This window comes from Coffea arabica, chromosome 6c (assembly GCF_036785885.1).
Source record: "Coffea arabica cultivar ET-39 chromosome 6c, Coffea Arabica ET-39 HiFi, whole genome shotgun sequence".
In the NCBI taxonomy this organism is placed as follows: domain Eukaryota; kingdom Viridiplantae; phylum Streptophyta; class Magnoliopsida; order Gentianales; family Rubiaceae; genus Coffea; species Coffea arabica.
In genome coordinates this window covers 43849673-43921761 of record NC_092320.1, presented here as the reverse complement: position 1 = coordinate 43921761, position 72089 = coordinate 43849673, and the positions used below count along the sequence as shown (strand labels likewise).

General features: G+C 35.3%; 1 protein-coding gene across 2 annotated transcripts; it reads left to right on the top strand.

Moving 5' to 3' along the window:
- The first annotated feature begins 34251 nt into the window (after nucleotides 1-34251).
- LOC113694326 (WUSCHEL-related homeobox 11) lies at nucleotides 34252-36711 on the top strand. Of its 2 annotated transcripts, XM_027213243.2 has the most exons (3): nucleotides 34252-34895; nucleotides 35151-35326; nucleotides 36455-36711. In XM_027213243.2, the coding sequence occupies exons 1-3, from the start codon at nucleotides 34334-34336 to the stop codon at nucleotides 36470-36472; spliced, it is 756 nt and encodes a 251-aa protein (XP_027069044.1). In that variant the 5' UTR covers nucleotides 34252-34333; the 3' UTR covers nucleotides 36473-36711. The 2 variants fall into 2 exon arrangements, with proteins under 2 accessions (XP_027069044.1, XP_071907775.1); XM_072051674.1 differs by lacking the exon at nucleotides 36455-36711 and having other exon boundaries at nucleotides 35151-35694.
- The last annotated feature ends 35378 nt before the right edge of the window (nucleotides 36712-72089 follow it).

Genomic DNA, 72089 nt, shown 5'->3' with positions numbered 1-72089 from the left:
AAAAAATTGATAGAGAGCCGATTTTCATGGATATACAGACAATTATGTATCATCAATGTTTTACAATCACATTTCCTTGTACTATATAAAAACAAGTTTAGGACTAGATTTCAACCGCAGGGAGGCTATTTTGGGAATATGAGAGTGTTTGAAGAGTAATTGGAATATTGAATACAAGTCATTATAACTTTAATTTCACTATAATTACTTATATAACCTTTCAGACATTTAAGGTTAGGGGCAGGTTTGGTATGTTACAATGTTTGGTGCCAAGTTGAGTATCAAGTACAACTGTATTTTGATAGAATTACATAAAAGTCCTTTTAATCATTTATTATACTAACATCCAAACCTTCCAATTTCCTGAAACCTTTCTCATCCGTTAAGGAATTAATTGGATGTTTACATAATTGAATTTTAATTACAATTAATTAACTTAATTATTATTTGAACAATCATTATCATTTTTATGTCCCTACGTTTAGCCAATACCCTTTCTTCTTTTTCGGTTTCACATCTTTGATTTTGTTATGGCTATTAAATATTTGGTGGAATGCATAGCTTTTCCTTTAAATTGAGGTGAGTTCTTTGGGTTTGTCTTCTTCGATTGTAGTTTTTTTTTCTGATGATTGGTTTATTCAAAAACTCCATATAGTTTGCCTTTTGATACTTCTAATTCAAAAAACTGACTAATTGTATTGTTTTTCTTAGTAGATCCCAGAGATTCTGTCTCTGGTCAAAGTACAATTTGAGATAATGTTGTCACTTTTTAAAATAATCAGAAAAATAATTTTATCATCTTCTTCTCCTCAGCCAAGGTATTATCTCTTTATTTAAGTCAAATAACCTTATTTCTCATGAACTTTCTCCTATTATTCTTGATTCCAGGGATCGGTTGACTACATTCCAGCAGTTATGGTTCAAGTAGTTATTTTTGCATGTAATATGATTTGGAATTCAGTTTGTGTTTATTTTAATTGGAAATTTTATGATTGTAAAATTTATTAACTTAGAATTTTGTACTTCATTGAAACTAAAAAAGAAAATTAATCATGCTACATAGTACTAAGATGTCATTTGCACTCTATTTGCTTTCCATGTTGTGATCTCGTTCTTGTATTATACTGTTTATATAGTTTCAAATACAAAAATTTTGCTTTTTTATGCTATGTAAAAGAATTTGTAGTGGAACTTGATGAGTTTAAATGCTTTAGTTACAGCACCATTTTGATTACATTGTATTAATTTTTTTACTCATAATTGTATGTTGTACAATGACAAATAATGTTTCTTGATTTGATTGAAGCAACTATTATCCATAGTTCAAACGAGTCAATTAAGTAGAGATGTTATATTGGATACTTATACAAGTAAATATTGAAAAATATCATTAAGCAGTTTCTACCTATAGTTTGCAATTTGAATTCATATGAGGAATTTCTTCTGATTTTACTTACCATTTTCTACAATTTCAAATTTAGAAAATATTATTTGCACCAATTTTTTATAATCAAGATAGTTTCAATTCAGATCTTTAACAATTATGCAGATTTGAACTTATTTATGAGATTATAAAGAAATGCCTCTAGCAAAAAACACCAAATATGAATAGTTTCTACAAAACTTTGAAAAAAAATCACTTAAGTTTCTTATCTATCTATCATTTTTGGGCATTATTATCTCTGTAAGAAACATGTGATTAAGTCGTATTATACCCACCAAATTATATAAATAGTTAGTAAAAAATAAAATTATTTTAGAATAGATTGGACGCAAAGTGATTGATAGATAAATTGGACTTGATAATTCAGGTTGAAATTAAGTAGAGGGAGAAATCAGAAGCATTGCTTGAGGGATCTTTCACGAACATATATAGATTCGAGAGATGAAGAGTCCAATTGATACTTTAAAATGTTTTATCATCTTGGATAAGTTTTAGAAGAGACCTTTGGATACTTTTCAATTGCACTTCAAACATTCTTACATTTTCAAACTATCCTTATCTTTGCAGTTGAAATTCAAACATAACCTTTGATCACAACGGATTCTTATATAATATAACGATAAGGATGTCTTATTGCACATTATTTTTATTGACTCACTATGTAATTTAGAATTTTTTTTATTAAAATCACATGATAAAATCATTATACTTCAGTTCCTATACTACAAAATATTAAACAATAATTATTAATTATCTTGAATCACAAACACCAAATTCCCACGCGTTGCGCGGGCTGTCCCTCCCTAGTTTTTTAAGAAAAGAAAATCTAGCTCCACATTCTTTTCTTAATTTTGTTTTGAAATATTTACTTATCTCATTGTAAGGGTATTTTGGTGACATTGCAATGAATTCATGACAAAATTAGTTACCTTTCCTCCCAGAATAAGAAAGATTTTGATGTTACCTAGCAAACAAGATGGGAGAAACTCGTTTTTGTAAAAACTAGATAGGAGCTTAGTGCAATCTAACCTACTTTTAATTTTTGTTTTCTCTTTATTTATTACGTGCTACATCTAAGTTCTGGTCATTTCAGTTTTAAAAGTTGGTTAGCAGGTAAATTGCCTCTCATACTGCCAATTATAAGTAAACTCATCTATCATTTATTGAGTTTACCTCTAATCATTGGAACTTTTTTTTTTTTTGAAATTAAAGTTGTATTAATCACGAAGAGTACTGAAAATCATCCAGCACTAATTGTTTGACAAAAGTCGAAGAGATTCAAGAAGTCTGGATGTTTAACAAAATTTGCTAAACAATGCACAACCTTATTTGCATCTCTAGGAGTCCAGACTACATCGGCAAGGTGTTGGGCAGACAAGGTGATATGGATAACCTCTAATACACTGCCTAAGTCAGAGAGGATCTCATCCGAGCTACTAATATGATTTATAACTGAGAATGCATCCCCCTCAAGAATGAAGCTTGGGATCATCAATATCTTAGCCAGCAAAGCCACCTCCCTTGCAGCAAGAGCCTTTGCCAACTCTACACTACTTAGGATAAATAACTTCTTGGATAAGCTAGCAATGAACTGACCATCACAGCTGCGGACCACCACACCAATGCCAACGATTTGGTGTATTGTTGAAATAGAGGCATCGAAGTTGACTTTGAAGTGGGAAGCTAGAGGCAAAGACCAAACTGAGGAGTGCCTTGGTGACTGGATAGCTGTAGCTTGGAGATTAGCCTCTCGGAATGCTACTTGACTATTAAGAGCATAGCGCACCAAAGTTAAGGGATGCCGAGCCTTACCATTGAAGAATGCATCATTTCTGTTGCCCCAGATTTCATAATTGAGAGCAACAAAATCTTCGTAGTCTTTAGGTGGTAAGGATTGAAGAATCTTCTTTACCCACTCGTCCACCTGAGACCGAGAACATGCATGAATTTTCTTCTCCATAAAGCTAAGTGCTCATATTTGAATTGAGGCTGGACATTCAAAGAGAAGATGGGATAAATCGCAAAATGGTCCATTGCACACTACACATTTGAGATCTGTCGGAATCCTTCTTTTCTGAAGATTGTCTGGTATAGGTAAACAATTTTGACAAATATGCTAGAGAAAATGCTTCTTCTTGTTAGGGATATCAAGCAACCAGATCTTCTTCCAAACTGCATCATTACTAGAACTAGAGGGCCCATGCGCCATCTGGCCCACAACAAGGATATCAGAGTCCATAATTGCATGATAGGTACCTCGAACTGAAAATTTGCCATTCTTTGTATAGTACCAAATCCATCTATCTCTTATCAAGTTTTCGGAAAGAGGTAGGCTCTTGATCAAAGAAGCCTTCTCTTCCCAAAATATTTCATCGATTGAGGGCACGTTCCAGCTGTGAATATCTTGATGGATAAGATCTGCAACACAGGCTTGATCGTCCAACACTCGAGACGAAGAGTAGATATCAAAAGATCTTGGTCAGGCAGCTAGTGATCATGCCAGATATGAATGGAGCAACCTGAACTATCTCGTAGTCTACAAGCAATGTTTAAAGATTTATGACCTTCAAGAATTCCTCTCCATGTGAACGAAGGACGACATCCCAATCTTGCTTGGAGAAAATCAATCTTGGGGAAATATTTGGCTTTGAGTACACGATGAAGAAGGGATGTAGGCGTCGTAAGGATCCTCCAGGCTTGTTTCCCCAACATAGCATAGTTGAAAGCTTTCAAATTCTAGAAGCCTAATCCACCTTGATTTTAGGGATGCATAATTTAGTCCAGTTGATCTAGTGTGTATTGTGTGCTTTTGACTGATCACCCCACCAAAAATTTGATGCCATGGATTGAATGTTCCTTAAGATGTTGTCGAGGAGGAGAAAACATGACATAGTATATGTAGGAATGGCTTGGATGACAACTTTGAGTAGTACTTCCTTGCCAGCTCTAGACAAATTCTTCTCCTTCCGACCTTGTAGATGCTGCTAGACATCATTTTTAATAGCTGTGAAAATTTGAGATTTTGGACTTACCAATGACCAATGGGAGTCCCAAGTACTCCTCATGCATGTCAACTATTGGTACATTTAGAAGTTACGAAATGCCAAGTCTAACATCATGTGCAGTGTTGGGGCTGAAAGTAATTGTAGATTTATCCAGATGGACACATTGCCCTGAAGCCCTTTCATACAATTGGATGATCTACTAGAAATTGACAGCTTCCTCCAAAGAGGCTTTACCAAAGAGGACAGTATGGTTAGCAAATAGAGGGTGTGTTATTGATGGAGCTTGATTATTGATTGCAATCCCTTTCAATTTTTGCGCAATGTGAAGATTCCTCCAAGAGACAAGAAAAGGCCTCTCCATAGATAATAAATAGGTAAGGTGAGAGAGGATCACCTTGCTTGATTCCACTCTGCGGGAATATAGACCCAACTTGGGCTCTATTGAGGATGAACGAAAAGGAAACCGAAGAAATGCATTTATGGATCAGAGACAAATTGAGCATCAAAGCCAAGGGCATGCATCACCCGGATAAGGAAGTTCCATTCCACTTTGTCAAAAGCCTTACTCATGTCTAACATAATAGGCATCAAGCTATCCCCCTCTCTGTGTTTAGTTTTAATGAAATGATGCAATTCATATGAAACTAAGATATTATCAGTGATTAACCATCCCAGGATGAAAGCCGACTGAGATGAGGACATAATGCTTGGTAGTAAAGACCTAATCCTATTTGCAAGCACTCTAGAGGTTGCAAGCACTTTAGAGGACAGCTTATAAACAACATTGCAAAGGCTGATTGGCCTAAATTAGGAAAGTTGGCTAGGGTTCCTACATTTAGGAATTAATATGATATGCATAAAATTAATTTGACTATCAAAGACACCATTGCTTAAAAATAATAAGACAAAACTAGTAATATTAGGGCCAACAATATTCCAAAATTTTTGAAAAAGATAGGACTAAAACCATCAGGGCCAGAAGATTTGTAAGGATGCATTTGAGAAAGTGCCTTAGTTACCTCTTTTGTTGTGAAAGTCTTGATAAGGCATTCATTCATTTCCGAGGTTACCCAGGCTCAAATACATTCTAAGACAACTTGTAATCCCTATCCGATTGATTTGAATGGGCAAAAAGTTTGCCAAAATGATCAAGAATGATAGCCTCTATGTCTTTCAGATCTTCACACCATAAGCCATCAGAATTATGAAGACCTCGGATTGTGTCGATTTCACATCTCTTGGACATGCAAGCATGGGAGAAGGAGGTGTTCCTATCCCCAAATTTATGCCAATGCTGCTTAGCCTGTTGTTTCCATTTCACATCTTCTATATCTTGAAGCTCATCAAGTTTTTGCATAAGACTCCCAACTTCAACCTTTGAGGCATCAGATATAGGACCTTGCTGAAGAATATCAATCCATTCCTTAAGTCGCTTCAATTCTTTTTTGACATTACCAATAGATGCTTTACTCCTGTTCATCAAGCCTAGCATACAATCGTTAAGATTCTGAGCAACATCCTTACTCGAATTCCATTCATGTTGGATTACTCGAGCACAATCATCAGATTTTAGCGACATGGATTTGAAACGAAAAGGTCGTCTTCTTCTTATGTGAGGAAACTCAGAGGATCTTTCTTTTGCTACCACCATGATAGGTCTATGGTTAGAAACATGAGAAAACAAATGTTGCATAGAAGACCAAGGAAACAGTGAGCTCCAAACAAAATTCGCACAAGCTCAATCTAGGCAAGCTTTAGTTGCGAGAGAAGAGATGGTATTTTAGAGCCAGGTATACCTATATCCTTCAAAACCAAGATCCGAGAATTCACAATGGGCAAGTGCCTCTCGAAACTGGTCAATTTGCCAATGTGGCTGAGAACCACTGCCTTCAAACTCATCTTGATCCAATATTTCATTAAAATACCCCAAACAAAGCCAAGGTAGCTGTGAGTGATGTTTTAATGTGTAAGGCTCGAAGACAACCTAAGAGGGAGGATGAATTAGGTTGATTAAGAAACTAATCAAGTTATGGGCACTATTTGCTCAATATGAAATTTACCCTCTTTTCTAAGTGATCACACAATGAATGAACAATATCACTTAAGAGAAGTAGAAGAGATAAACAATTTAAGGATCACAACATAACAATAAGTAAATAAGAAGGGAAGAATTACAAACCAATTGACTAACTACCAAGCTCCTCTTGAACTTGTAGACCAATTCAAATAAGTTTCTTCAAATTGACGAAATACAACCAATCTTATGTACAAAGAAAGGTTCACTTCCTCCTTACCCCAATCTCCACTTGGTCAAGTTAGGAAGTTTTACTATCCCTCAGGACAAGCCTTACAGAGCTACACTATTGAAGTATTCACTCACAAATGAAAAGTTTACAACGAACTTCACGCCACCAAGACTACAAATCTTCCTTGAAGAGTATTTTCTCACTAAAATCACTCTAGATCTTTTGTATCTTTCAGTGTGCAAAAGTTGTTTGAGAATTCTGACCATGATCTATTTATAGGAGATCAAGAAAGTGCTTCATTAATGTTCCAACGGATAGAAAGTAGTTGAAAAGTCAACTAGCCTTTAGGAGTATCGGACGTCCGGTAGTCTGATTTCTTACGTCCGACAGCAGACAGTGAGTTTAAAAGATTTTCTTCGATTCTATTGGACATCCGGTACTTGCGTCCGAAAGCAGACAATGAGTTAGAAGAAATATCTCAATTCTATCGAACGTCCGATATTGTTTTTGTGAGCGTCCAATAGCTTTCGTCGAGTTTGAAGGATCTTATCGAACATCCGATGCTTGCATTCGATCGAAGTCAGTGAGATAGGGGGAATGTCTTATTTCCTTCGGACATCCAGTAATGGAGTTCTTCATGCGTCCGAAGTTGCCCAATGATTATTGAACGTCCGATCCTGTCTTCACAAGCGTCCGACAGCTTTCAGTAACGTTTGTTTCTTTCAATAGCACTTGATCTTTGAATCTGATTTGCTACATAATTGAAAGTATATCTTGATGAGATATTTGTATCATCCATTTATTTTGTAAACATCAAAAGCGAGGGACTAAGATCAACATTCCCTCTCTTTTTGATGATGACAAAACAATGAATGGAAGAAAGAAAAAAATTGAGCATAAACTCCCCTTCACTTATTGCATCCAAAATTTTTAAGGGCCAAATTTATAATTTCAAAAAAACTCCCCTTACAAATAACATCCATTTCTCCCCCTTTTTATCATCATAAGATGAAGGTAAAAATCAGCAACTATAATCCAGTAACAATAATTAAGAATCCAATATTCCAAACAAAAACAGAAAAATAATACTAGAATTCAGCAATCATCACCAAAAAATTGATACCAAACAGAGAAATAGCAATCAAAATAATTATCAAAACAAACCATCATTAGATCAGTATCATTAGATCAGCATTATTCTTTTCTTCCCCTTTTCTTTCATTGTAAAAATTCAGTAATATCCAAAAATATTAAGGAAAACTCAGTTCAAAAAATTAGAAACATCAAAAGAAAATTACAAAAGAATATTATGAACAAGAATTTCACCAATATCTCCTATTCCAATTGTTTTAGTTTTCATGTCATCTCCAAATGTCACTTGCCACAAGACTTTGGCTTGAATTATGATGAATTGTGATGGATCACCAGTCATATGTCTTGAACATTTACAGTCCATGAACCACTTTGATTCCTTAATAATGTTCACCAAGTTCACCTACTCAAGAGATTAAGAACTAATATATGGTATCCAAAAAGTTTTTGATCCTTGAGAGTTAGCATCATGTCTAACTATTCACATGCATTGCATGCCTCTTCTCATGTTCTTCCTCACATAGTAATCACTTTTTATGTGAGCTCATCATCACCAATGGCCATGAAAGTCATTTGGATAGATTCCTCTTCTTCTTCGACTTCACCTTCTGAGTTGCAATCATTCCATGTAATTTGAAAGTTGTTGAATTTTGGTTTTTGTTCAACCTTTCCTTCCTTCTTTTTCTTCATTGGACATTCACTCATGTAGTGTCCAGGTTGGTCATATTCAAAACATTTATCAGTTTGTTTTTTATTGAACTTTTGTTTCCCTTTATTTCTCGCATTGCTGAACTGATTTGGGAATGAGTTGTTGTTTCCTCCTTTTCTGAACCTTTGTTTGTTGAGAATTCACTTAAAACTTTTTGTGATAAGAGCAAGATCATTGTTATCAACATCCAAATCTTCTCTATCTAATGCAACCGAATCATCTACATCTTGAGATGCTTTTAGAGCAATGCTCCTTCGTGCCTTTGCATCTTCTTCTTCTTGTACCTTAATCTTAAGTTTCAGCTCATAAGAGGTTAGAGAATTAATAAGAGATTCAATAGACATAGAATTCAAATCTTTTATCTCTTTAATAGCAGTCACTTTACTTTCCCAATCATTAGACAAAGCATTCAAGATTTTCTATTTTTCTCTCCTAAGGTATATTCCTTTTCCAAAACCTCTAAATCCTTAATAAGATCATTAAATCTACAGTACATTTTATCAATATCTTCATGAGATTCTATCTTAAAAGACTCATATTTAGTATGTGACGACCCCACTTCTCCCAAGGGCGAACCCAAGGGTATCGGCAGGCCGCCTGCCTAGCTCGCGCCAGGACTCAAAACTTAAAGTTCGAAAGAGCACTAAATACAATATATACAACCCCCAAAGAGTTATAATTACATTCTCCAAAAGTATCGAGTCAAACCACCAAAGCAAAAACAAACATCCTAACTGTTCAACTATTACAAGCCAATCTAACTATACTAGTATACGAGCCAAAAGTCCCCGCGTCGGCCCCTGCTAAGGAAAACAAAAGGAATGGGGTAAGCTATATGCTTAGTAAGTAAACAGGGGCGAAAGCATAAATTTCACGTAACAGTTACACAATAAGAGTAAAGCAAAAGCAGAAAAGTAACATCACATAATAAGGATACAGGTGGCTCCAAAGCCAACTCATGTGCCATGCGTGATCTCCTGCCGACACTCCGTCGACTGCAAATAATAGTCCGTAGAACTTCACTTGTACACCCACCGACACCTTATCACCCTCACTGGCCAGTCACCTCACAAACTTGCCCGGGCGAACGAAATCACAAACTTGAGCTTGAGTCACAAGCTCGGGTCACAAACTTGGTCACCTTCTCGGTGAACCGGACTCACAAAATTGGTTCATAACATGAACCTACAAACTTGGTGACCTCAGACTAAGTTAGACTGCCTTCGACCAAGCCCTAACCGGCTCGAATAGTCCAACCAGGTCAAGAGTTCGCCCCAAACTCACAAACTTCACAAAATTATTCAAAATCACAAACTTTGCAAACTTCACAAACTTTATTCGAAAGTCGCCCCGAGCCACAAGCTCAAGGGTTTTGGTTCCAAAAGGTTCATATACATATGCCAAGTACAATTATACATTCAAATTAGAGTTTAGGTCGAGTGCGATAAAGTACACCCTCGCCTAAGTGCCCTTTTCACATATCTCAAACACATAGCAAAGAAAACACACCAAACCGGCCTGAATACTTACTCAAAATACCAAAAGTAGTACGAAAGCAAAATCGCTTCGCGCGTTCGCTAGTAGTGGGCCCCACCGGCTCCGCCTAGCTCACCGCTGTCTGAAATAGAAGATTTTATCACAAACGGCCACTAACATGCCCAAAACAAGCAAAACGGCAAAACAACACGCGCGCACGTAAATATGACAGACGGAAACGGAAACGGCAGATTTGATACTCATTTCTAGTTCACCCATAAGTTGAGCTACGAATATCGGATTAAGGCGGATGAGATGCCAAATCGAAGCTTAAAGGATGAACAACAACTGTTATGAAGATATCCAGAACTGAAACTGGAGGCTTCAGTCCCAAATGAACCAAACACAATCACTTACGAAATCTGGCCAATGCACAAATGGTCAGTTTTGAGTGCTAACTGTTTTCTATGCTACACATGGTCAAAAGAGCTGAAAATTGGCAGTTAGATAGTTAATTCCAAATGGAACAACTTTCATGAAGGTCGGCAATCCAAATTTGGAACGGAAATTGGTCATCAGGACCAAAACAGATTTCTGGTCATTTTCACGGGCAGGCCTTGTTTGCTCGGCTATATCTCAGGTTTTATAAATCCAATTCATGAAATTCCAAGGGCGTTAGAAAGCTCTGATATAGGGCTATAAGTTTAGTGTTTTGGTCGGAAGCCCAAATAGTTTGTAACTCAGTCAAATGTGAAGCCAAAGTTCCAGCCATAAACTTTCCAAAAACGTACCAGAATCACAAACCGTATTTGACCTCAATATGCGGTAATGGCACCAAATTCACTACAGTTATCGGATGGGGGTGTAAGATCCACCGTTTCGAAGCTAAGAAACAGGAGTACAACAATGTAGAAGGCCACTCAGTCCAAATCCTAGCACAACTAGGTCAAATATGCAAAATACAAATCCAGAATTACCAAAACAGGTTTGCAAATCACATAAAACTGTAATGACTATAACTTAGTCTATACAAGTCCAAATGCCGAAATTCCAAAGGCATATGGTAGCTAAGACGTCCAGCTACATTTCATCAGAAGACACCAACATCCAAATCCAAACCAATTCCAGTCAAAATGGCCAATTACCAGTATAGTTTTCGCATTCTGTCCAAAGCAGAACAGCTACAGTAAGTTCGTCATATCTCATTCTACATCAATCCAAATAATCTGAAATTTTACAGGCACCTCAAACACATCAATACCTACAACTTTCATGTTTTGAGTAAAGTAAAATTCGGCTTCTAACCCTATGATCCAAAACCAGACAGAATTGGGGTTTTATGAACCCTAGCTTTTCATTTTCCAATCCAAATCCATAATTGGTTGCATTTATCCACAATTCACACCCACTAGAGTCATTATAGTCCATTACCATTCATCATACAAGGCCACAACATCCCATTCATATTAAACCAGAAAAATTCCCAATAAAATAAAAACTTCACCAAAACTCTTCAAATCAAGAAATAAATCATATATTCCATCACTCAAGCCACCATTAAGCACAAAAAAACCATCATTAAGTATAGGGGAAAGGTTGAAGCATCACTCACCTAATAACAAGAGAGAGGAAGATGATGGACACCTTAGCTCTTCCAAAAAGCTTCAATAAACCAACCAATATCACCAAAAGGAAAGATTGTATGGAGTAAAACTAACTTAAACTCTTGATTTGGTGGATTTTGGTCCAATTGGAAGCTTGAAAGTTGAAGAATTTCCTTCTTCTTTGAGAGAGAAAGGGCCGGCCAACACAAGGAAGAAAATGGTGATTTTTGAGCAATTTTTGGATATTTAATCTTTTGGTCAAAAAAGTCAAGAAAGTGAATAGTAATTCTTAAATCTTCTCCAATGAAATGGTGACACTTGTCACCACCATTAATGCATTCCTATCCTTTCTTTTCTCTCTCACATCAATCATATCTCACTCTCTACTTATCTCTTAACACCCGATAAATTTTACACAGTATCCGAAATTTAACCTAATTGGCCGAATTTTTCCGAACTTTTCGCACTAGTGGGTCCCACGTCCGATATACGTTCTTAATTTTCTCAAAATCTAACCAATACTAGAAAAATCATCTAAAAACTATATTTACTCATAAAAATTATCTGGAGAATTTTCTAATAAAGAAAATGTAGAAAAAACGGGTTTTCAATCTTAACCGGAACTTAGGGTTTAAATCTTAATCCCTACTTAGGGTTTTCGAAATACTCCCAAAACCAAACGTTACCGCCCAATTAATGAATATATCAACGTAGAACGAACTGGGGCCTCACATAGTAACTAAGATAGATTTCTTTTGTTCTCTAATATTCTCACTACCTTCATGAATTTCTCGCAGTTTGTCCCAAATTTCTTTAGTTGACTTACATTCCTTGACTCTAATAGATTCATTTGAATCTAAAGCACAATATAACACATTCATAACTTTTGCATTTAAGATGAGATGCTTTCTATCTTCTGCAGTCAATTCATTTTTTATTTTTGGTCTAGATCTATGAGTATTTTCATCTACTATAGGGCATCATATGGACCTTCATTAACAATAAACCACAATTCAATATCAATCGATTGCAAGAAAATAATCATTCTTTCTTTCCAACTCACATACTTTGATCTATTAAACATTGGAGGTCTAATCACAGATTGTCCTTCAAAAAACATGTTATTGTTGGTTGTCATCTTTACTCCTAACCTGCTTGAGCTTAATCTCTAGGAAACCAAACTCTGATACCAATTGTAAGGATCAAAAACAACCTAAGAGGGGGGTGAATTAGGTTGATTAAGAAACTAATCAAGTTATGGACACTTTTTATTTAATATGAAATTTACCCTCTTTTCTAAATGATCACACAATGAATTAATAAATGAATGAACAATATCATTTGAGAGAAGTAGAAGAGATAAGCAATTTAAGGATCACAACATAACAATAAGTAAATAAGAAGGGAAGAATTGCAAACCAATTGACTACTAAACTCCTCTTGAACTTGTAGACCAATTCAAACAAACTTTTTCAAATTGACGAAATATAATCAATCTTGTGTATAAAGAAAGATTCACTTCCTCCTTACCCCAATCTCTACATGGTCAAACTAGAAAGTTTTACTATCCCTCCAGACAACCCTCACAGAGCTATACTATTGAAGTATTCACTCACAAATGAAAAGTTTACAACGAATTTCACACCACCAAGACTACAAATCTTCCTTGAAGAGTATTTTTTTCACTAAAATCACTCTAGATCTCTTGTATCTTCAATGTACAAAAGTTGTTTGAAGATTCTGACCATGATCTATTTATAGGAGATCAAGAAAGTATTTCATTAATGCTTCCAACGAATAGAAAGTAGCTGAAAAGTCAACTAGCCTTTAGGAGTATCGGACGTCCGATAGTCTGGTTTCTTGCGTCCGACAGCAGGCAATGAGTTTTAGAGATTTTCTTCGATTCTATCGGACATCCGGTACTTGTGTCTGAAAGCAGACAATGAGTTAGAAGAAATATCTCAATTTTATCGAACGTCCGATATTGTCTTTGTGAGCGTCCGACAGCTTTCGTCGAGTTTGAAGGATCCTATCGAACATCCGATGCTTGCATCCAATCGAGGTCAATGAGATAGGGGGAATGTTTTATTTCCTTCGGACGTCCGGTGATGGAGTTCTTCATGCGTCTGAAGTTGTGCAATGATTATCGGACGTCTGATCCTGTCTTCACAAGTGTCCGACAGCTTTTAGTAACCTTTGTTTCTTTCAATAGCACTTGATCTTTGAATCTAATTTACTTCATAACTGAAGGTATATCTTGAAGAGATATTAGTATCATCCATTTTTTTTTTGTAAATATCAAAAGCTAGGGACTAAGATCAACATAAGGTTCTAAACTTGGCCCATGCATTTCATCAAAGAGAGGAGTTTGATTCACCATATATACCAATTATTCGCCAAGGCTCCATATCAGGATTTAGTTGGACAATCGCATCAATGAAACAATGGGAAAAACTTAAGATGGAGACATCAATATCTTTAGTCTACAGAAGGGCAAGCCTGCCAGAGTGACCAATAGCATTAACAGAGATACCAAAGAAATTTATTTTTGACTTTAGCTGATCAACTGTACTACTATTGCATTTAGTTTCACGTAGAAAAAAATTTTTGGGAGCTTTTTGTTTGGCTATATTGCAGACTTCACTAACCATCCAAGGGTTCCCAAGCCCTCGGTAGTTCCAGCTGATGAGATTCATTGTACTAGCCCGTCCTGCCACTGTAGTGCTGTCCATAAGAACCAGTTCTTGAGAAGTGGCCGTGGGGTTAGACATGGAAAGGGCTATAGCATTAGGATCAGTTGCGTCATGCAATTTGTGTTTCTTTGAAACAGAAGTAGAGGTTTATCAATGAGAGTGATTTTCTTTTCCCAGAGGTACTAGTCCTAGGCCTTGAAGGAGTTAAGTGAGGTGCAGATGCTTGTCTTCGCTTCCATATTCGGCACTTTGAGCTATCAACTTTCAAAGGGACTGGAATAAGAAACTAGCTATTTAAATGAGTTTCGGTGGAATCTGCCACTGGAATTTGCTGAAGAGAACCAGTATTAGGCCTATCATCAATGAGCATAGTATTTGAAGTATCCTTAAGTGTTTCCAAATTAAGGTTCCGTCCTTTCTCTATAACAAAGTCAGAATTTGAGATCGTGTCCTTATTTGTATTAATAATAATGCATGATTCATTCCTGTCATGATTGTAGAGATTTGTTTATAGCCAAATCCCTATCCTTGCCTAAGATGTTTGGTTCCTATTCCATAGGCGACGATAATGCCTCATCCCCTATACGAGAATTATGCATAGCTTGAGCATTCGCATCCTCGTCGGCAAACTTTGAATTTTGAATCTCTCAAATTTCCTGCTAGACATCTCCAGTCGGTGCGCTAGTTCCTCCTTTGGTAGGAAACGTCCCAATCATCTTTGCACAAGCAGACAAGGCCATTGTTGAACTTGGCCCAAGCTTTGAACGGAAGTTCCTTTCTATCAACAGCAGGATCTGAAAGGCGTTGTTCACAGTCGTGATCTCTGTGACAACCCCACCTTCCCCTAAGGCGAACCAGAGGGGTCGGCGGACCGCCTGCCCAACTCTCGCTGGGACTCAATCGTTCACTACAGTCCTCAAATAAATTACAATATAAATTTCAAATATTACATCAATGTTCCACAAATTCAATTGCACTACAAACTAAAACCTCAAGAGATACAAGAAATACTAATTTCCCGAATAAAACAAAGATCCCCAGTTCTCACATAATTACAAGTACAATCGCAGTCTCAACTATTACACAGGATAAAACTAACTTCAACTGAACAGGAGATAATCCAATCATGACCCCAGAGAACTTTAACACAATTGCTTCCTTCGCCTCGAGCCCTGTGGAGGGGAATAAAATATTTTGGGATGAGCTAGAAGCTCAGCGAGTAACCAGTAAAATCAGTTATCAAATCAGTTTCACAATCGTTCATGTAAGGATCGAAGACAACCTAAGAGGGGGGTGAATTAGGTTTTCTAAAACCAGCTAAGATATAGGTCACTCTTTTTCAGGCCTACCCTTCTTTTCTCAAAGACCACTCAATGGATCAGTATACAAGGAACCACAGGTGTTTGTGAGATGAAAAAATGAACAGTTTATATAGTAAAGCTGTAAACGAAAGTAGAAAAACAAACCAAGCTTCAAACTCAAATTGAGTTTGAACAACATTTTATATAACAAGCTACTTCAAGTTGAACAATCTTGCAACCAATATCTTGTGTACAATGGAAGAATCACTTCCTTCTTTCCCCAAAGCACACTTGGTCACGCAAGGAAGTTTTACAAGCACTCAGATAACCCTCACAATGCTACACTATTGAAGAAGCTGTGTCACACTTGAAAAGCTATAAGACAAAAATGCACAAGCTAAGAATACAAATATTCCTTTTGAATATTCTAACACTTGAATCACTCACGATCTGATGTAGACTTGATGTGCAAAGTATTTTTGAAGTCGTTCACTTTGTTCATTTTATAGGAGACCAAAAAACTCTTCAATAAATGCTGTCAACGGATACATGGCATCTAAAGAGTCAACTAACCGTTGGTGCTGTCGGACGTCCGATAGTCAGTTTTTATGCGTCCGAACGAGGTCAGTGAGTTTGAGAAATTTTCTTGAATTTCTTAGGACGTCCGATCCCCTCTCACCATGCGTCCGAGGGTGAGATGCAGACTTGAAGGTTCCTCTTCAATTCCTTCGGACGGCCGATGCGTCCAATGTTTTATGTCCGAAGTACAGCAACGCTTGTCGGACGTCCGATACACAGGTGTTGAGCGTCCGATCATGATCAGTAATCGTAGAAGCCCTGGCTTGTCTATTTCGGACGTCCGAGACAGAGTTCTTCATACGTCCGAAGTTACTCAATGAATGTCGGACGTCAAATACTCTCCTTTTGTGCGTCCAACATCTTTCTCATCACTTTTCACCTTTTTGATCTTCTTTTTGTTCTAAGTCCACAGTCCTGTTTTAATGCCATTTCTGAAAGTAGTCTTTACAAAAAGTATTAGTATCATCCGTTTGTTTTGTAATCATCAAAAGATATGAATTGAGATAAACAGTTCATTTCAATGATGTCGTGAATCAGAAATCCAATGTACGTTTATTGCTCTCGTGAGCCAGTGAAATCATTGTACCCAAACACCCAACGCTCAAATTGATCACTTAACGTTTAACAGTAAGAGAGAGCCCTTTGGTGCTCCAGATGAACATGAATAGTGGTGGAGACGTTGGTGTTCCGCACAAGACTCCCCAAAAACTCATTGAAGCCAAATCATGTCATGAACTCACATGCAAGCACACATGATATGCAATCGAGTAAATAACGCAAGAAAACATTCAAAAGTAACTTTGGGACAGTTTTGGGATTACTCACCAACCACGGCTCAGAATCTTCTTTCATTATAGACCATTTCGTGGGTCGAACTCAAGCCCTTCAACTCAAATTCAAAGCAACCAAGCGCTCTCAAAGATCGGACAGCATTTCCCCTTACTTTCTTTATTTGTCCAACCTACAACCAAATACCAATTCCCATAGCAATTAACCACAATCACACATACGGTTCATAAGCAAGATCATATATTCAAATTAGGCCACAATCCCCCTTCAATCAAGCCAATTAGAAGCTTAATACCTAACTATAAGAAAATCCCCAAATTAAAACCCTAGAAACCGAAATTTCCATACAAACCAGAAATTTTCCGCAAACGATCGCAATTAACGCACAAAAGCCCCATTTAACACCATTTAGAGTTGTCATTCATGACCAACCAACAATTATCATCTAAAATCAGAAAAATTCACCAATAATTCCAAAATTGGCTAAACTTAACCTAGCCCATAAAATCCTCCGCAAAATAACATATATAACATTGCTAATCCACCAATTTGCAATCAATTGAAGTAGATAAGGATTTCTTAGCAAGATACCTTCAAACCTCAAGAGAATAGGTAGCTTAGTGCTTCCTCCTCCAAAACCACTCCACCAATAGCTTGCCAACACCTTAGATACGAAGTTAATCGGAGCAATTTGCAAAACTAACGGTTACATCTCAAGATTGAAGTGAAAATTGAAACTAGAAAATGAAGTTTTCTTTCTTTTCTCTCAAACACACAGCTGGCCAAGGGAAAGAAATGAAGATATTTTCCAGCCAAAACAAGATAAGAAGAAAGGAAATCAGCTGGTCAAAGTTGATGGCCGACATGCCACGTCACAATCCGGCCGGAATCTGGCCGGATTTCCAGCCGGATTCTTGGCCGGATTCGAGGCAGTGGCAAAACTCATATTTTTTCAAAACTCCAAGGCAATCCGGCCAGGTATCCGGCCGGATTTGGCCCCTTCCCTTTTTGCAAAATTTTTTCTTCTTTTCCAAGTTCAAACGTTGCGCTCCTCCGCTCGTCCAACAAAGATATATGTAAAATGAAAACCCTCCTTCTTTCGGGGCGTCACAATCTCCATGACCAAAGTAGCCACAATAGAAACAAATGTTTGGGAGTCTTTCATACTGAAGGAAAAGCTTAAACTCTTCCCCTCCATGTGAGATCAGCATCATTCGCCTCAGTGGTTGAGAGATATCCAAGGAGACTTTGATGCGCATATATTTACCCCATACCAAGCCATCTTCATCAGTGTCTACTTCTAGAAAAAAGCCCAGGCAGTCACCAATTACTATTGCAAATGCAATGAACATCAGGTCCAGCGGGACGTTGAAAACACGGACCCAAAAACAGCACTGAGAGAATGGAATTTTCCCACCAGGAACATCTCCTTTGTATTCAAAGAGGACAAGCAATTTCTAATCAAATGACCATGGTGAACCATGCAACACTCGGCTTTTATCTGCTGGATGAAAAAACCGAAAGAGAGCAATATTCTCACCGACTATGGTATGTACATACCATGCGGAGGGCTCCAAACTCCTTTTAAAGTAGTTGCCAGGACTTCCATGTTAACGGGCTTCATGGAAATAATCTTACCAAAAAGGCAGAGAGAGCCCTTACATTGCATGGTAGATTGTGATAAGGAAGGAAGCACAACCCGATTTGATTCGCCTTCATTGGTCCAATTCCTCAGCCATCAAGGGATTGTGAATCGCACAAAATGTAGTAAGCCAAGGAATAATAGAGATGAAGAAATGCTCTGAACTACGAGACTGCACTGCAAAAGGAAAAGTTAGTAAGGAAATAAAACACTATAGAATAGAGAAGATAAAGACCAAAATAAAGACCAAAACCAAAAAAAGGGAAAACAGTCCACAAGAAGAGAAGTATGAAAGTGGCGTAGAGTATCGGATGGAGAAAAGAAATCACACGATAGAAAACTAAACTTTCACTGGATTTTGAGGGAGCTCAAAACCCTAGGAAAGACTAAGGCTTGCAAATGCAAGAAGGAACCCATAGGGAGAAACTCCTGGGACGGCGCGAGGAAAATTAATTAGGCTGATCATTGGAACTTTAATAAGGAAGAATTTCATGACACGATTATGTGATTGAAGTGTAAAAAGATAAAGTAAAAAATGACTCCACATGTTGTGATCTTGTTCCTTTTCTCCCCACCTACAATTTGATAAATTTCACACCCTTAATTTGTCATAAAAAACTTATTTTTCAAAATATTATTTGGAAATATTCTTTTGAAAATGAATGAGTAGTTTTTGGTTAAAAATTTCCATCTGCATATGCTTTTCCTTCTTGATTTGGAACCATCGTAATCTACAAATAGGCATCTCTTAGGGTTTATTTTACATCTTTTAACATATTTTGACAAATTAACTCTTTGAGTTATTGATTTATTCAATGTTTCTTATTTTCACTCGAGTGTTTTAGGATTCTCATTGAGTCTTGGTTAAAGGTTGATCATGCATCACGCTTGGGTTCGTTTCATTTGGATTAGTTCGTGTAATTTTTCTTGGATCTATGCTTCCATTCTACATCATACCATCATTTAAAAAAAAAAAAACATCATACTTTCATTAAAATCTACACTAGTGGCAGAAGTTACAACATCAATAATATACATATATCAAATAACTTATCTAAATAACAGATAAAAATTACACTGTAAATCTTCAAAAAATATTTTAAAAATAAGATAAAATAATTATAATCCCGTGAACATTTGTGCATGCTTTCAATCAATTGATCAGCTAATTAATTGTTTCAAATTCTGATATTATAGTGAGATATGTCGAATAGATCCAAAAAATTTCAGACCTGATAATCAAAACCTTAAAAAAAAAGCTCAAATCCAATAAGAAAAATGAAAAAGCTACCTTAACCTCTCACTAAGAATTCAGGAGAAAACTCTTATGGGAAAAGTTTAGAAGAGAATAACACTTTCATTAGGCATCTCTAAGAGAGAAGATACTTTAACTAGGAAACTTTAGGAGAGATTTTATTCACACAAATTAAAAGAAACTAGAGAGAGGGCTCCTCTTACAAGAAAAGGTTTTCTTAATCTCTCCTCCGTAGGAGAGCTGAAGGAAGTTTTGGTTATAGAGTTTTTCAAAGAGAAGGAGAAGAGAATAAAATCGTGTGGGAAAGAGACTATTCAAAAAAAAAAAAAGAAAAAAGAAAAATCCACTACCTATAGCATACCGTCAATTGGACAAACAAGTCTTAGATTATGTCTAAATACGGAATTAATGCGTTCCACAGTCTTAATTGGAGTAATTTCATTGGTGAAAGACCAACTATTTATGCCGAGACAAATTATCAAATATGGGGTCCACCACTAGGAATATAGCTAGGTCAATTAAATCACTCATCGTTCGTGGTATGCAACTTTGGAATAAATCGAACCATCATTAATGCCTAGCAAATGCAACCCCTTGGTCACCTTATATTAAGTAGTACAGCAAAAAACCGCGGTGGTTCTCAAACTTTCAATTTTGCACACTTTTAGTGCTCCAACTAATAAATACGTAAATATAGTCCTCTAATTAATAAAAATGTGTAGTTATAGTCTTTCCGTTCAATTTGACTGTTAAGACAGACAGGAAACACATCACACATTGCTCACATGACATCTATTTTTGGAAAAATTACAAAAACTCCCTAGAGGTTTCTAAAAATTTCACTTAGCTCCCCTGATTTTGGAAAATTACACCTACTTCCCTTGATTTGATAGTTTTAGTAACAAAACCTTAAAATAATATTGATTTGGTCAAATTTTTAAATGAATTTTCAAAAAATACCCTTGTGCAATGAATTTTAATTTACTTCCCTATACAATTATAAGATTATCTAGTATAATTATAAGAAAAATGTGCCAAAATTTTCATATTCGTACCAACTATTGATAAACGGCAATAATAATAATTTTATCATTATGATAGGATACTTTTGATGGTATTTTATTATGAATTTAAATTAACAAGATAGAAAAGAAAATGTTGAAATAATTCATTTAGTGTTTGTAAATTTTTCGAATAGTTGGATTATCATAATTTAATAGTGATTCTGGACCATTTTCTTTTCATTTATTGTTAATTTTAATACCAAAAAATAGAAAATAAAGATCAGCAAAAACATTAGATTGCATATAAAGTTAACTCATCAAAAAAAAAATCACTAATTGGACATTTGATTGCAATAGAAACTAGAGATAATAGTGATAGTTTTACAGTTTTATTGGTAAAAAATTTTTAAAAAAAGAAATAAGAAGGAAAAAGAATAAAAGAAAATTTTAAAAGTCATTCTAAATATAAACATACCAAACAAGGAAATTTTATTAAATATTCAAGGGTAGTATTGTCATTTTAAATGATAAGGGAGGTATGTGTAATTTTTAAAACATCAAGGGAGCTAAATGAAATTGTTAAAAACCTCAAGGGAGGTTTCTAAAATTATTCCTTTATTTTTTGTATCATTTTTGTATCTTCCCGTCCATCTTAATAGTCAAATTAGACGGAAGGACTATGACTGCACATTTTTATTAATTGAAGGACTACATTTACGCACTTATTAGTTGGAGGATTAAAAGTGTGCAAAGTTGAAAGTTTGAGGACCACCGTGATTTTTTGCCCTAAGCAGTATTTTAGCCAAGTTAAGTTTTTAATAGTTTTGTTGGGTTCCAATTATAGTAGTTTTATTGTTTAAAAATTAATATTTTATTAGAAAATTTTTTGTGGTGTAAGATTTGTTTATCACGTCATCACCTATATATAAATGGGGAATCTTGTTATTATTGTTAGTTGAGAAGAGCGCAATTTGAAAACCTTGTTATTGTATATAATTAATGATATATTGTTGATTTATTTCCCTTCTCCTACACGTACTTATATGTGTGTAAACTGCTTCCCTATATATTAGTTTCATGAAATATATTTCCTATATATTTTTAGTGAAATTTATTTGAATTCTACAACTGGTATCAGAGCCCGAGGTTTAAGAAATTGATCCTAGGGTGCCTATGAACATTGAAGAATTATCCCCGCTACGAGGCTAGTTCTGAGTGTTTTTCTACTGTCAAGAGTTAAAACATAAGAATCGATGTGAATAAATTAGTTGATCGAATTTGACCATAAAATTGGTCATGAAGTATCTCGTTGGTGAAAATTGGGCAATAAGATTGGTTCGGATATTGTCAAATTGATTGTTGTTGTGAAGACAGAGATTGGTGAAAAATCCAATAAGTTGAATTGTGATTATTAAAATCAACATCAAATTGTGCAACGAAAATAGTTTTATTCAGAAGTGTGGAACATTTTAACAAGTCAAAAATAAATTAGGTGATGAGATAAATTTGTTCAGGTGCATGGAATATTGTAGCAAAAAAAACTTTTGAAGATGAAGAATTCAAATTGATGTTTATAGAATTTATAGAAGGGATTGTTGATAGTGATGGTGACAAGCTTGATTCAAAAGAGAGTTTAATTTAAAACAGGCAATGTTGGCATATTAAATCAAGTTTTTAAAATAGAAAATTTTATATTACTATTTAGCAGTGTTTTAGCCAAATTAAGCTTTTAGTAATTCTATTGGAATCAAGTTATAATAGTTTTATTGTTCAGGAATTAATATTCTATTAGAAAATTTTTTATAGTGCAAGACTTGTTTATCACATCATCTGATCTATAAATAGAGAGTTTTATTGTTGTTATCGATTGAAAAGAGTGAAATTTGAGAGCCTTGTTATTATGTGTGATTAACGATATATTGTTGATTTATTCCTCTTCTCCCAACATACTTGTATGTGTGTAAATGGCCTCCTCATGTACATTAGTTTTACGAAATATATGCCTATATATTTTCAGCCAGTTCTTTTGAGTTCTACAATATATATCATCGTTTTTGCGCTAATATGGATTGAATAAGCTGATAAGATTCTAACAATTTGCATCAACAGTTCCTCATTAACAGCCATTGTGAATACGAATAATTGATCAATTCGTCTTATAATGAGTTGACGTGCTTCCTGAATTGTTTATACCGAAGAAAGAGTTGTAGTTGCGGTGAGGGATAAATTGTCAAAATGTTCTCTCTTTTTTTTATTAATACAGGGTTAAAAGCATTAAATCTCTCTAAACTTTATCCTTAGTTACACTTTACCCCCCTCAACTCAATAAATAGACACTTTACTCCTCTACTTTATATTTTAAGATAAAAGTGCCCCTTCCATATTAATTATTCTTTTACTTTTTCTCCTTTTTATCCCTTTTCCTTATATTTTTTAATGTTCTCCCTTCCCTTATGTGATCAACCACTTTCTTCTCTTTGCTATTATTTTCTATATATTAATTTTAATGTTCCTTTTTGTAAGTGGGAGATCTTGAATGCATGACTCTTACTTACAATTTCTCTCATCTTACTAGCCAATCCAACCTCCCCCCTATATATTAATTTTAATCTTCTTAAATTTATTCTTTATTTATTTCTAACTTTTTAACTTTTGGCTATTGGAAGTAATGATGATCATAAAATCTATGTTATAATAAAGTATATGTTATCTATACATATAGAATATTTCATACATTACATAAATCAATAGATCTAGAGTTTAGAATAAATTAATTTTTAATAACAATTGTAACAAATTCAAATCGTAATAACATATTAATTAATCAAATATTAGTGATTTTATTTTTTGGAATATAATTTTAAATATTAAGTAATTTAATGTTCAAGTTTGCTAATATTTTTTAAATAGTCAACTTACTAGTACATATATCAAATATTTTTTTACGTCATAAAATTTGTCTCAAATTTTCTAATAGTGTAAATAAATAAAACAAGGATGAAATTATAAACTAAAGATAATTATAATATTATATAAGCATGTAAATTAGCAATACTAATATGAAAGTGAAACAAAATAGTGTTATGTGAGAAGTGAAAAAATGCAAATAGTAAAAAAAGTAAAAATGTAAAATAGAAAAGTATTGAAAAAGAAAAATCAAAGGAATGGAAAAATAAAAAAGAAACAATAAAATAATAAGAATACTTTTGTCTTAAAAAGTCAAATAGGGGGCACAAAGTGCTTATTTAATCAGTTTAGGAGACAAAGCACAATCAAGGGTAAGTATAGGGGGGATTTAGTGCATTTAACCCATAATAAGAACACAAACTATAAGTTTATCAATTATTGCCGACTAGTATTCGCAATGGTGCAATTGTCTACGTAAAAAATATACTAGTTGAATTTGTCATCCGAGTGGTCCAAAGTCAAATATCAAAACCCTTGACAACTGAACAGATAATCACAAAAGCTCCCCTTAAGGTATATTGCTTTTGCACTTTATCCCCTAATATTCTTTTTTTTTTACTTTATCTCCTAAATATTAGTCAATTCTAACATTATATAATGATGATGTCAAACAGAAATTTATACCCCTAAGAGCTAACTACGGTAAATCTCCTTGAAGTATAGCCTATTTTACACTTCATCCCCTAAAATCATTTTTATCAATAATATTCCTAACATAATAATAAAAGTTAATAATTTTTGTATATATGGTCATAGTTAAATTTCATTCCATAATACACCATATTTTTAGATTGAGGAGAATATCTTGCAAATTTGATTCAATAGTGGGGAAAAAACAAAATTTATTATTAAAATAATTAAAATGTGAAAAATATTTTTAAAAGTCCAAAAATTATTGGGATATTGTTAGTTTCTATTGAGGAATGTGCACATGACTAAACTTTTCTTTTAATAGTATATATTTTTATATGGAAGTATATGTTTTTTTTTATTGATAATGCTAAGAAAGAGAAACATGGTTGATCTGAAATTCAAAATTTTCAAAGTTGTTCTTTCAATATACCATGTTTAGATGCTATTAAAATAATAAGAATACTTTTGTCTTAAAATGTCAAACAGGGGGCACAAAGTGCTTATTTAATCAGTTTAGGAGACAAAGCACAATCAAGGGTAAGTATAGGGGGGATTTAGTGCATTTAACCCATAATAAGAACACAAACTATAAGTTTATTAATTATTGCCGACTACTATTCGCAATGGTGCAATTGTCTACGTAAAAAGTAGGGTTAATCACATTTAATCCTCTTAAGGTATAACCCATTTCTCAATTTACCCCCTAACCTTTAATTTTGCTCACTTAACCCCCTATAGGACAAAATTGTCCTTGCATTATTTTGACTTTTTATTTACCTTATTTTCCTTTCTTTTATTTCTTTTTCTCTTTCTTCTTTATTTAATTCTTCCTCTTTCCCACAAAAATCTTCACCTTAATGATTGAAATTAAAAAAGAGGAATTGCAGAGATCTATCTTCTTCTTAAATGATTAAAACAATATTGAAATCACTTTCCTAAAATACAATTTTTTTAGCCTTTCGATTCTTTTGATTTTGGGTTTTCCTCTTTCCTTTCGAGTTTCTCATTTTATTCTCAAGAAAATATCATAAGAAGAAATTGTTTTCCTTTCTTTTATTTTTTTTCTTTTTCTTTTTCTTCTCTCTTTCATCCTTTCCAATAGAAAATTCCATTTTAACAAAAATTTTTGTTTTGAGTTTGTAATTGTATATTTCTGGGTGAAGGTTTAAAAGGCATCAAAAACTAATTTTTATTTTTTGTACGATTCCACATGTTACAAATTTCAATTGATGATTATTAATAAGGTCACAATTTCATCTTAAGATATTTTCTAGGGAATAAAATGAGAAACTAGAAAGGAAAGAGGAAAACCCAAAATTAAAAGAATTGAAAGGCTAAAAAAATTGTATTTTAGGTAAGTGATTTGAATATTTTTTTTAATCATTTAAAGAGAAGATAGATCTCTGCAATTCCTTTTTTTTTTAATTTCAATTATTAAGGTGAAAATTTTTGTGGAAAAGAGGAAGAATTAAATAAAGAAGAAAGAGAAAAAGAAATAAAACAAAGGAAAACAAGGTAAATGAAAAATCAAAATTATGCATGGCAATTTTGTCCTATAGGGAGTTAAGTGAGTAAAATTAAAGGTTAGGGGGTAAACTGAGAAATGGGTATACCTTAAGGGGATTAAATGTGATTAACCCTAAAAACTATACTAGTTGAATTTGTCATCCGAGTGGTCCAAAGTCAAATATCAAAACCCTTGACAACTGAACAGATAATCACAAAAGCTCCCCCTAAGGTATACTGCTTTTGCACTTTATCCCCTAACATTATGTTTTTTTACTTTATCTCCTAAGTATTAGTCAATTCTAACATTATATAATGGTGATGTCAAACAGAAATTTATACCCCTAAGAGCTAACTACGGTAAATCTCCTTGAAGTATAGCCTATTTTACACTTCATCCCCTAAAATCATTTTTATCAATAATATTCCTAACATAATAATAAAAGTTAATAATTTTTGTATATATGGTCATAGTTAAATTTCATTCCATAATACACCATTTTTTTAGATTGAGGAGAATATCTTGCTAATTTGATTCAATAGTGGGAAAAAAACAAATTTATTATTAAAATAATTAAAATGTGAAAATATTTTTAAAAGTCCAAAAATGATTGGGATATTGTTAGTTTCTATTTAGGAATGTGCACACGACTAAACTTTTCTTTTAATAGTATATTTTTTTATATGGAAGTATATGTTTTTTTATTGATAATACTAAGAAAGAGAAACATGGTTGATCTGAAATTCAAAATTTTCAGGGTTGTTCTTTCAATATACCATGTTTAGATGCTATTAAAATTTATCTGAATTGGTAAATTTTTCTAAAAATAATTATTACATCTAAAAAATTTATATTGAGTGGTACAAAATATAAGAGTTGAATAATAATTTTAGGGACGAATAGACAATTTAAGGGGAAAATGATATTAGCAAAGAAAGTACAAAATAGCTATAATTTAAGGGAATTTATTATAATTAGCTTACAGCTATCAATGTCTTTTTGACATTTCTGTTTCGCGATGTAAGAGTTAACTAACGGTTTAGGGGTGAAGTGAAAAGAAAATAACGTTAAGAGGTAAAGTGCAAAAATTGATTAAACCTTATGCGGAGTTTTTATAATTAACCCTTAGCATTATGTCTTCAGTCTGCTTTGCAGAATAAAGTAATATGAAGTTCTTTATCATGAACAGATGGAATCGCTTGATAGCTAAATACTTGCAGTTTTACCTGCAAGCAAAATAATGTTCAGATTTGGCCTTTCAGGAAAGTAACAAGCTCATAAGCAAATTCCAATTTGGCCATGTGTATAGCAAATTTCATGCAGCTTCAATAGGGGCACCGATGGGTTTGACAGATCAATTATATTAGATCAACATCCTTATGGAAAATGATTATCCTCCCTAGTGATTCATTTCGAATTATGACCAGATGACGTGGCAAAAGACCAGTTTAACCAGTCATGCTGTTATTGTACAACCTGTTTAACCAGTCATGCTGTTATTGTACAACCTGAAGCTGTGGTGCGTTAAATATAGACACGGTGTGAATAGGTATTCAGGTTAAATTTTTCTTTTTGTTTTTAGTTTTCCCCCTAGAAATCTGACATTCATATACTATTCAAATTTTACTTTGGCAATTGGATATCCGTAATTAGTTTTAGGCTAAATAATCGAAAACTCTGTGATATCCAAAATTTTAAAAGTAAAAGAGTCTTGAAATCCCTCCCATCATCACATTAAACCAAAAAAAAAAAAAAAAAGGTCAAAGCTCAAAAAATAGGTTCTTCATCCCCAAGTCAAAATCTCAGACAACATTGAAATAAAACAAGAAGTCATAACTTAGAAATATATCAAATAAGAAGTCCACCTTGAAATATTACATGTAGTCCAAATTTCAACCTCAAGCATTGAAGTCTACATCCATGTTTTAATTTCCAACTCTTCAACTCCTTTTTTCGAGGCTTCAACTCATCAACTCCTTTAACGCCAGACATTTATTTGTACTTTTAGTTAAGTTAGTATATATTAATAGGCATAAAGTATTTTTATATAGACGCATTATAGGTAATTCGAAAGTTCAGAAGATAGTCAGAAATTTGAGAACTCTCAAGGTATGATGTTAGAATCTATTCAAACAAATTGTTCTAATCAAATTGTTATACGCAATCCTTATACTATATAAGAATGAGTTTTGGTTAAAGGGGGCTTTGAATTTCAACCGTATGGGTAAGGGTATTTTGAAAATGTGAAATAATGTGTTGCTTTTTTAAAGTTTTTTGTACAACTCATGGCAGCATGTGTTTGGGTATGTTTACAGAGATGCCCTCATGTTGTATATTTAAAGTTTGTATTATAGGTAGAATACAGTTTATGGTGAATTCTTTTGTCATACATTTCCAAAAATGGGGTTGTGTCTATTTATGGGTATTTTGGGAATGTATAATTATTTTGGTTATCTTTTTATCTGTGGGTACAAGTGATAATAGTCGTTGTGTGGTTGTAATTAGTTAAATGTCCTTAGTCTCTAATTAAATTGGGGAGAATGTGGTTTAGTAGGTAATTAGTGAAGAAAGGAATTAATGAGGGAAGGGTATTTTGGGAATGCGAGTTTGTTGTACTGCTCTTTTTAACAGTTGGTACAACTCGTAATAGCTTTTGTCTTGGTGTAATTACATAAAGATGGTGAGTTGCAAATTAAAGGTTGGAGAGCATACTTTGATGTAACTGATTAGACTTCTCGACTTGCTAAATTCCATTCATTGCATGGGTTTATTGCAAATGATTTATTAGACATAATCATTAGGGATAACTGGCAGAAGTTGGCTAGATAGGTGTTACTATTCAAATTCTGCTGCTTCAACTTCATGTATTTTGGCTTACGGTCTTTACCGTTTCCAACCATTCTAGGACCAGGATGGTTAAGACAAAATTAATGCTAATTATTGGAAAATTTAAAGTATCAAGTATTGGACATCTGTTCATTCCCTTTTCTCAGTTTTTGGGTTTGCTCAACAAAGGTATTGTTGTTTGGAACCATCTCTCATCCATTTGAAGACAAATCATAACAATCAATTGACTTTTAGTTTTTTGAATTGTATTTTTTTGCGTTGCTTGTATTTGTGGTAGGAACAGGATTCATGAGAAGAGTGTTACATACTTACATCTCCTAATCAGAATCTCCAAGCCAAGGTATGTTGAAGCTATATTTTTTTACATTGAAATTTGTCATAATTTGCAAATAACTTGTGATATGTGTATAACTGCTTTCTATGCACATGCTAATATATTTAATTAGGTCATACTAATGCATTAACAATGTCAGTCTCATGTGTGTGAGGAAAAGTTTTGTAGGGAATATTTGGAATAAGGTAATCAAAATTTTATCCTTCCTACTAAATCTTTTAAATTCTTTTGATATACATGTAGTTAGTTCTGGAATTGATTTTGGTGTTAGTGTGTACTTAGTTATACTGATTTAGTTTGGTGACAGAGCTCGTTCATTTATGTATTTGGTTATATATATGACTGTCTGATTTTCTGGGAATACTTGATTCATTTGGTGGTAGTTTGACCTTTGTACTACTGATTTGCTATGGTGATAAAGTTGATTCATCTATGTAATCATGTGATAATTGATTTTGGTAGTTTGATGTTCTGCTATGAAACTTATGACTTGTCTTAAACTTATGTTTGATAATATGTTTATTTTCTCTTATATTTTGCTAAACTTATGGTAATTGAGTAGTCCATAGTGGTTGAATAGAATTCATTAAAGCTTTCATTCCTGACCTCCTTCACAAAGCATTAGAATTCAACATAAATTTAGATACATACTTTATTAGTATTACACCACAAATTATGCCAGATAAATAGTTCCAAAATTCGATTGAAGTTGGAGTTGTTTTATCACCAATTGATTGAAACTATAGCAAATTTAGTACTATCGAAAAATTATACGGACAAACATATTCTTATCTTTTGAAGATCCTTGTAAATACTTTATTACAATTTTAACAAAAACAAAGCTCCCAAAGTAGTTAAAAATGGATCTTAATTTATACAAGTTAATAACTTCAATTTCTAATAATTTGTAAAATCTCTACCTACTTAATTTATTAGCTATTGCACCAAATGAAATGATTGTTAGATGTTATCATGCAGTAGCATTTGATAAATTTGACCAAAACTCATTCTTATATAACATAAAGACATCTGGGTATTTTTGGACTGAGGGATTATTTTGCAATCATTAGTGCATTGGATACAACTAATATAAGCATATATATTGGTGTAATTTACTGAAATGGTGTCATAGTGCAATTAAAATAAAGAGACTTGCAGCTATTCATTCAATTATGTGAAACAACTCATAATAATACCAATGCATGAATTCCCATGTCAGAAGCCCCTGTCTTTGAAACAGCTTCCATACCAGCAATATACCACTATTTACATCTCAATTAAACAGCCAAAAACATAGGTATGTTGATGATTTAATGTCTAAGTATCGATTATGATTGTTCCAATGTCTCCTCTTTCACATTCTTCCTTTTGGTCCCTTTTCGGCTTCCAGGATTAGGTTTAATGCCCTCTAAACTACTCCATTATCCATGCATTTCCTTCTACTCATATTAAGTAGGATTCAGTTAATATGCATTATTATCTACAATAATTTTACTAATATTACTTAATATGCATTGTTATCCTACTCTTATATTTATTCACTTGCTCACCTTGCAGCAATATGGATGATATGTACCGATAGGTTCTTGATAAAAAATAACTTCTTGGTTAATATGGAAATAATATTCACTTTAACCACTAAAAAATTCTTTTTAATCACAAGCACTAAACACCCGTGCGATGCGCGGGCACCTCCCCCTAGTATTAGAGTATACATACTAGTTTTAACAGTATGCATTTTATCCGATATCCAAATCTAGAATTGCATAACCTTTTTTATTTTTTAAAGTTGGAATACCTGTACACCGCCTAATACCACTATATATTTCTTTTCATACTCCTCTGCCTATCCTTTATCTTGTTGGTACTTTAGACAATCCTACCAATTCAACAACTAATTAAATTTGCGTTTGATTGTAACTCGTTTACAAATCAAGAAGATCAATCCCCAATTGTGTTGTAATCTATACTTCACCGGTAATGTTATGCCATCCTCTTTGTTCAGCCTTCACCTCAACAAATCTAGTAGGGTGAAAAAAGACAAAAGAAACAAAGAAAGAAAGGAAGAAAAGAAGAAATGAAATTGAAATAAGGAGAAGAAAAACAAAAAAGAAAAGAAAAGAAAAGAAATGTTTATGGTTAAGAAGGAAAAGAAAGAATGAAAAGGAAAAGAAAAAAAGAAAATAAAAGGAACTTGGCTGTTGGGATGAGGGCATTTTTGGAGAAAATTACGATTTTAAACCATTTCCTTTAAATGTGCATATTAGTTGAGTGTAGCTCAATAATGTTCAATTAGAATGGATTTGATCCAATTTATAATTCTAGATGAATACAGAATACAATACAATTTTGCATAGTTTCTTGACTTTTGCAAAATCACAAGGGAATTTTCTAGATTCCGAATAATTATTACCCCTGCCACCTTTCATGGAGAGGAGATAATAATTTGCCTTTCAATTTTATAAAATAATCTTTGCATTAATAAGGTGGCTAGGGACAGTGGTAGAGTCATAGAGTCAAGACCTTAAAATTAGGGGGTCAATATCTAACAACACATGGAATGTAGTAATTAAATGTTAAAATCAATGAAAATCTATGTGAAACATACATTTTTTTCCCTACGTACACTATGTTTTCAAGTTTATATTTGTAATCCAATTTAGCAACAAATATCATTCTATCAGTTTGAGTTTAGAAACGTTAAAAAGAGCTTATTCTTAAACTAACATCTATACTTTTGACACATTTTGTGAAAAGGTAATAAATATGAAATTTTTAGTTATTTAGGAGAGGTGGAGGGGTGGGAAAATGCACTAGAATTTTATAGACCTTTTGGGGTAAGGGGTGCAATACACTCAGAAAAGAGAATTTTTGGATTTTAGAGGGAAAAATAAGGAGAAATTTTTTCAATTTCTAAACCTTTAAAACAATTTTCTCAAACTTGTGGGAGTCAATTGCTCACCTCCGCCACTGGTTGGGGAGAACCATGCTTGATAAAATTTTTGATACACTGTTATAGTGTTTTTTTTTTTGTACGAAACTTTTCGAAAACTACAATCCAAGCCGATTTGCTGAGTGAGAAGTCGAGAAATCTAGATATTTTGTACTCTGTACCTTATCTCATGCTGTGAAGAAAAGTATAAAACAAAAACTCAGAGTAGCACTAGCATAAATTTTTGGTTACACACTTCAACGCAGGAATTTCGTACAAAATCCTAACGCACGAAGGAGGCATAAAAAAACAAACAGAGACAGCAAACCGCGTCCACGGAGCAAGTCGGTTGGGGTTTTGTTTTATTGTTCTGCTAAAACAGTGAGCCCCAACTTTTTTTTTTCTTTTTTTTTTAATATTTTGTATCTGAGAAAACATGTTCGAAGTTTTAAGCCAACCTTTATGACCCTTTACTCTCCTCTCGTTTAATATTAAAAAGACAGAAAGAAAGAGGGCTGTTTGTGGACTGTGAACCATGTCTCCTCTGCCTAACGTCACAAGTAATTAATAATTGCACGGTTTCTTGACTATTTTTGGCCTTTTCCTCCTTTTAAATTTCAATATCCTTTATGGCGACCCAAATTTCCATGCATTCCTTCACATGCACTTGCACGGCCAAATCCTGCTTTTCCTTTAGGTTTTTTTTTTTTACACCCTCTTAAGTTTCAATCATCTTAGCCGTTCCATTTATTCTACTATCACTTTTTTCTTTTCGTTTCTTTCTTCTTCTTCTTTTTTTTTTATCTCTATCTTCCATGAAAATTTTTATGTTATTTCACATCCTAAAAGAGAGGTGAGCCGTATTTTAACTCCTCTTGTTCTCTAATTAATTGCTATTTTTTGTCACAATTCATGATTATAATCTGAGTTTTTCTCGAAATGGTTGAAATTTAATCACATGCAAATATTTATTTTGATGTGTAATATTTTTAATTAAAAGTATACATTCTTGTGAATGTCATCCATGTAGAGATACCCTGACTTATTTGCTTCATCAATGGTTGTTAATTCTTTTTCTCTACTTTCTAATTTTAATTGCAGCTTTCTTTAAAGCGAAAGCATAATAGACATGTGGAATGAAAATTAGACAAGTCAATTGCGACGCCACGGTCCTGAGAAACACGAATCTAGCTCTATAGACAAAGGAATGCAAGTAAAAGCTTTTGAGAGAAGAGGACAAGGTGGAAGAAAATGTAGTATGTACCATTGAATTTCTTGTTTCACATTTGGCGACTCATTATGAAGTTATATTTCAATCTAAAAATCCTAAGACACAGTGGAAAACGTATGATAATCTTGGTACATGATTTAGATAGTTTAATGCTCTAATATTGAGGAGACATTATCTAAAGCAGTTGCAAGTCCAAAAAGAGAAAAGTCAAAGAAAGAAGCTTCCAAAAACGTAGGCGTGAAAATCATCGTTTTTCTTTTTGGCTGATATTACCATGAGACTTTGAACGAGTTTGAATACCCATATTACAATTTTCCAAAAATTTTATGTATATATACAACCTATTATATATTTTGAGAATTAATTCCACGACAACAACAAATATACAGTTAAAAGATAAAAGGTCACTAGATTAGATATGAGGAGGCAAAAAAATTATTGAAGTACACATAAGGTTCAATTCCTGTGGCAGCTAAGTTTCGAAACTGGGTCCCTTTATTTCGTGGAGCAATTAATAAAAAGCTTTTCTGAAAGTTTTTATACGGTAGATGTACTTCAATAGATACCTTAAAAGCATACAGGATTTTTTGTTAAATATCTTTCTGTTTTTCTTTGTTTTATTCTTTTTTGATAGGAAACTAAATTTTTTTTTCTAACAAGGGACAAATAAAACTTAAAAAGTGAAGAGAGAGTTAAAAAAAATTATAATTTAAAATTTTTAATTCCTGAATCCTCAACTTTAACTGCTAGATAAATATCCTTCTATCAGTTATAGGTAAAAACAGTTTTGAAATCTCACGGCAACCAGACCTCAGGCAATGGTATTTTTATCGTAGAAGTCGTGTGTAAACTGTAAAGTGGTGTGATGGAAGGGCAACATCGTAAATCTAGCTTGTGACATTCCCTGAAGGCCTTTATATACTTTATTTGTCACCCAGCTCTCGATGTGGACTCCTGTTGTTTTCATACTATCTTAGTCATTACTCTCTCCATTACTATTTTCCCACTTAGGTAATCCCCCAATTGCTTTCGAGTCTGCAACCATGGAAGATCAAGAACAGGATCAAACCAACCAAGCGAGCCATGGGTCGGAGAGTAGTGAGAGAAATGAACCAGTTAGGTCACGGTGGACTCCCAAACCAGAGCAAATCCTCATACTTGAGTCCATCTTCAACAGTGGGATGGTGAATCCTCCAAAAGATGAAACCGTCAGAATAAGAAAACTCCTGGAAAAATTCGGTTCTGTGGGTGATGCAAACGTCTTCTACTGGTTCCAAAATCGTCGGTCCAGGTCCCGTCGCCGGCAACGACAAATCCAAGCTAGTCTCAGCGGTGAAGTACAAGTACAGACCAGAACTGCTGGTGCAACTGCAACTGCTATTCCTTATGAAACTAGTTGCTGTGCTGGTTTTTCAAATTCCATGTCTTTTCTTCCGCTGTCTGCATCAGCATCATCAGCATCTTGTCTAGGTGGTTCCTCTTCAGCTTGTGGGATTATCAACAATGATTGTGCTAATGACCTTTTTGCAATTTCAGGCCAAATTGGTCAGCCAGAAATTGCACAAACTTCATCAAGCATCAATCCCCGTTCGCATTATCAATCTGGTAACTAATAGATTTGGTTCAATTTTCATTGGTTTTCTAGTTTCTCCATATTGAAGAGTCAATCTATGAAAGATTGATGGACCCTTAAATTAAGGCCGTGCACAAGATTTGGTTCATTGCATGTGACACAAAATAAACAAAAATAAAAAGTTTAGGGTCTCAGGCACCGGAAGAAACAATTAAGGTAGTAGATATATTGCATCAAATTCTGTAGTTCTTTCTTTACTTCAATTTCTCTCAACCATTCTGGATCAGGATTAATATCAGTGTTCATCAATGGAGTTGCAACGGAGCTCCCGAGAGGACCATTTGATCTGAGGGCAACTTTTGGCCAGGATTTCTTATTATTTCACTCTTCAGGAGTCCCGGTGTCTGTCAGCGAATATGGGTTCCTCTTGGAAAGCTTGCAGCACGGCGAAAGCTACTTTCTGGTAAGCAAAAATGAATTCCAGAATTTCGAAACCGATTTTACAAAGAAATCAATAACCTTTAATGGTATTTTCTGGGGCTCAAAAAAGAATTCAATATGCACCGATGGTTTCTTTTGTACCATCAATTTTAAACGAGAATACAAAATTAAACTGTGTTTTCTTCCTTCCTACCTGCCATCTTACAGAGTTTCTTCATTTTCTTTCACTCTCATAGTATTGTTCTATACGAACATTGCATCTATCAATGTTTAGTGAAAAGAGTTTCTCCTCAGTCTCTGGCTTTGAGTTTTGTTTTGCTCTTTGTTGTAATTTTTTAGTTTGAGTCTAGTCCCACACATTCATTGGTGTTGAATTGTTGATTGTTTTGAGCAAAAGTAATGCATGAATGACCTCAGTGCCATACTGCTGTGCTAGTAAGGCTGAGTCTGGCACAGAATTTTCGGGAATCCATGAGTTCTCTCTGTACTCTCAGACTAAATTTTAAATTTTCTGACTGCATGCAATTCCGGAAAAAGTCATTTGGCAGCATACTTATTTTAACCGCTTAATTATTTATTCCAAGATTCTTTGTCACTTGCAGGATAGATCATTAGAAATCTATTTTAATTGAGTCCGAGATTCCAAAAAGTGGTGCCTATTAATGAAGTGAATTACAATGTGCTCGTATCTTATTTCTCTCCCTCCCTCTCTCTGGATTTATCAATTTGATATTTTTGACGGGATTTTTTTTTTTGAAGATCAATAGCGAATACAATAAAGTGATACAATGTTGAACAACTATAATTGACCAAGGAAAAGCATTTTCAACATGTTTGTGCTCTTTTACATATTTTATGGATGTGCAAAGTAATTTGTCAATGTATACACGGAGAAACAAAATGCTGAATATTTTTTAAAGTTGGTTAGAACTAATAATGAATAGAGGATAATTAGCAAAGTTATTAACCAAAAAGGGCATGACTTTCCTGTTACATTTGAAGTTATTCATCATTATGTCCAAAGTAACTTTAACAATAACAAATTCATAACAGAAGAATCTTACTAGTAAACTGTTTTGATTTATGAAGTTTTCGTGAGATCATCAAGATACATGTATCTCTTCCTATTAATCTAGATTTCTCTTTGCAGGTTCAAAGACCAGTTTAGCATGATCAAGCATTTAACAAGTTGGGGAATCATCCTCCTTTGGGATTTGGTATTTAGGCAGATATTTTTATTTATGAGCAAATAATTTCGTGATGTGTTCTGATGAAATTTTTACTTCGTTTCTGATTTCTTCTTGTATTTGATCAGCTGGCTCGGGCGATATATCATGTTTCTTAGTTATTGTTTTCAGTTTATCAACTTCGTTGAATTTTCAATGGTTTGTACTATTTCTACCTGCAGTATGTATTTTCTATGGCTGGTCTTGCTTCTTAGAAACTGATTTAGCCTTTATTTAGTTTGGAGAAGTTAACCTGCTGTCTATAAAATTGGAGATTATCTAAATTAGGCAGTGATTCTCATACTAGAAGAGATAAAAATAATCATCTAGACAGAGTTCAGATTATCGGATTCGGATTTTAGTACACTAATTAACATGTCTAAACCAAGTTTCGCTGAGTAGATGGACGGGTACTAAGATGAGGGGCAAGGTCCTCATGGATTCAATTTTAACTATTTCTAAAATGTCAAGCATAAAAGGTCAGTAGTTTATCATCTCGCTTATCAGCAAAGTATAATACGCCCTATGCTGATGAAGTCTTTTATGTATTTTACAACTAAATACTTCACAGATTAAGCAATGAATTAATCAACAGCACGAAAAAGTAAAAGCAGAAGATATAAAAGAGTGAATACTCTCGATTTTCTGTGGTTTCATCATCCTTCTTGGTATCTAAATCCACTTCCAAAGTTTCCCTCAACTTGGTATTTTCCATTGATTGTGTTCTCAATATGTGTGCAGACAACAAAAGTTTAATTTGATTTATTAATTAAGTCAAGATTATAGATTATTAAGAGAATCTTGATTAAATTAAATTAAATTGCAATAATCCAATGGTGTTTGGCTTACAAATTGTGCCAATGTTATAAGGGTATTAAATCAAGCTAAAGGTGCTAGATCTATTTCAATAAAAGTGAATTAATTAATACATTAATTCACCATTAGCTAGTTGGGCCAGCTTATTATTAAAATCTTAGCTCCAGAGCTACAAGGCACCCAAATCATAAGAAGATTTTGGAGGGTTTTCTTGAAAACCAATCTTCCAGAAGGTTTTCACATAAGTCTACATATATTGGCTATAAATATCTCAAGTCAAGAGTTATATATTAACATCACAAAATTCGGAAGAAACTATTTTCAAATGCTCTCAAGAGTATTTTTTTTTTCCCTCAAATTCAAGTCATATAAATTCTATTGTTCATGTTGAAGGCTAGAAGATCCAATATGCAAGTGTTCGAGCAATGCCATCAAATCACCGTTATCTACGCACAAATTATAGGAAACACTCTTTTAATGGAAAACAAGCATTTTGGCCCTTCAATTAAATCAAATTGAAGAGAAGAATCAGAGGGCTATTTTCTTTGATTTAAGAAAATTTCAGAGAGGTAGTCTCTTTTATTCTCGTATTAATTAAATTTGATATTTGTACATTTTTTCCTATCTTTTGTTCACTCCAAGTAGAACCATTTTTGCCTATCATCTCTAACAAGTGTTTGTTTTGTATATTTTTATGTGCTTGTTCATGTTAGTTTTGGTGTTTTTCAGTTGTTTTAAGAGTTGAATAACAAGGTTTCTAGGTGAGTTTTGCATTTTGTGATTAAAGTGAGAAACATTGCATTTGTATGGAGTTAAATAGTCAAAACTTCATGTTTTCTAGGTTTCATTGATTCAATCATCAATTGGAGTGAAGTGAGAAGAAGTTTGGATGATTTGAAGTGCATTCAAAATGATCATGAAGTGTAGAAATGAAGAAAGCAGCTCAAGCTACTTGACGGGTCGAACTCGAGCTTAATATGCGAAGCTCGAAAGCTCGTCGAGCTTAATCGAGCTTCACATATATATGGTTTTTAAAATTTTTTTATTTATCGAGCTTTCGAGCTTCGCATATATATGGTTTTTTAAATTTTTTTATTTATTAGTCTGAAATGTCTATTTTGTTCCTTGTTTAAAATTATATAAAATATAAATTTATATTTCTTGACCTCAATTAGGCTTGACTGGGCTCGATAAGCATAAGTTCAAGTTTGAGTTAGAGTAATGTAAAATAAAAGCGAGCTCAAGCTTGAGTTTGAGCCTAACTTTGCTCGTCGAGCTCAAGTTTGAGTCCAAGTTTTTTAACACAAGTCGAACTAGAGTAGTCACACTACTCGAACTCGACTCAACTCGATTATACCCCTACACTGCATATGAGCAAAGAAAGGAAAGATTCGTGAAGAAAAAAGCCTAGGGCAATCCATGGACGGGCTCCAACCTCCTAGAACCAGATTCAAGAACCGATAGAAGGCAAAGAGTGAAAACTCACGAAGAACAAAGCAAATGAATGGGCCTGCAGACCTCAAGTCCATGTGTAAGGACCCGAAAAATTTTCTTATTTTATATAATTTTATTTTATTTCTTCGAAGACATTTTCTATACTTTAATTTATTGTCTTAATCTCCTAGATATTTTTTACAAGTGAATCACGTTTTAAATCATTTTCCATGTATAAGTTAGTGCATGTTAAGTTTGAAGTGCATTATGCAAGTGGGACCCGCTAATACAGTAAGTGCGATAAATTTTTGAAAATTAAAAGGAGTTTTGTACAAAGAAATATTATTTTATAAGGTGTTAAGAGATAATTAGAGATTGGTTAGATATTTTAGTGATTAGAAGACAGTAGGATGAGGATTAATCTTGGAAGGACAATTGTCACAACATCCATGGCACTTTGACCTTGACTTGGACTACTCTTAGTGTGAGGACCTGAAAATTCCTTTAGAATTTCCTCCCATTTTTGAAACATTAATTTATATTTCCTTCTATATTTCTTTTTGACTATTTAACTATTTACTAGCCCTAAATTTCATGGTGATTTCATTAGTTGAGTCAAGAGTTTTACTTTTATTTTTAAAGTTAGAGTAAGTTAGGGTTTTGGTGCATTTTGGTAGTGTGATCAATTTGTGAGGTGTGTGCACTAAATTTGGCAGATAAGAGCGGGTATTAAATAAGAGGAAGTATGTGGTTAAAAAGTGCTAAGAGTATGTTAGTGAATCATAAGTTAAGATAAAAGTATAAGAGAGTTAAAGAAAATAGGCTTGAACCGACGTACGCCGTTTGTTATCAGTGGAGGACACCACTTGACCAATACTTTCTTTCCCTAATCTCCTTCTATTTATTTCATTACTCCCTTCCCTAATTTTCCCTAGGGTTGGCCAAATTGTTTGACGAAGAAAAGAAAAAGAAAAGGGAAAAAACTTGGCTTGCCAATTGTCAACAAGCCTACAAAGTTTGACTAAGACTTGACCAAGACTAAGCTTTCCTCTTATCTTCATTAAGCTTCCCATTTTAATAAAAAAATCCTCCATTTTTAGCTTAGGATGGCCAAAATTTTTGACTAGAAAAGAGGGGAAAAGAAGGCAAAATAAAGGAAAATTGAGGGAAAGCCAAGTGTTGGTAATCAAGGCATTCTTTGACCAATGTAACCTCTAGTCCTTATCTTGCAAATTTCACCAAAAATCCCTTCATTTTGCTCCGTTCTTGGCCAAACTAGAGAGAGAGAGAGAAAAGGGAGGAGAAACTTCAAATCCCATGTGAGAACCCACATTTTTTAAAATATAATTTCCCCAAACTACATGCCTTGCACCAAGATTTAAATCACCTCTTATATGCCTAGCATTATATTTTACAGTGTGTTACAACAAATTTCTTGTATTGACCCTCACTTTAAAACACAATTCTCTTATTTACATGCCCTATTATAAGATCTAAATCATTTATTATATACCCTTACAATACATTTTCTATATACTATAATAATTTCCATGCATAACATTCCATTTTATTTTACTTGGAGTAAAATATTTTCTTGAGTTAGTTTAAGTTAATGCACCAATTGAATTTGTCCAAGTGTTCTTGTTTTAGTGGTAGAGACTTTATGTGAGTGATTAGAGGTGTTAAAGAATGATTGGTGCACTTGGAAAGGTTAGTTAGAGGTGTTAAAGAATGATTGGTGCATTTGGAAAGGCTAAGACACCATTAGTCAAAGATTAAGAAAGAATGGGACAAGTAAGTGGACATGTGGCAAAACCTTAGCCAAGTATCTTGTTGGAACCAAGATTAGAAGATTATTTAAACTAGCCAAAGTTTTTTTTTTCTTTTGTATTGGCCGAATTTCTTGGCTCAAGAGAGAGAGAGAGTGAGCTCCACAAACTTGCTTTCTTACCCTAGCAAACCAAGAACAAAAAAATCCAAAGGAGAAAGAGCTAGAGTTTGTGAGAAATTTCCTTCAATCTTTGAGGTTATCTCAAGCTTAAAGCTTCCATTGTGGTGGTTTGTTTGGTGACCCAAGCAACTTGTAAGTAAGGTATGTAATCTTTAGAATTAAGGTTTATGATGTTATATCATCCACTTTAAGCTTAAATGATGAAATACAAGTTGTTTGGTTGAGATTAGGGGGTTAATCCCTTGAATTTGACAAGTAGTGGATAAGTTTATTGGTGTGCATACCAAGTATTTGATGAAATGTCCAGCCCTTATTCATGTGTATTTATGAAGTGTTGATATATTTTAAAGCCCTATTTAGTTAGATTTAATACTTGATATGTGTAAAAGGTGAAAATAATGAGAAGAGTGAAAGCTGGAAAATTTCAAGTGTGCTGACCAAAATTTTAAGGGTTGCTGTCCGGTTTCTGCCTTGATGTTTCATGCATATTTTGGCTACAAAAGTGAGTGATATATGTTGGGTTATGTGTGTGTAGGTTGTCTACAAAAAATTAGCCAATTTGGTTGAGTAAATTTTGAGTTACAAGCAAAGGAACAAAACTGGACAAGGTCCAGAATTTTCTGTCCAGCAATCTTGTAAAGGTCATAACGTTTTATTCACTGATCGGAATTGAGTGCCATTTGTGGCATTTGAAAGTAGACTCTTAGAGCTTTAAAATGGTACCAAGCTCATTTTCTGGTTAGTCTTGAGCGATCCGTGGCGAGTCGGGGAATTTGGCTGCCTGGGAGGTACTGTTCATCCGTGGCAGTCCAGAAATTTCATTTGGTTTCTTAATTTGGGGCCACTTATGTTGGGATTTTGGAAATGGTTTCTTCTAGACAAATTTAGCCTTATGAACCTAGTTTCCAACGCAACTAACAAAACGTAATTCTGACTCTCCTACAATGAGCCGTGACCGTTTTCCCGAGACTGGCCGGCCGACACTGTTCAAACCGAAAATGAAACATTTGAATTTAAATGAAACCTTTCCTTACCAAGCAATCATATGAGCATTAAACATGTATTTTCATGAACTTTTACTATACTTTGGACCTCATTTACATGAAGGATTAAGTAGATTATCTTAGTTACTTAGCTTCTTCATGAACCTATAATTTAGGGAGAAACGAATCTTATTGTTATCATTTTCGTTCGTTGCCCTAGGATCGGGAAACGAAGGTGACTGTAACTGGATCATTTGAAGTTGATAATGGCTGTTGTTTGACAGGTGAGTGTTCCACTACCTGCTACTTGTTATGTGAAATATTTGTGTACTTGAAAGTATTGAATTGTTATTGTTTGAGCCAAACACTGTTTTAATTAAAATTTGAGGCGAGTGTGTACTCTATCGCACTCGACCTTCCTTGTGTTATTTTTCTTTTCACTGAGGCTCTACTTACTGAATGAATTAACATGAAATGAGATATTGCTATACATGAAAGTGCTTAAGTTGCTTGGATGATATTCCATCAACTACTGTTACTGTTTGGGTACCCAACCTCATAGGTGAGTCGGTTGTATCGAGCCAGCAAGGGCTTGGTCGAGAAGGCCGATAAACCTTGAGGACTGTTTACTGTTCACTGGAAATTGAATCTTGCCTGGAGGTCCTTGGTGAAGCATAGCCGTTGTGCTTGCTTGTTGTGTTGTCCAGTACCACCAGTGATAAAATCCTCAGCTTGATACTGTTTTATTGGAATCCTTGAGCATTGGAAACTCGGATTCCTGGTATACTCGAGTATTACCAAACTACTGTTTATGGAGTGCGGGCCCGGTGGGGGGGTAGATTGGTGGACGGAGACTGGTGAAAGTAGTGTTCTACGGACCCTTTTATACTGTGCATACAAATGTTGACGGAGTGTCAACAGGAGGAAATTATGATCAAGCTGAAGTGGATCTTTGGCTTTTGAAAGCCACCCGTATCCTTGAATTGAATTGTGATTAAACTGTTATCCTACTGTGTGATATTCATTTGATTATTTCTGTGCTCTTATTTGGCTATGTGCTTACTTGTTTTACTTGGAACCTCACTGAGCTTTAGCTCACCCCATTCCCTTTGTTTTCCTTAACAGAGCGGGAAGGCTTTTGATCAAGGGCATACTTAGCTTTGTTTTGCCGTTTTGCGTTTTGAGGTCGTGACTTCCTTTTAAGCAGACTTGTAAGCTTAATTTCTTAAGTATGGTTTTATTATGTAAATTGGAGTAAAGTGTGGCAAGTTGACATGATGATATATGTGCTAAGCTGAAATGTTGGATTAGGGATTATACTTGAATCAGGGTTTCAATTTCCGTGAGTGGATGATGTTACGTTGCTTCATTAATGATAGTAATTCTTTGAACGACTGAGTCCTGGCGAGAGTTGGGCAGACAGTCCGCTGATACTTAGGGTTCGCCCTAGGGAGAGGTGGGGCTGTCACATCCCATCTTGGGTTTTGCTTGATTTGGAGAGAAATCAACAAGAACCACAAATCTAATCCGAACAAAGGTGCAACAAGGTGACAAGGAAGCTTGAGGTGGAGTGATTTTGCATAGGCAGCCTTGGTTTTATATTTTTTTTCTTGAGGTTTGAAGGTATTAAGATAAGAAACTCTCCTTCCCTTTCTTATGTTGCATTTTATTGGATAGATGATTTGAATATGGAAGATATCATGAATTTGTGAAGTTGGTAGAATTTTCCAGGTTAGGGTTTCAAAATTTCAGCTTGGGTATATTTGTTTATATATCAAGTATATGTTGAATTTGGTTAGTCTTTGCTATCTAGAATATGTACCAATTGTCTCCTATAATTTGTGAGCTTGATTTGGGGATGTTATACTATGAGATTGTAGCCTTGAAAATGGCTGGAAATTAGGGAAAATAAGGGGAAGTGCTGCTGAAAATTTTTCCGCAGGAGACCTTGAGCAGTCTTGGGAAATCTACTATATCTTGTGTAGAAAAATCCAAATTGAGTTCCAGTTGTTGCATTGATAACTAAACTCATAGCTCTTTGAACCTTGAAAATTTCAAAATTTTTCTCAATTCCTATGAATATCTGTGATTTTCCAAATTTGACTGAATTTCCATTCTTGTTCTGTCTTTTTACAGGATAAAGCAGCCGTTTGAGATTGGATTTTGATTGACTTTTTGACAGAATCTTGCAAAGGTGTCTTTTGAGAAATTGTAACCCTTTGAATCTATTTTCCAAGGGTAGAAAGTTTATAAATTTTGGACTTAAGAAGTTTGAGATATGATTTTTCAAATAGCATTGCATAAAACTGGGAAAAATTCTGTTTTCTTAAAACTGTCCTTACTTTCACTCCCAACTTCAAGTTGGAGTTGTTGAACCATTTTGAACTTGATTTTTCTTTTGGAATAATGTCACTTGGCATAGTGGATCTCATGGCACTTTATAAATGTGATTTTAGCACGTGGAGGTGAGGTCGGAAGTGGACATGAGGCGAACACTTGAACTTGTATCGTGGTGAGTGTTCCTTGCATGTTTGTGTAATAAGTGACTATGTGAATATCTGTGAGTGATTGTTTGAATGTTAAATGCTTTCCAATGACTGTTAAATGGATTTTCAATGGGCGAGTATGTACTTTATCGCACTCGACCTAAGTGAATGTGAATTTTAAATGATCAAGTGATTGAACGTTACTTGTGCATGAATGTAAGCCTTTGGTTGAACTGGGTCCTTGCCCTTCGTTGCCAGTTGACTCGAGCCAGAAGCGGACTCGGTCAAGCGGCTAGTGACCCTGGGACAATGTTTGGTATACTCGAGTATTACCACGGAGTCTGGTGAAGAACTGGTTAGTAAATTCAATGCAATGAACTCAATGAATGAGTGACAATGAATACTAAAGGAGTTTTCAATGTTAAATGTTTTGAAATGACGGAGGAATAAGGGAAATGGTTAGTGACTGAATGACTGAATGAATGGCTCCAAGTGAGCACATATCCTGCCAATGAATGAATGTTTATTTCTTGAATGACTGTTTATTATTGTCCAAAGTGTTCAAACTGTCAAGTACCATACTTCTTTGGTTTCTCTACCTGATTGCTTGTTTGGGAACCTCACTGGGCTTTTAGCTCATTCATTTAGTTTTTGTTTTCCTTACAGGAATAGAGGCCTAAAGCAATTAAGTATGACCTAGAGTGTATAACCCTCTTGTACTTGTACTCTTGGTTGATAGGATGTATTTTGACATTTGACGTTGTATCATACATTTGGCTTTTGGGTTGTAAATAAGTTTGCATTTTGGTTGAATTATAGAACTTAAATATTATTTTGGAGGCTTCAACGATTAATCTTGAGAGTTGATTGAGTGAGTCCTAGCAAGAGTTAGGCAGGCAGTCCGCCAAATCCTTGGGTACACCCTAGGGGGAGGTGTCACACTTAGCCTTTAAGTAAAAGAAAAATTGACCAAAAATTTCATTTCCTTTCTTTCTTCTTCCCCTTGGCCGTGCACTTCATCTCCCAATTAGCCAAGAAAGTTCCAATTTTTCTTCTCCTCTTGGCTGGCCATTCCCTCTCGATTTTTAACCAAAATTTCAGCTTCATCTTCTTCCTTTTTGCCTCCAAAAACTCACTCCAATCTTGCTCATCTTTTGGACCATCACTCAAGCTTAGTAGGAGACTTGGAGGAGGAAGATTCTTGGTGGTTTGGAGCTTGTTTCCTTGTAGTTGCTCACTACTCTTGGAAGAAGGTAAAACCCCTCAAAGCCCTCATTTTCTTTTATCTCTTAGTTAGATTTTGGTTAGTTTTAACTAAGTTAAGCTTGGGCTGTTGAACCTTGACTTTAGGTAGATGTCTTGAGGTGGATTCTTAGGTAGTGGCCTTGAGGAATTATTGTTTGTTTGGTTGTTGTCTTGGTGATTTATAGTTTGGTTTTGGTATGAAGAAGTTGGAGAGAAAATTTGATGGGAAAGTGGAGCAAGCTGTCCGATTTTTGCTGGTTCAATTTCCCTCATTTTAATTTTGAATTTTGTGGTTATTTTGATACCAAAATGCTTGTTATATGTTGGTGTATATGTGTGTAAATTTTTTCCTAAAAAGCATTTCATTTGGTTGAGAGAAGGTTACGTTAAAGTGAGGAAGAAAATCTGGAAAACTTCTGATCAGTATAGCCGTCTAGTGTACACTCATCAGGCCATAAGTTTTCGTACAGGAGTCAAAATCAAGTACCATTTGCGGCATATGAAACTAGACTCCAAGATCTTTCTAACGATATAAAATGCACAATCTAATTTGTTTCCTATGAGCTGCAATGAGCCGGCAAAATCGACTGATTTTTCCTTACTGTTTTTAACCGAGAAGCATACACAGCTGCAGTTTGCACTCATTTTACAAAATGAATTTGAAGACAGTTTCTTCTAGTGATTTTTATCATTTTGAATTTAATTTTCAACGCCATAAACCATGGTAATTTTGGACTTGTGTAGCCTTAGTTATGACCTGATTTTGAAACTGTGTCGAGTGCTCCAAAGCTGGAATCCGTGAACCAGGTTTCAAAAAATCAGCTTTCATAAAAATGTTGTATCTTGGTGTAGAAAGATCCAAATTGAGTTTTGTTTTCTGTGTTTGAAACTAGACTTGGAGTTCTTTCAGTGGTATAAATTTCAAGGGCTGATTCTATTTCTATAAATTTTTTCAAATTTCCAAAGTTCACTGAAAATGCAAGATTGTTTGCTCTGTTCTTACTCAAAAAGTGATTTGGAGCTAAGATTTGATTGATTTCAGATTCGAATCTGGAAAAAGTATCTTCTAGAGAGTTTTAGTTTATTGAGTCTATTTTCTAATGGTATATGATTTACCAATTTTGGACTTATGGAAGTCAAGTTATGATTTTGTAAAAAAGATTGCCAAAACTGAATTTTCCCTTGTAAAGTGACAACATTCCAAAGTCACTTGGAAATATTTTCTAGGTCACAAGCATAAATTTCTTGGTTATTTGAACTTCATTTTATGCTTGGGAAATGGATTTCACTCCCTAGTCTTATGATCTTGGATTTTAAATGGATTTCACTAGTTTCATATTTTAAATTTGAAACTTTTAGCCACAATATTTTCTATGAAAATGAGTAGCGTTTTGATGGATTTTGACTCCATAAGAGTTGGCAACGTGAATCCTCCTTTATATTCTAAACCTTGGGTTTAGGATTAGAAGTTTTGAGATATGAAAACCATCTTCCCTAAAACCATCTTTCTTTTTCTTGATTTTTATGTGAAAATTAAGTATGGTACTTTCCTTTTTGGAATTGAGATTTCTTGCCACGACTTGACTCAAAAGCGACTTTTGAATTTTACCTGAGTATTATTTCAACGATTAAGCGAGAAAGTCTCTTTTACTTCGATTTGAACACGTGGCTTTCGAGCGTGGGTAGCAAGAGGATACTTTTCTTATTAACCTTGGTCGAGTACCTAGGTAACAGTGGTTATGCATTTCTTAGGTGGTCTCATGGGCACCGAGGAGCTTGTCTAACCTCTTGCTTTTGTCCTTGCATTGCCTTGACTTTTGGTGAGTGTCAAGTGCATGCTTCATATTACTACAATTGAAATGATAATTGTACAAGTGCTCTGTGAATCGTGAACTTGCCGAGATTAGGGTGTACTTTACCGCCCTTGTTCTCTCTCTCTCTCTTGATTAAATGATACATGTTACATGAATGTTTGTGACTTGTACTTGTACTCGAACATGTTTTAACTTGTGAGCACTGAGCGGCAGCATGTACCACACCCTATTCGAGTGGGAGGTATCTCTCATACCTACTGAGTGCTATGATTGATTCCCTAAGCGGCAACATGTACCACTCCTTATTCGGGTGGAAGGTGCCTCTCATACCGACTTAGTACTTTGACTAATTTTAAGTCGATTGGAGCGTTGTCTTATCGACCACTCATGCTAGTGGGGACACCCCAACCCATTAGTTAACCTCGTAACTCAAGCCAGCAAGGGCTTGGTCGAGAAGCTTGGTGAACCTTGAAAAATATAATAGCTTGATCTTTTGAGATCTCGCTTGGCATATTCAATTAGTATCGCCACCTATGCTTGTTTGGTTCTGGATTCGAGTGGGTGTAATGTTGGATGGAGGAGGTAAGTGGACGGCTATGGTCATGTTGCTTCTTGAGTTGATGGAGAGTCAACCCCAAATGGTTTGAATCGGTCGAGAAGTGGAAATAGCTCCTGAGAGCTCCTGTATCCTTCCTGTAGACACCAAATTTTTGGTGTAATTCCTTTTACTTTTTTATTCTCATTTGTCGTGGTTGCTTTTAGTTTTTATTTTATTTTTAAGTTTTAGCGTAGGAAAATCATGGAAAAGGAAAAATCAAAAAAAAAAAAAAGAGAAAAAGGAAAATTGTTTACAAAAATACGTTCAAATTCAATCTTTTGGCAATTTTTTGGTTTATTTTTGAAAAAAGAAAAAAAAGGAAGGAAAAATGAAGAAAATGATGAAAAATAAAAAATGAAAGGAAAATTTGAAAAATGGACATTTTTGTTATTTTTATTTATTTAGTTTGTTTTTTATTTATTTGTTTTCATTCTTATTATTATTACATGGTTTTGTCATTTTGTTATTATTATTATTATTATTTATATTCTGTATTTATTAAGTTGAAAAAAAAAATGGTATCGCGCAGGCAAGCTGCGGATTTACGCAGCTTGCAAAGGAAATCTGGGACGGCTCCTAAAGCTGCAAATACAGGAAAAGGACTAGAGGTTTTTAGGGTTGGGGGGTCTGATATATAAGCAAAAAAGGGAGAGTAGCCGCAAAGGGGGAAACAACGGAGAGTCTTGGGAGATAGAGGGGGAGCTAGAGAGAAGAATGAGAGAGCTGGGTCTTCGTGAGAAGGGAGCGACGGCCGAACATCTGAAAAAAAACAACGGCTAGGAAAGGAAACCAGAGAAGAGGGTTTCAGGAGGAGGCTCTCGGATGAAAAAGGAAAAAACAGCGGGGGAAGAGAGGGGAACGGCTGGAAAATCTGAAGTGAGTAAGAGAGAGGAAGAGCGTGAGAGATAGAAAAAATAGCAAAGGACGGCTAGAAAGAAATCAGGAAAGAAAGAAAGGCTTGCGAGAGAAATGGGAACTGAGATAGTTGGCAACCAAATTTAAGGAGTTTTGAGAGTAAGGAACCGAGAGACTAAGAGAGCGGAACCACTGTGAAGAAAAGGCTGAGGACAAAACTGAGAGAAAACCAAGAGAGCTGGAGGAGGTTGACGGCTGGAAGAAACTGGGAAGCTAGAGAGGACAGCAAAGGGAGCCATCGGAGTTGTTAGCCCTCGTAATCGTCATCACTTTCAGAAAGATAAAGCACCATCACCGTAAGTTGTGTTTTTCTTTCCTTTAAATTACCGAATCTTGTCCTGCATTGTGTGAGCTAAAAATCCCAGATCTTAATGATTATATGTTGAGCCAAATCTGGTGGATGGGTTATGACTCCAGTGGTTATGTTTAGAATTTGTGTATCTTATGAACTAAAACTTGTTGGGTTTTCGTGCTTCCTCTCCTTCATACAAAAATGAAAGGGATGTCATCTGCGTTTTTCCGTGATTTCCCGATGGGTTCAAAGATTGGATTTTTATGGTTTTAGGATTTGTGTTAAAGAGTTGTATATATGGATTTGAAAGGGTTACTATACTAATGTTCCTGATTGTCCTTTGTTTCGAGTCTTATTTTTCTGTTTTGTACTCCCTGGTGTCTGAAGTCGTGTTTTGCGATTGCAATATTGGGTCCAAATTTAGTAGACACTCCAGTCATTTTGATTGCATTTGATGCCCGAAAGTTTGCTGGATAGTCCTTTCCCCTTATCCCAAGTTTTTGCATTTGGTTGAGTGTCGAATCTATCATGATTTTCTCGAATTGCTATGCATGAATACCTCTCGGTTGTGTAAAGAGTTTAAAGCTGCAACTTTGCAGCAATAGGTTGCAGAATTGCCGAAATCATGACTATTTTGACACTCTTGATGGTTGTTTGCTATTTGTTCTTGGTAATCATGTTAGAGTATTGGTTTAGTGTGTTGCCTAATGGATTTGCAAGTTCCACTGAAGTTCATCGCTTGGGTCTGCGAGGAATGCATTTTTGGGTTGTAAAATGTGGTTGTTTCTGTTTGAGTTGTATAGTCTCAATTTGTTTGTTTGCAGAAGTGTCGACCAACTCTTTTCCTTTGCATGCTTAGTATACTACCTTAATGATAAGTTTTAGCTGGATTCTGGTTTGAGATGATTTTTAGAACTGGCAACATGATGTTGCCGAAGTTTCAGAGCATGAAAGTCACAAAACATTTTCCAGATTTGCTGCATACTCTTTACCTCTGTCATTGCATTAAAACATGAGAGTTGGGTATTAAAAATGGAAGGAATGAATGGTTGCATCGCTGTTTTGATCCACATTTGAGTTGGTTGAGGCTAACTAGTTTATGTTTGGGATGAAAATTGGCATTCGGCATTCACAGAACCGAAACCGCCATAAAAATTGCAGACTTATACCTCCTGTAGACCTGCATAGAACTTGCATGATTTCCTTATAAGTGGTGTTGGTTGGGATGTGAAAGATATGTGTTTCGTTGCTTAGTTCAAGTTTCTTTGGAGATTAGATGAGAAGTTGTGATCAAAGAGCTCCTGAAATCTGCATTTGGAACCAGAAATTGCCGAAAGGATGTTTGCTGCACTTTGTCTCTTGCTTTTGCTGTTATTTCCTGCTTTCTTAACAGTCAACAATCCAGTTTTTCCTGCCTTAATCTTGTAATAAAAGTGTGGTATTGGATTTGGTATTGATTGGGATTGCATTTTGAGGTTATTTTGGTTCAAAGCTGGAGTTTGTTGGTGATGCATTTAATGAATAACGAAACATAGCATGTCGTATGGAAGGGAAACTAGAATTGCAGATGAATGTTCCTACGTAGGCATGCATGCAAATCTTTCTAAACTTGCACTTTGACCCCCCAAGTCTCTCCTTGTTCCACTAGAACCCAATCAATTAAATAATTTCATCAATTTGGTCCTTGGCAATTTTAATTTGTGCAACTTCATGGCTTGTTTTGTTTCAATTAACTATCATGCTTTGTCAATTGCACTTAAGTCATGACTTTAGGGGTTTTATGACCGAATGAGCTCGTGTTTGCCTATTTTTTTAATTTCCCTAAATAAATTGGTTGTTTGACCTTTTCTTGGCTCTTGAGACCTTTGGAGTGCTTAAATGTTTCGATCGAATTCGAATGGTTGACTAAGGTTTGCAATTGGGTCTTTAATTGGTAATTGGGTCCTTGGTGGGTCATTTTCCTGAAACTTATGCATTATTTGATTTCATTTGAATTGCAATTAGGAGAGATTTGGTGACTTTGGTATACTTTACTATTTGAGGTATCTTGACCTTTTTATTGTTTTGAAGCCATTTTTCTTTCATTTGGACACCATTCAAAGGGGCGGTATAATTTCTTTTATCCCTTTTGTTCCTCTCCTATGTGACCCAACGTGTTAAGTGAATTGCATGCCTACTTTGCTTTCCTAGTTTTTCCTTAATTCCTTTTACTTATGTCATTTACTTTCATTTTCATGAAGTTATTCTTTAATGGGGTATGTGTACACTCTTGGCTTGTAATAGATAGGGCTTTGGCGAGCAATTTGGTCCATTTTCCCCTTCCCCTTTTGTTTTAATTAGTGAATGTAATAAGTTCATTAGTTTGGTTGCATGCCTATGTGTTACGTGTTACTTGCTTCATTAGGTTTTGCATCTAGTCGAGCATGTTAAGACGTGCTATGTGTTTATGAGCGTTTGGCATGTCTACTAGCTTTCTGTAGTGTAGATGAATGGAATGGATGAATGTACGTTTCCACTAGTCCAACGCTAGTCGGAATTCATAGAATGGGCTAGTCCAACGCTAGACCCTTAGGGATTTCCCCTCGTTAGTACATGTTTGCATGTTCATTACATGTCATGCATTCTTTTAGTTTTATCATTTTGCATGCCCCTCGAACCCCTTTTCCCTTCATTTTTTAGGATTTTTGCATTTCATGCTAGTTATAGGGTTCATTTGCTTGAGAGTCCCCTTAAATATGGGATATAGACGAGTGTGGCTTTTTCTAAGCCTTAGCACGCTTGTATTCCCTCTATAAAAGGGCAAATTGAGTCACGATTTAGGTCTCCCCGTACCCAATATGCATGAATTCCCCAGGCTCATGCATTTTTAAATCCACTCTACCATTTTATACCCTCATCACATTTTCATTTTTCCTCCCATTTTGCACACGTGCACCTTTATGTTTCTTCACTTGCACACGAACACTTTTATCATCTCTTGCACACGAACACTTTTATCATCATTTGCACACATGCACTTCATATTATCATTTCACATACCATACCTTGCCCACTCACGTACACACTCTCACTTACACATTCTTGTCTTTTATTACTTTTTCAAACTCATGTCCTCACATTGCATACATGCATTCCATTCATTTGCATCGCACTCGCATTATTCGTGACTTCTTCAAAGGATCGTTATTGGGCTTTCACGATTAATGTGATTGGCACCACTCAACCTTTGAAGGGAAATTTCCCCCAATCCCCCTAGGTCTAGGGTTTGCATTCATGTAGTGCATCCAAATGTAATAAATTATTTGGTTGAAACAAGAAAATTTTTGATTAAATCATGCAACTAGCCTTGGCTAGGTCAAAGGGGTGCCTTGGATTTTATCCTTGCCTTCCCCTTTGTCAAATGTGACTCCCGAACCTTTTTCTTTGGTTTACGTAGACTAGGAGTCGTTTAAAAAGGGTTTCTCACTACTTTTTCCTATTTTTCTTAAAAAATACATTTTTTTAGGTGACTTGGTACACCTTAACTCATTACCAAGTGGCGACTCCGTATTTAGTTTTAAAAACCCTTTTTAGACTATAATTTTGGGTCAAATCGTCGCATTCTCAAAACCCCATTTAGACCCATTTTTCTTTTAAATCATGATTCATTTTCCAATCACAAAAATACATTTTTTTTAAAACCATTTTATTTATTTATCAAAAAATGGGGCGCGACACTTCCATGTGTGATTATTTCCTACTTATGCACTTAAATGAAAGTTCATGTTAAAGTTGCTTTCAAGTATGCCATTAGATTGATTAGTGCTACTTGCTTGCTTGCTTGATTTTCTTGGCCTCACTGAGCGTTAGCTCATCCTTTTAAGTTTGTTTTCCTTAACAGGCTTTGGAGGTGAAAATTGGAGATTTTAGACAAGTAGATATTGGTTGAAGCTAGCATATCTTTTGTATGATATTGGAGACTTTTTTAAAGTATAAATATTGTTATACTTGGGTATTGTGGATTGTAATTGTAATGGTAACCTTGGAAGTTTTTGGACTTGTATATTCAATGTACTTCTCAATTCTAAGTAAATGGTTGACTTGTGGTTCTTTATTAAGTTAGAATGAGTGCGTGAATCCTGACGAGAGTTGGGCAGACGCCCCACTGATACCCTAGGGTTCGCCCTGAGGAGAGGTAGGGGCGTCACACCATGGATCACCTTTGGAGATGCTTTTTGAGCAGAATTTGAATGGAAATAGGAGAGCTGTGGCAGCCCCACCTCTCATTAGGGCGAACCCTAAGGATTAGCGAACTGCCTACCCAACTCTCACCGGGACTCAGTCGACTAATGAACTAGCAACCCAAGAAAACTAACGAAATATCTTCGAAGTAAAGGGTACAAACCATAATGAAAATATAGTCGCCAAGCCAGCTTTCCAAACATAGAATATAGAGCTAAAAATCAAACTTATAACTCCAAACTTAATTTACATAGTATGCGGCAAACTTACAAATTCAAGCTTACAAGAGTCAAAGGTAAAGTCTTCTAAACAAAAGGTTACAATTCAAAGTACAAGTTCAAGATAAGAGTTAAGCTATGAAAGTTCTTGACCATAGTTCCAACCTAGATCTGCTAAGGAAAACAAAGGAGTACGGTGAGATAAAACTCAATGAGGTTCCAAATAAATATATAATCACATAACCAATTAGAGACGTAATATAAATGAGTGAATGTAGTACAATACTAGAACAAGTAAATCACAATTCAATTCAAGGATACGGGTGGCTTCCAAAAGCCAAATCCACTTAAGTTTAATCGTATCGAAAATCCGTTGACTCTCTATCAACGTTTGCATCCAAGGATTTAATGTCCATAAAACACCACTTACTCCAATTTCTATCCACCAGTCAACCCCCTTATTGGGGCTGAACACCTCAAATAGTATAATTAGGTAATACTCGAGTATACCAGTTTCCAGATTTTAGTAAACAATCCTTAGGGTTCATTGGCCTTCTCGACCAAGCCTTTGCTGGCTCGATACAACCAACTCACCTATGAGGTTGGGTACCCAAATAGTCACAGTAGTTGATGGTATATCACCCAAACAACACACATATAGTCAAATATAGAGAAATCACATCTTATAATAGCAGTATACAGAGCCTCAGTGGAATCGAAAGAGGTTGAGTGTGATAAAGTACATGCTCACGTCGAATTTGTCAAATCAAATGTTTAGATCAAACAATCATAGATCAAGTATTTAGATATCTCACATAGACAGGGAACAGGCAGTGGAACACTCGCTTGTTAAGAAATGCAGAGCTTATTCGTCAAGTTCCTTGGTTACGCTCACCTCCGTTTCTCAGTTCTAGGGCAACAAGTGAAAATCGTTAACAATCTAGGTTCATTTTCCAACCCAAACATAAGTTCATTAGGTGACCAAGTGGGTTGTTAATTGACCCAGTTTACCATGCAAGTTAGGCCCAAAATGTAAGAAAAGGTCATAAGAAAAGGAGTTTGACAAGTGCAAGAAAGTCGAGCAAAAGAAAAGTCTTATTCAAGTTCAAAAGTGTCCTCGCGGGTAAACATTCGCACACTTGCAGTCTTGGGAAAATGGCCATATCTCACTGTAGAAAAGCCAGAATGACATGTCATTAGTGGCATTGGAAACTAGACTCGAAGAGCTTTCCAACGGTATAAAATACAAACTCTAGTTCCTCTCCTATCAATATCAGTAGTCCGGGGAAAATGACTGATTTTCTTGTTCTGCTCAGCTCAATACATTGACAAAAATTACCCCATTCCTCCTTTCTAACCTCATTTATTTTGGCTCAAATTCAATCAATTCAATCCCTTAAAGTTCATAATACGGGGTCAAGTTAAATAGCACCATTTAAGCTTTAAATTTGACACACAAAATGAGGAAATGAACCAAGACAATCCAGCCAACAAGGAAGAACCAAAACAGTCCGCTATCTTGTCCAAAACAACTACTTTACTTGCTCCATTTCACCTCAACTCACACATAAGCTTAGACCAATGTTTAACCAATTTTTTAAGCTTAATTAAGGTTCAATAAGTCACAAAGATCAAGGAAAAACCTCCACTCCATGGCTGGACACCAAAGAGAAAGAAAACAGTCCCCAAGTTCACATTCAACTCCAACCTCCATCCTTTCATTATTGTTAAGTTAAACAACATTCCAAGAGTTATCTCTAACTTTAAAAGGGTCCATAACATGTTAATACATCACGGAAAACCATAAACAAAGCTTAGATAAAGAATCAAACACATGGCATGCCATATAACCAACCCTATTTCCACTTGTTTAGCTCAAGGAGTTTAACCACAATTAACATCAACTCAACTTCTAGTTTGTCATCAAAACCTCAAACACTTGATATAACACAATAAAGCTAATATTTGAGGATCATTCACCTTTCTTAAGTGAAGCTTGAATCACCCAAAAGTCCACCAAACAAGAGCTCCAAGCTTGAATCACACACAAGCCTTGAAGATAGTTCACTCAACTAACTTGGGTTCCTTCTCTTTTGGTTTTTGCTCAAAGTTCAAGCTAGGGTTTTCAAGCAAGAAAATGAAGTTTTTTCTTCTCTTTTGGAAGCTCAAGAGGTTCGGCCATAGGAGGAGAAAAAAATGGAGCCAACAAGGTTTAAGTTCTTCTAATTTCCTTGGTCAAATGAGGTGAATGGTTAGGGCATTGCCACTTGTCTCAATTTTGACCATTATTCCTTTAAACTTTGCCAAATCATGTTTCTTCACTCCAAGTATTACAAATGTCTAATTAGTACCCTTAAACTTTCACATAAGGTCTCAAACACAATTAAAAAGGTATTTGGTCCTAATGCATATAGTGAAATAAAATGATACCACTTCAAGGAGATGTTACAATTCATTTAGAAGGCAATACAAGGAAATGTTTTAATTTATTTAGTCTTAGGGCAATGTAAGTAATTTAGGAGAATTTATATTTTTAAGTGAGGGTTCTCACAAGAGCAATCCATCCCACAATTTGTCCGCGGATCGTGGGCTGGATTGTGTCGGCATAGCTTTGCAACTTGCACAACTTGTGCAATAATTCAGTCTTTCCTTTTCCCTATAAAAGGGGCTTCTCATAGATGATTTTGGAGAGAAAAAGTAAAGAGGAAAAGAGGAGAAAACCACAACAAAATATAGATCTTAACTAGAATATAGATCTTAACTAGAATTAGTCTTTTCGGTTAGATTATTATTAGTTTAGGATAGTTGTAGTCCAATTTTGTGCTGGCTCCACAAAGGGGCCAAGGATTAGGAGAAATCCTTGTATAATCTTGATGCAATGGATTCAAGGAGAAGGAGTTGTTGAAGGAGCTCTTTCCTTCATTCTTTAGTTTTTGTTACATTGAGTATGATTATATGATGACTTGTGCTTTATTTTTGTATATATTTTCATTATGTCTACCTAATCTTTTGCTTGGAGATGGATGAAACACTTGACTTGTGACTGTGGTTGATGATGGTTAATCTCATTGATGCCTTGAATTGTTTATTTATTTGGCTTTAACACTTAAGTTTGCTTGATCACTAGCCTTAGTTCACACTAGTTGATGGAATGAAAAGAAAGTAAATGAAACCTAAGGAACAGGCACACAAAAGGTGGGTATTTGCACCATACTTTGGATCTCACCATGAAATAGGAGGGACCTTAGGATTGGTAATGCCAATTTGCCATGAGATCAGGTCTCGATTACCATTGGAAATGACCCCAATTGAGACAAGGGAATTAGTGAGACCCTAGCCATTTGATTCCTAATAGTGGATTCTATACCCTAGAGCATCGAATTAGTTGATTTCCACATTTTCTTGGCCTGTTTTTACTATTTTCATAGTGCAGTCTATTTTGCTTGTTTTGTGACTTTCTTTGATAGTCTAGAGAATAGAGCAAGCTTAAGTCCTTAGTAATTGCATCTAGGTGCTCCTAGTGGGTTCAACCCTTTACGCCCTTATACTCGTTCACGACTTGTATATTTGCGGACACATATGCGGGGCATTTAGAAATTTATAAATATAAAACTTTTCTGTGGAATTGTACTTAATTTTATATGCACACCCCGTACCCATCAAGTTTTTGGTGCCATTGCTAGAAAGCATGACAATATTAGGGCACATACAAACTTTGTTAGTCTAGACAATGTGTTTATTTTCTTTAATGTTGTTGTGAGTCTTCTCCAATTTTGTCATTTTAAGTGTTTTTCTTGGGTTTATCAATTTTAGAATTTTGTGTTCATCATGTCATTTGTAGTGTTGTATTTTACGTCACATTTTGTTTTAGTGTTTTTGTTTTCATTTGTGTGTTAATACCTACTCTTCTTGACAAAGCTTGCTTGTGAGCGTGTTTAGGGATTCAAGAGGAGTAGTGTTGGGTGTCAAACGAGCAAATGTAAAAATCTGTGAGACCGCGTAATTTTCTCATTTTCTGGGTTTTATTCTATTTAATGGCATATTTTTCTGCATTTCTTTATTAGGAAAATTTCTGGATAAGTTTTATGAGTAAATATTCTTTTTTAGATGATTTTCTAGTATCGGTTAGTTTTCGAGAAAATAAGAGCGTATATCGGACGTGGGACCCGTTAGTGCGAAAAGTTCGAAAAAATTCGGTCCGTTAGGTTAAGTTTTGGATACTGGGTTTAATTTACCGGGTGTTATGAGATATTTAGAGGTTGCCAAGTGGATGGGTGTGAGAGAGACAAAAAGTTAGGCAAGCAATTAATGAAAGTGACATGTGTCACTTGGAGATTTATTCCTACATTTGACTTACTATTCATCTTTTTACCATTTTACTAAATAAACCCAAAAATTGACCAAAAACTCTCCAAATTTCAAAGCTTCTTGGCCGAACCTCTTCCTCCAAGAAAAGAAAGAAAAGCTTCCAAGTTTCTTGCTCCAATCTTGCCCAATTTCACAAACTAACCGTTTAATCTTGAATTCCTTCCATAAAACCTCTTAGTTTAGTGCTTGTAAGGTGATTGGTGAAGTTGTTTGGAAGGCTAAGGTGTTGAATTGCTTCCTTTCTTGTCTTATAAGGTGAGTGACTAAGGGACTACTCTTGTCTTTCCAATAATGCTTAATTAGTGACCTATGTGAGTTAAGGAGATAATTTTTGGTGTTATTTTGTGATTTTGGTTGAAATTGGTGAAGTTTTATATTTATTTGGGATTTTTCTGTTTTCATATGATTCATATGTTGTGGCCATGTATGATGATTGGAAATGACCAAAAATGAAGCTTTAGAGTGTGAATGGTGGTTAATTGCAGAAAATTTCTGTTTTGGAAGAAAATTTAAAAGTTAGGGTTTCATTTTTCCCCAATTCTGCCTGGCCCTGTACCTCATAGTTAGAGGCTGAATTGGCCTTGGGTTAAAACATGAAAGTTGTAGGGAATGATATTTTGGATATTCTTGCAAAGTTTTAGGTAAATCGGAGCATTGTAGCTGGTGAAAAGACTGAAATACCCCTGCTGCCCTGGTTTTACCCGAGCTTGAGAATTGCTTCTGTAATTGGTTATTTTGGCTGGGAATACTTCTGATTTGGTTGTTTATGTCTTCTTATGAATTGTAGCCTTGTATCTTAGCTTTCAGATGGCTTTGGAATCACCCGATTTGGATTTAGGTATCCTGACTTATGATGTTTGAACCAGAATGCGGTTTGTGAACCTGTTTTTGCGGTTCTGGTGTAGTATATTGCATATTTGACCTGGTTACACTCGAAAATGGACTGAGTGACCTTCTGTAACATGGTATCCCTATCTGTTAGCTTCGAAACGGTGTATTTTTCACCTTCATCCGATAATCATAGCGCCAATGGTGCCAAAATCGCAAAATGATGTTAAAAACTGTTTTTATCCGGAAATGTTTCTAGCTTGATTTTTGTATTTATTTTTGTATTTATACGACTTTAAACCTAGTGAACGGCTTTTGGACATGAGATTATTCTATATGAGATGTTGGGACTAATTTGAGGAAAATAATGAACCCATTAATGGCTGGAAAATAGGTAAATACAAAAGGGCGTGCTGCCCAAATTTTCGCTCAATGACTAAGTTTCTATTTGAACTTGTATATTTTTCGTTTGGCAAATACTATAACCGTTTTCCATCTTAGAACATGCTACCTTTTCCATTTGAACCTTCAAATATTTATTTACTACTTCATACCACACCTTTATATGTCTTACTCGTAACTAGTCGAGTTCCTTGTTTCCACTTACTTGTTTTGTTAGGTGAATTGTAATATGCTTTCTTGTCGCATCTTAGGTTTTCACGGTGACCGGGGGTAATATCCGGTATGGTTTTGGACATTGTTTTGCATATAAATAGGTGAGTGTTCCTTGTTTGTTATGTTTCATGATTATATGGCTTGTATGAATGATTGATAACATGTTAACTGCTTTCAATGATTGCCAAAACGAGTTTTCGAGGCAAGTGTGTACTTTATCGCACTCAGCCTAAATGGTTGTGAAATTCTAATGATTGAACGATTGAAATGTTAGTTGTGCATGAATGTAAGCCTTTTTGGCTGAATTGGCCACTGCCCCTTGTTACCGGTCGTCTCGAACCAGAAACGGACTCGGTCGGGCGATTAAGGACCTGGGTGAACGTTTTGGTATACTCGAGTATTACCTTGTAGGTTGGTGGAGGTTGGTGGAGCCTGGACAATGTCCGGGATGGGGTGAATGAATGAATGAACGCATGAATGACCGAGGGGTTTTACTTATACAAAATGCATTTTCAAATGATTGAAGGTATAAGGGAACCAAAGGAGAATGAATGAACGAACGAATGAACGAATGGCTCCTTATTAGCCCGTATCCTTTTAATGAATGTGTTTATCGCTTTATCTTATATTTGTATCATGAATTATTGGCTACATGTAATGAATGCAATGCACTTCTTGTTTGCCTACGTGTTCGGAACCTCACTGAGCTTTTAGCTCATTCCTTTAGTTTTGTTTTCCTTAACAGGGGAAGGCGAGCAAGGATGAGAGCCTGTATAGACTAGCTGGGTCTAGCTCTTGGTTTTTCTTTTGTAATGGTTCTCGCTCTAGTGCTTGGCACGGGCTGGTTGTATGGTGAATTGAGAACCTCTGTATATTTGACGGTTGTACTTCCTTCTGAGATATCTATGTATATAAGTTTTGTTTTAAGTTTTGGATCCTTGTTTTATTTTTCTTGTGGTTCTATTTCTGATTTGTGTGGGTGAATGACTGAGTCCCGGCGAGAGTTGGGCAGGCGGTCTGCCGAACCCTTTGGTTCGCCTTAGGGGGAGGTGGGGCTGTCACAAAATCCCTACTCCAAAAATGTAAATTCAAGTATGGTAATGAGCAGGATTGTATCCTCAGAGATTGGACGACTTATTTTCTTATGAAAGTGACAATAAATAAGATGGGGGATTTTGGGAAATTAAACTAAGTAATTAATTGATGAAAAAATAATAAGGCAAAAATAATAATAAACCAACATGAAACAAGTCTCTAGTCAAAGGTTTAATCGCTACTTTGGTTCATTTACTGATCACCGATGCAAAGATATAAACCATTTATTTATAAACAAACTAGTTATGGTTGTCCATAAGGTTTGACAACCTGCCGCTCCTTACCTCTTTGATAATCGTAACAAGCTTTGTAATTATTTCCCTTACTAGTTAAATAACCCTAAACAAGATTTTAGAACTAATTTATTGACAGCATTAATTATTAAAAAGGCTACTAGCCTAGTCAACAAACACATTAGCTTGGTTCATTTATGCTAGATTGTATATTCCCCTGATAATAATATGAAAGTTTCTACTACAATCAAATCATATCACTCGCTACAGATAATAATACTACCAATTCACTACAAAAAAACTGCTTTTACAATGCTCCGATTGTGTGGATAAAAGTGTCATAATCTGTGAGTAATAGTATTTGCCATGTATTTACCATGGTTTTGGAGGCGTGTCGTATACAGCTGTGATAAAAACTTTACCACGGTTGTAGATCCATTGGTAATACTTTTTATCACGGATTGGTAACTGTTACAAAAGACTGTATGATATGTATTTGATTTTTTATAACGATTTTGAACACGGTTCAAAAACATTGTAAATACTTTTTGCGATGACTTTTATTAATGGTTTGTTCACCGTTGAGAATTTTTTTTGCTACACCACATTTTTCTTGTTCGATACTAGCATGTTTGCTAGATTAAAAATTGACAACAATTTAATTCATCCATGAAAGTTGTATAATACTTATTTTCAATTTCATTATGCTTTTCAACTAATTTTACAAATATACAAAAACCTTCAACAAATTAATTGGGCATTTGATCACAGGGCTACGTAGACATATTGTGAGAACCCCCAAAAATTATCTTTATTTTATCTTATTTCTTTGAGCACATTTTCTTTACTTTACTTCATTACCTTAATTTCCTAGATATTTTTATAAGTGAGTCAAGTTTTAACTCATTTTCTTGGTATAAGTTAGTACATGTTAAATGTGAGAACCCTCACTCAAAAAATATAAATCCTCCTAAATCACTTGTATCTCCCTAATACTAAATCACTGATGACATTTCCTTGCATTGCATTTCATTACCTTTTACTTGAATTGTAACATTTCCTTGAGTTGCCATTATTTTATTTCACCACATGCATTATGACCAAAAATCCCTTTTATTATGTGTAAGACTTTATTTAATGGTTTAAGTATTTAATGGTTTAAGGGTGTTAATTAGGTATTGGAACATTTGGAGGGTAGAAACTTCATTAGTCAAAGATTAAAGGAAGAAATGGCCAAGATTGAGCCATGTGGCAAAACCCTAATCATTCATCTTGTTTGACCAAAGGAATTAGCAAAATTTAAACCAACTTAGCTCCATTATCTCATCCATATGACCGGCCACTTGAAGCTTCCAAGAGAAGAGAGAAAACTCCATTTTTCTTGCTTTTAAACCCTAGCTTGATCCTTGAGCAAAAATCAAAAGTGAAAGAACCTAGCTTAGTTGAGTTAACTACCTTTAAGCCTAGTGTGTGTTTCAAGCTTGGAGCTTTTATTTTGGTGGCTTTTGGGTGATTCAAGCTTCACTTAAGGAAGGTAAATGATCTTTGAATCTTAGCTTTATGGTGTTATATCAAGTGTTTAAAGTTTTAATGGCAAACTAGGAGTTGAATGGATGATATTTGTGGTGAAAGTTCTAGAACTAAACAAGTGGAAGTAGGGTTGGTTGTTTTGTATACCATTGTTTGATATATTGTCCAAGCTTTGTTTATGGTTTTACTTGATGTATTTGAGCTAAGGACAACTCTTGGAATTATGCTTAAGTTAACTATAATGAAGGGATGAAGGTTGGTGTTGCAAGGGAACTTGTGAACTGTTTTGGTTTCTCTTTGCTGTCCAGCAATGGAGTGGAGAGTTTTCTTTGATTTTTGTGACTCATTTGCACCTTAATTAAGTCTAGGAAACTTGGCTAAACATTGGTTAAACTTATGTGTGAGTTGAGATGGAAAGGAAGCAAGCAAATGGTTGTTTTGGGCAACTAGTGGACTGTTTTGGTTCTCCTTTGTTGGTTAGATTGTTTTGGTTCACTTAAGCATTATGTATGTTACATTTAAGCTCCAATGGTGCTAGATAACTTGATCCCCTGTTTATGAAATCTAGGAGTTTGAATTGGGTGAATTTGAGCCAAAACAAGTGAAGTTAGAAAGAAGAAATAGGGCAACTTTGTCTTGGTATTGAGCTGATCAGAACAGAAAAATCAGCCAACTTGCCCGGATCACTGGTATTGATAGGGGAGGAACTAGAGCCTGAATTTGGTATTGTTGGAAGGCTCTTTGAGTCTAGTTTCCAATGCCACTAACGGCACATGATTTCGACTTTTCTACGGTGAGATATGACCGTTTTCCCGAGACTGCATGGGCACGACTGTTTTACCCGCGAAGACTACTTAGAACTTAAATGAGATTTTATTTTGCTCAACTTTCTTGCACTTGTCAAACTTGTTTTCTTATGACCTTTTTCCTATATTTTGGTCATACTTGCATGGTCAATTGAGTCAATTTAACTACTCACTTGATGACCTAATGAACTTACATTTGGGTTGGAAATGAACCAAGATTGTTAACAATTTCACTCGTTGCCCTAGGATTGGGAAACAGAGGTGAACGTAACCAAACAACTTGACGATTGAACTCTGCATTCTTAACAGATGAGTGTTCCAAGTGCATGAAAATATTTACGTGGAATGCCTCCTTGTTTGAATAACATGCTTACTTGGTTAAAGCAATTGCTCTTGAATTGATAACCTTTGGGACGAGGATGTACTTTATTATACTCAATCCTTTGTAGTTCACTTCGTGATATTGATATGAAATAAAATGCTTTGCTTGTACTTGACTTGTTGGTCACTCGGGTGGTTATCCCACCGACTTACGTGTTACATGCTGATTGTTGTTAGACAATGCTAGATACTTGATTTTTTGTCTCATAGGCAAGTGTGTACTTTATCGCACTTGACCTAACTCGACTAAATTTGTGAGATTTTGTTAAAACATGTGTTAGCCATTTTGTTACAACTAAAAAGTGGCCAGAATCAGGCCACTTTCTAGCCGAATTTGTGGCTTGATTTGCTGAGAAAATTTCTAATTTTTGCAACTTTCTTCCAGTTTTCTTATTTGATCAGGATTCTTAACTACCTGATTTTCAACTGTTTGGATTTGAAATACTTGGAATACTTGAGAATGTGAATTGCTGGACAATACTTGTGACTTGATTCTGGCTAGGTGAGTGTGTCCTTATAGCACTCAGCCTCCCCTTCTTGAATGATCTTGTACTCACTTGCACTTGATTGACCTGTACTTGTGTTTGTGCTTGACCTGTAAGTGCTGAGCGGTAGCATGTACCACACTCTATCGGAGTGGGAGGTGCCTCTCATCCCATCTCAGTACCTCTATCCTGTTTAGCCGAGGAGATAAGTTATATCCTCGACTAATTGGTATGCTAGAATATTACCACCACTCTTTGTTTTTGAATACAGAGCGTTAAGTGCCAACTAACGTCTCCAAACTTTACTGTGTGAGCATTGGATAACAGCCAACGACTCTAATCTTGATTATATGAATACTTGGGGCTATAAGTCATATCCTGAGTTACTGAATATCTGGGACTATAAGTCCAACTTAGAGTTAGTTGGTTGAATCGAGCCAGCAAGGGTTTGGTCGAGGAGATCGAAGAACCTTGGGTACTTCTTAGACGTTCGGGCCGGTAGGGGGTTGATCGGTGAACGGGAACTGGTGTAAAGTGGAGATCTACGGACGTTATACTTTCGTGGTTGATGGAGAGTCAATAGAACTTGATCAAGTTACTGTGGAACTTGCTCCTGAGAGCAACCTATATCCTTTGCCCTGAATATGTTTTTTCTGTACCCTTTTGCATGATTTATCTGACTAATTGCTTAACTATATATTGGATCGTGATTTATTTGAGGACTGTAGTGAGTCCTGGCGAGAGTTGGGCAGGCGGTCCACCGAACCCTTTGGTTTGCCTTAGGGGGAGGTGGAGTTGTCACACATATACACAAGAATCTATATGCAAAAGAAAAATACAAAATATGATCTTCATAAACATTGTGCCAAAAACTAAGAGTAATTCTAAATACTTAAACATGTCAAAAGTAATAGATAGAATGGTCCCAATGTAGGACTAAGCTTCTCAAGTTTTTAGTGCTTAAGCACAAATTTCAACTAAGACTACAAGTAGCCTTCCCAGAGACATCTCAAAATAAACAAACTCTAAATAGGCTTTCCAAAGACATCCCAAAATAAACAAGCACTTTAACTTTCTGTCATTCCTTATTACTCTTTTCCAGAACCTGTAAAACAATGCCATTTATATAATTAGCTGCAAAATACTAGCCTGGAAACAAAAAATTCAATGATATCTAATGTTGGAACCAAGTTTCAAATTAATTGAAAAATTACAACCACATGAGAATAAATTTGAAACAATCAAAATAAGTAGTTAAAGTGCCTGCATTGCACAGTCCAACAAAATTGCATAAACAAGGAGTCATAATGTGACGCCCCGAAAAGTATGAGTATGAGAATCCGAAAATTTTTTTTTAATATATTTTCTAGACGTTATTTTGTTTCCTTGTCTATAATTTTGTACCTTTCTTCAATATTCATTTCTTATACATTTTTATAAGGAAATATAGTTTTCAAATCATTTCCTTGATACAAGTTAGTCCACGTTAAGTTTAAAGTGTATTATGGACGTGGGACCCGCTAGTGCGGTAAATGTGGTATATTTTTAACAACTCATTGGAGTTAATTGTAAAGATTAAAAGAAGTTTGGGCCATAGTGTGACTTTGGTTGATTACAAGTTGCTAGACTTCCTAAAGGTTCCATGATATTCCTAAGCTTAATTTTCATTGGCTAATCAAAAAGGTAGTGGACTTTGACCAAGGGACTTAGTTAATATCTTCTTAGCAAGACCAAAGGCCAAAACAACAAGGAGAATTTCAGCCAGCTCTAGGGAGAAAAGAGGGGAGAAAAACCAAGAGAAAATAAGAGAAAGAACAAGAAAAAATTCTGGTTTTGTGCAACCCATCCAACAAGCTTGGGAGTTAGAGCAAAAGAAAGCTAATGAACTTGGTTCTTGAAGTGCAGCCTTGTAAACCCACCTTTGGAAGGTAAAGCAGCCTTGAACTCTTGTAAAAGCTTATAGCAATTGGGTAGAAATGTTGTTTTTGATGTTGTAAGATGCTAATAAGGGTTAATGATGGTTTATATATCACTTTTGTGGGTTTGTGTGGAAGATTTGGTGATTTCTATGGTTGTTGAGAAAATTCCAGAATTGAGATTTCTTATGGTTCAGTTCTGCCCATTTCTGTTTGAGTATGTTAGAGGCCGAATTAGCCTTACCACAAAACATGAAAGTTGTATATAATGATGTTTTATAGTTGCCTGCAAAATTTTAACTCAATCGGAGCAACGTAGCCTGTGAAAAGACTGCAATACCCCTGCTGCCCTGTTTCTATCCGAACATGCTAATCAGCTTCTGTAATTGGTTGGTTTGACCAGGAATACTACTGCTTTGGTTGTTGATGTCTTCTTAAGCATTATATCCTTGTATCTTAGCTTTCTAATGGCTTTGGAATTACCTGAATTGGAGTTGTGTGTGCTGAGATATGAGTGAATAAAGCAGGACTGCTAGTTGATTTCTGCAGTGAATTTCGAACTGGAAAATCTGGTGTTGTTTTGGTAAATTTGACATATTTAGGGTGAGAACTGGACTGAGTGGTCTTCATGAAAGTTGTAGGGAATGATATTTTAGAGGTGTCTACAAAATTTCAGGTCAATCGGAGTAGCGTAGCTTGAGAAAAGATGGAATTACCCTTGCTGTCCTGGTTTTACCCGAATGCTAGAATTGCGCCTGTAATTGGTTGTTTTGGCTGGAATTGCTTCCGAATTGGTTGTTTAGGTCTTCTGATGAAATTTAGCCCTGTTTCTTAGCTTTCAGTTGGTTTTAGAATTTCTGAATTTGGACTTGGATAGCCTGATTTATGATGTTTCCGCTAGAATGCGTTCTGTGAATCTATTTTTGTGATTCTGGTGTAGTATCTTGCATTTTTGACCTGGTTACACTCGAAACTGGGTTGAGTGACCTTCTGTAATATTGTAGCCCTATCTCTTAGCTTCGAAACGGTGGATCTTTCACCTTCATCTGATAATCTTAGTGCCTTTGGTACCATTACCGTAAAATGACGTCAAAACTGTTTTTCTGGTTTTGAGTTTAACTTTCATTTCCGAACTTTTCCCTAGCTTGACTTGTACTAGTATTACTTGGAGTTTGCTGAATGACTATTGGATGAACTTGTTGTTGTGTGTGTACCTTTGGGACTGGCTGAGGAAATAATGAAGCCATGATGGCTAGAAAAGTTAGCAAATTCAGGGGAAGTGCTGTCCGAACTTTAAAGGGACTTGTTTGCATTGAGTTTGTGATCTAAGACTTGGATTTGAGCAAGGCAATGTTATATGATGGATGATTCTGAGCCATGGAGGTGAGTGACCTCAAACTACTTCTAAAGTTATTTATGAACCGTTTCTTACATTATTTACTTTTGAACTGTTTCCAAAATCACTTTTGAAATGTTTTCTTGCATATCATGTGTGCTGGCATTTGAGTGTGCCTTGTTTGCTATATTTCTTGACTTCATGACTTGTATTTTGGTTGATAACGTGTTAAGCGCTTATAATGATTTTCAAAACGAGTTTTCGAGGCGAGTGTGTACTTTATCGCACTCGACCTCGATAAATGTGAAATTTTCGATTAAAATGTTACTTGCGCATGAATGTAAGCCTTTTGGGCTGAACTGGCCATTGCCCCTTGTTACCGGTCATCTTGAGCCAGAAGCGGACTCGGTCAGGCGATTAGGAACTTGGGTGAACGTTTGGTATACTCTAGTATTACCTATGTAGGTTGGTGGAGCCTGGCCAAAAGCCAGGGACGGGGGTGAATGAAATGAAATGAATGACCAAATGAGCGAGGAAATGTCAGGAGAATGAATGTATCATTTCATGAATGTTACTATTGCTTTCCATTGTAAATGTTTCTTGAATTATTGATAATCCATATTTACTGTTTTGCAAATGGTGTAGTTGTTTCCGGATTTATCATTTAATTTATGACATCATTGCTATATGACATCATTGAAATGAACTATTGTGAAACCGAGTTGATTAATGATTTTCTGGTTACTCGCTGAGCTTTTAGCTCACCCCAAAAACTATTTTATTCCCCTCCACAGAGCTCGTGGCGAAGGAAGGACTTGTAGTACTTGTGCACGTGTATGGATGGCCTAAACTTTGTACAATTTTGGATTTGGAATTATTTTATGTATATTTGGGATTAGTTTCCGCTGCATTTGTGACATGTAATTATTGGAGACGGATGTGTATTTGGGGAACATTTGATGTAATATTTGAGATTTATATTGTCATATATTTGAGGATTGTAGTGATCGACTGAGTCCCGGCGAGAGTTGGGCAGGCGACCCGCCGAACCCTGGGGTACGCCCTAGGGAGAGGTGGGGCCGTCACAGTTGGTATCAGAGCTTAGGTTTCAGATCTCTGTAGTGTATCCTAGGCTTGAAGTTTAGGATGCCGGACTGTGGGTTTGGTTTGCAATATTAGTGATTCTTGCGGGATATCTCGACTTGATTGGTACAAGATGGAATGTCGAGGACGACATTCTTTTAAGGAGGGGAGATTGTGACGCCCCGAAAAGTATGAGTATGAGAATCCGAAATTTTTTTTTTAATATATTTTCTAGACGTTATTTTGTTTCCTTGTCTATAATTTTGTACCTTTCTTCAATATTCATTTCTTATACATTTTTATAAGGAAATATAGTTTTCAAATCATTTCCTTGATACAAGTTAGTCCACGTTAAGTTTGAAGTGTATTATGGACGTGGGACCCGCTAGTGCGGTAAATGTGGTATATTTTTAACAACTCATTGGAGTTAATTGTAAAGATTAAAAGAAGTTTGGGCCATAGTGTGACTTTGGTTGATTACAAGTTGCTAGACTTCCTAAAGGTTCCATGATATTCCTAAGCTTAATTTTCATTGGCTAATCAAAAAGGTAGTGGACTTTGACCAAGGGACTTAGTTAATATCTTCTTAGCAAGACCAAAGGCCAAAACAACAAGGAGAATTTCAGCCAGCTCTAGGGAGAAAAGAGGGGAGAAAAACCAAGAGAAAATAAGAGAAAGAACAAGAAAAAATTCTGGTTTTGTGCAACCCATCCAACAAGCTTGGGAGTTAGAGCAAAAGAAAGCTAATGAACTTGGTTCTTGAAGTGCAGCCTTGTAAACCCACCTTTGGAAGGTAAAGCAGCCTTGAACTCTTGTAAAAGCTTATAGCAATTGGGTAGAAATGTTGTTTTTGATGTTGTAAGATGCTAATAAGGGTTAATGATGGTTTATATATCACTTTTGTGGGTTTGTGTGGAAGATTTGGTGATTTCTATGGTTGTTGAGAAAGTACTAAAACTTCCCAAAAGACATTTTTCTAAGATTCCAACCAAAAAGCATTCAAATTTCAGTTCAAAGTTGCAGTTTCAAGAAGACAGGACAGAACCGGTCTTGGTTTTTCAACAATGTTTGGAAATTTGGTAAAATTCACAGAATGTGAATCAGCCTCTGAAATTTATAACATAATAAGAGTTCCAAACCAAGTTTCAAACACAACAACTGGAAATAAATTCTGAGTTTTGAGCAACAAGATATAATAGTTGGAAGTTGACTGGTTTTGGCAACCTGTTCAGAAGTTTTTTCCAGTTTCCAGCTTAAACACAATTTTGAAATCAGACCATATCTAACTCTACACAAGTCCAAATTGAGAATGGTTTATAAAGTTAGAAACTAGGTTCAAAATGCTACATTTCATCAGAAGACATCATTTTCAAAATCATTTCACAAGTGGGACAAATTCGAGCCACAACATGCAGTTTCCCAGTTTCTCTCGGACAGACAGACCAAACAGGTCAGTCCTCTTTTCCAATTCGCTACGGTTTATTCAAAACTAACTAGCAGGGGATTCTTATACCGTTTGAAAGCTATGAATGTCTAGTTTTGAATGCCTCAAACAACACTCAATTTTGACTTTTGTACAAAGAGTTACGTTCAAACAAAGTACCACTGGTTGGCTACCCTGCTAGCAATTTCCAGAATTCGAACTTTTCCAAAACTCAAGTTTTATACAACCAATCGACATGATTTTTGAAAGAAACTTTGTACACACATAGTAAAACATATATCTATCAATTTAATAGCCAAATAAGTAACAAAATTTTGAATTAAAAGCAGGACAACCAGAACAGAAATTCGGCCAGCTCACTCTCACGGTTTCTTCCAACTTTCTCTCATCTTTTCAAGCCAAAATCATCTCATTCATCACATAAACAACAACAATCAAGCAATATAGCCTCAAGTCAGCTACCTAAAGGCCTCCTCAAGACATCTATTGTGACGGCCCCACCTCCCCCTAAGGCGAACCAGAGGGTTCGGCGGGCCGCCTGCCCAGCTCTCGCCGAGACTCAGTCGATCACTACAATTCTCAAATGAATTACAATATAAATCTCAAATATACATCACATGGTCCACAAACATACATCCAAGTCTCCAATAATTACATGTCACAAATGCAGCGGAAACTGATTCCAATCGTGGAATGTATACTTACATCCATATCAAATTCAAATATTTATACAAGACCAACTCGTACATAAAATAGATCCAAACTTAAACTGTACACGATATAAGCCATCCAATCACGTGAATAAGCACAACAAGCCCTTCCTTCGCCTTGAGCCCTGTGGGGGGGAAATAAAACATTTTTGGGGTGAGCTAAAAGCCCAGTGAGTAACCAGTAAAATCAGTAATCAAATAGTTTTCACAAAAATTCATTTCATTGATGTCATGGTTCAGAAATCAGATGTACGTATTTTTGCTCTCGTGAGCCAGTGAAATCATTGTAATGTTTTAGAAGTTCAATAAGTAACCGGGGGTAAAAATGTAATTTTGCTACAGGTCAACATTTGCACAGTGAGAGTAAAACAAAAGCAGAAAATGACACCACATGGTAATTCCACAAAGCTCAATGAGCTAAAATCTCAATAAGGTTCCGAACATGAAATTTCATAACAAAGGCAACACATTAACCATCAATAATCAATAATTCAAGAAACAATTACAATGGAAAGCGATAGTAACATATTCATTAAAAGGATACCGCTCACATGGAGCTATTCATTTGTTCGTTCCCCTGACATTTCCCCTTATTCCTCCAATTATTTGAAAATTTCATTTTTTATAAATAAACCCTCGTTCATCTTTTTATTCGTTCATCCCCTTTTCCGGACGTTGACCGGACTCCACCCATCCGACGTTGGCCGGACTCCACCCATCCGGACGTAGCCGGACTACAAGGTAATACTCGAGTATACCAAATTCACCCAGGGTCACCATATCGCCCGACCGAGTCCGCTTCTGGCTCGAGTCGATCGGTAACGAAGGGCAGTGGCCAGTTCAGCCAAAAGGCTTACATCATGCGCAACTAGCATTTAATCATTAATCATTGAAAATTCATATTTATTTAGGTCGAGTGCGATAAAGTACACACTCGCCTAGAAAACTCGTTTTAACAATCATCGAAAGTACTTAACACATTTTCAATTAATAATGACAAGCCAATAAGTCAAGAATTACAGCAACCAAGGGACACTCATATGCAAGTACGCATGATATGCAAGAAAACAGTTCAAAAGTAACTTTTGGAAACAGTTTAAAAGTAAATAATGCAGGAAACGGTTCATAAAGAACTTCAGAAATAGTTTGAGGTCACTCACCTCAATGGCTCAGAAATCATCCATCATGTATCATTGCCTTGCTCAAACCCAAGTCTTAGATCACAAACTCAATGCAAACAAATCCTTTAAAAGTTCGGACAGCACTTCCCCTACATTTGCTAACTTTTCCAGCCATCATGGCTTCATTATTTCCTCAGCCAGTCCCACAGGTACACACACAACAACAAGTTCATCCATAGTCATTCAGCAAGCTCCAAGTAGTACTAGTGCAAGTCAAGCTAGGGGGAAAAAAATCCGGAAATGAAACTTAAGCTCAAAACCAGAAAAACAGTTTTGACGTCATTTTGCGGTAATGGTACCAAAGGCGTTATGATTGTCGGATGAAGGTGCAAGACCCACCGTTTCGAAGCTAAGAGATAGGGTTACAATATTGTAGAAGGTCACTCAACCCAGTTTCGAGTGTAACCAGGTCAAAAATGCAAGATACCACACCAGAATCACAAAAACAGGTTTACAAAACGCATTCCGGCATAAACATCATAACTCAGCCTACACAAGTCCAAATCCAGAAATTCCAAAGCCACCCGAAAGCTTAGAAACAGGGTTACATTTCATCAGAAGACCTAAACAACTAA

Excerpts from the sequence above, each read along its gene's own strand:
- LOC113694326 (XM_072051674.1), top strand. The coding sequence starts at position 34,334 with ATGGAAGATCAAGAACAGGATCAAACCAACCAAGCGAGCCATGGGTCG. Across the intron at positions 34,896-35,150 it reads CCGTTCGCATTATCAATCTG|GATTAATATCAGTGTTCATC; the intron begins GTAACTAATAGA and ends ATTCTGGATCAG.